Genomic DNA, 68489 nt, shown 5'->3' with positions numbered 1-68489 from the left:
AAAAAAAAAATTACTCAGCTGTTCTGTTCCTTTCCATCTTCACAAGCCAAAGCAGATATCATAGAATTGAGTCCTTTGTTCCTATGATTCCAGGGCTGGAAGAGTCCTTAAAGATATTTTAGCCAACATCCTCAGTGATGCTAGAATCCTTTTATGCTCTAGGCTCCATTCATACAACTAGCAATGCCTCAGACACCACAGGACCTGGTATACAAGGCTCTTCTCCTGCTTTCTCCTCAGGAGAAGCAGGCCTGGAAGGATCTTTCCCCACAGCCTTTCTCTGCCTGGCCCAAGTTCCAGCTCCCAGTAAGAAGCCCATACCTGACAGAGCTCCACTTTCTTCCTCTCCAGGGCCAGCTTAAAGTCAGGAGGAGAAGCCTGACAATGCTGAGAAGCCCAGAAAGTTCACCAGATCCCTCTGTGATCAGGTCAACTTCATTAAAGTGAACTATGTTCCCCAAGGATTTGATCGCGGAGGTGGTTTTGATTGCTGTATCACAGTTCCTATGGCTACAGGCTCTCAGTGAAAAGGGAACAGGTATACATCAGCATCTTCCTATAAAACTGGGATCTGACCTCCTTTATAGTCAAACATGCAGCAGGCCACCGTGCAAATGACACAGCATGAATAGAATCAAGAGAATCCTGAAAGACTGAAGTGGAAAAGAACACTAAATGAAATGATGCATGTGAAAGGATGTGTTCTATCCTTGGTTCAGCTTGCATCCTGCATAACTGTTCACCATTCATCTTTCATACCCAGGAGGGAGATCATCCAACTGAAAGGGCTGCAAACTGGCAGCCCCCAGGTCAAATAAAACCCACAAACCTATCTGGTATGAGTTCAGAATGTTTAAAACATGTTTTGAATCAACTTTTTAAAAAATCCATTATCTTTTCAGTAAAAAAAAAAAAAAAAAAATCCACTTTCCAGTGTCAATGCCCTCCTGTCAAAGGCTCTCAAGAACAAACCTATAATTGAACAAAGCTGGGTTTATTGACTCATTGCAGAGGGAGACCACACAATATGTGAAACTGTGAAACATCTCAGTAAGAGATGCTGTAAATGACTTATTGTAGGACTTGAACTTGTATTAGGTTTCTGGGGAGGATCAAGGAAATGGGCTGACTCTGATTTAGATGCTATGAAGAAGTGAGGAATAGTTCTATGATTGGTATCTTAACACTTTAAATCTAAATGATAGGAAGACTAAAGCCATCACTGATAAAGAAGGAAAAGTAATTCATATTAGGCAGGATATGGGTATTGGGTCATTTCTGTTGTTTGGATAATATTCTTGATTTTTGTTCGTTTACTCTTTATTTATTTGGCTGTGCTGTCTTAGTTGCGGCATGCAGGATCTTTTAAGTTGCAGCATGTGAACTCTTACTTGTGGCTTGTGGGATCTAGTTCCCTGACCGGGGACTGAACCCAGGCCCCCTGCATTGGAATCTCAGAGTCTTAGTGACTGGACCACCGGTGAAGTCCTTATTATTTTTGACTGTGTTCAGATATAATGACATGGTGGTCTTGTTTTTGTTTTGACCCATCACAGTTGACAGAGTGGCCCTGAATCTACGATACTGGTGTTCTGTAAAATCACTTACATTTTATCAAGAGGAAACAACATCTAGCTGTGAGTTCATACTGGCTCCTATCAAACCAAGGCTGACGTGATAGTGCCAGCCAGCTCCAGGCTGTCAGAGGATGCTTTCTCTTTCTGTCTCCCTCTTGGCCAAAGGCAGATGGAGTCATGCTTCAGGATGTTAGCTTACCACCCAGCTTTTCACCATTGCCAAGATTTTGTTCATCAGGAAACTGTCAAGAGAAGATCTATAGTTAGACTAAGGTTAGTCTTTCCTTCTCCTTTTGTTGCTGAATGAATTCTCAAAACCTCCGATACAATGATGGTTACACAGCAGCATTTAAAACTGTGACCAGGACTTCCCATGTGGTAGAGTGGATAAGAATCAGCCTGCCAATGCAAGAGACATAGGTTCGATCCCTAGTCCGGGAAGATTCCACATGTTGAGTAACTAAGCCTGTGCACCACAACTACTGAGCCCAAGTTCCAGGGCCCATGAGCTGTAAATACTGAGCCACTGTGCTGTGATAACTGAAGTCCACGTGCCTAGAGCTTGTGCCCTGCAACAAGAGAAGCCACTGCAATGAGAAGCCTGCACCCCACAGCGAAGAACAGCCCCCACTATTAGTAGTTCCAAAGTCCAACTTGTCTTTTTTAGCAATTCAAGTTATTTATTTTTTTAGCATAGTCACAGGCTGCTCAACTTGACCTGTATTTATATAGGTGCTGCAAGCCGTGTTTGCCAAAACATGAATTTCCCTTTGGTTAATGAATTTAAATGTAAATTGGTTGTTGGGCTTCTAAGTAGCAGTTGCCATTTACGATGTCTGCCGAGGTTAGAGACAAGATCTGGATCCCCTTTTCCAGTAGTATGACCCCTCTCTGGCAAGTATAGCTCATGCAGCATGCATGATAATGGAGTAGGTTCTCCCTCCTGGGAGTTTTCTTGAATAGCCTATTCTTAAACAGTCTGCCTCATTTTGGAGATTTCTGGAGAAGTGATAGTTTAAAATACTTTAAAGGCTCTTAACAATTACCCTGAATACACAGGATAAGTTAGTGTGCAGCAGGCAGGTAAAAGCCTGTTGTCTGCATGAGAAGTTAAACCCAGGACTTCCCTGGTGGTCCAGTGGCTAAGACTCTGCCCTCCCAATGCAGGGGTCCCATGTTCAATCCCTAGTCAGGGAACTAGATCCTACATGCTGCAACTAAGAGTTTCCATGCTGCAACTAAGAGTTTCCATGCTGCAACTAAGACCTGACATATCAAAAAAGAAAAAACGTTGGACCCTACTGAGGCATCGATTGTGGTTAGGAGTACCCAATTTGGGGACCCTTGAGGTAGACAGACTCCTTGAGTGGATTACATGGTGCTTTCAAGTTAAGTTGGAGTGTCTTATAAGAGAATAGCAAGAATAGCCCTAATCTTAGTTCCTATTCCTGATGACCTAGATTTTATAAGGGAGAATCCCTTTGACAGAGAAGCCTGGTGGGCTACAGTCCATAGGGTCAAAAAGAGTCAGACACGACTGAAGTGACTGAGCACCAGCATGAGCATAAAGACCTTAGCAAAAGCATTTCATTCAAGTCCAAGTTTTGTTAAGACCAAACTTTGGAATTAATTATGTGAGAAAAACTTAAGACCAGAAGGGACTTGTTTTGAGTATCTACATTGTGTGTTAGAAGTTACTACATTTTTGGTCAATAGGATTAGATGGGGAGGCAATAGTTCCAGGAATAAGGTCAATTCAGAGCAATACCTACGGTCTGAAAAATATGCACCAGACTATTTTTTCTCCTTAAGCAGCAGGAGGAGACCACAAGAGTCGAAAGTAACAAGATGAGAACAGGGAAGACATATTAAGAAAACTTTTAGGGGACCTCCCGAGTGATCCAGTGGTTAAGAATCTGCCTTGCAAAGCAGGGGACATGGATTTGATCCCTGCTTGGGGAACTAAGATCCCACATGCCAAGGAACAACTAACCCCTTGAGCCACAACTAGAGAGTCCATGTGCCAAAATGAAAGATCTTGCATGATAAAACTAAGACCTGATGCAGCAAATAAATTAAAATGTTTAAATTAAAAAAGAAAACAGTTAGTCAAAGAGGATGTTAAAGACAATAGGCAAGATTACTAGGAGAACAAAAGGTAAGGGAAAGAGTACTGAAGAATCAAAAAATTAGTCTTGCTCTGCAGAATCTGTTCATATGTGCAGTTATCATCTTCCCCTTTCATCCTGGACAGAAGCTGCCCACAGTCTTCTGTAAAAGACTGTAAAAGTAGCTTCTATAAAATGTCTAAGAATGCTCAGTTTGAGGTCTCCCAGTGGACTAGAGGCTCGGTACCCTGGAGAAAGCAATGTATGTCATTTTACTTAGGAAATATGAGCTGAAAGATCAACAACATGGAGTTTTACTGTTGTGTCAGTTATCTGTTAAAGGTTCTTTGTGTAGAGACTCAAGGGCAGTTTTTTTCTGATTCTTTTCCAGAAGACCAAATCTCCAGTTTTCAGATCATGCAGAGCTACTTAGGTGGGTGTTTTGGAGATGCAGTTTATATCTGTTGGTGATAAATCTGGAAGTAATATATGAAACATAAATTTATAATGGGGTCAGTCAAAGATTGGAAGTGATTCTCAAATGCATGAGGCAGTTAACTCAGAAGGAGATAACCTGTGGGTCCTGAGGAGAGAGAATTGATCTTATTGTCAAGGGCAATGGCAAAATTTTTGGTTTCTGCAAGTTTTTTAAAGACCTATTTGTCATTTATTTTATATTTTTTGGGCTGCACTGGGTCTTCACTGTGGCATGTGGGCTCTTCGTGGTGGCATATGGGCTTTCTATAGTTGTGGCATGCAGGCTTCTCTTGTTATGGCACACTGGTTTGGTTGCCCCGTGGCACATGGGATCTTAGTTCCCTGATTAGGGATCAGACCCACATCCCTGCACTGGAAGGTGGATTCTTAACCACTGGACTACCAGGGAAGTCCTTTCCTGCAAGTCTTAAATTTTTTTATTTATTTGTTTTTGACTGCCCGGGCTCTTCGTTGTTGCGTGCCAGCTTTCTCTAGTTGGAGAGAGTAGAGGGTACTGTCTAATTGCAGTGCACAGGCTTCTCACTGCAGTGGCTTCTCTTGTGGCAGAGCCAGGCTCGAGAGCATGCGGGCTCAGTAGGTGTGGTGCCCAGGCTTAGTTGCTCCACAACATGTGGAATCTTCCTGGACCAGGGATCAAACCTGTGTCCCCAACATTAACAGGTGGATTCTTAACCACTGGACAACCAGGAAAGTCCCTTTCTACGAGTTTTTTTTTTTTTCATTCTTTTAGTTCTATTTTTGCTGAAGATAGTAGATGATATGAACAGTGTGCTTTCCAAGTAAAAGGTAAAGCTATACAGAATTTTTTTTTAATGATGGTATGGAAAAAATAAATTGAAACGTCTTTGTAACTGGTGAGATAAATTGAGACTTCTTTCCTCAGTGCTGGGAATTTAAAAATCAAGTGATTTTCCTGCCACCAATATATCCATAACTCTCCAGTAGGAAAAAGTCTCAATCTACCCTAAGAATAAAGAAGAATATCTAAAATGTACTTATAGTTCATATGGAGGTATTCAAAAGGCCTCAAGGCCTTGGTTCTTGTCCATGTTCCACCTTTGTAGACTTGCCAGGAATATGTCACTGGCTGGTAAGACATACATTGAAAAACTCTCAGCAATACCCTTAAAATTACATCCACCTATATTGGTTCAATGTTGTCAACATGTCTCTACTATTTGGGCAATATCAGGACGCATTCTTGGGACTTCCCTGATAGTCCAGTGGTTAAGAATCTGCCTTACAATGCAGGAGATGTAGATTTGATCCCTGGTGGGTAAACTAAGATCCCACATGCCATTGAACAACTACGCCGGTGTGCTGCAACTAAAGATCCCACATGCCACAACTAAGACTCAACACAGCCAAACAAATTTTAAAAAAAGAGAGAGAGAGAGAGAGAAAAGGAGCATTCTTGCTATACTCCATTTTTACTATGTCTTGTTGTTCAGTCGCTAAGTCATATTTGAATCTGAGACCCCACGGACTGCAGCACACCAGGCTTCCCTGTCCTTCACTATCTCCCAGGGTTTGGTCAAATTCAGGTCCATTGAGACTGCAGCCATGAAATTAAAAGACGCTTACTCCTTGGAAGAAAAGTTATGACCAACCTAGATAGCATATTCAAAAGCAGAGACATTACTTTGCCGACTAAGGTCTGTCTAGTCGAGGCTATGGTTTTTCCTGTAGTCATGCATGGATTTAAGAGTTGGACTGTGAAGGCTGAGCGCCAAAGAATTGATGCTTTTGAACTGTGGTGTTGGAGAAGACTCTTGAGAGTCCCTTGGACTGCAAGGAGATCCAACCAGTCCATTCTGAAGGAGATTAGCCCTGGGATTTCTTTGGAAGGAATGATGCTAAAGCTGAAACTTCAGTACTTTGGCCACCTCATGCAAAGAGTTGACTCATTGGAAAAGACTCTGATGCTGGGAAGGATTGGGGGCAGGAGAAGAAGGGGACTACAGAGGATGAGATGGCTGGATGGCATAACTGACTCGATAGACGTGAGTCTGAGTGAACTCAGGGAGTTGGTGATGGACAGGGAGGCCTGGCGTGCTGCGATTCATGGGGTCACAAAGAGTCGGACATGACTGAGCGACTGGACTGAACTGAACTGAACTGAACTGAGTCAGTGATGGCATCCAACCATCTCACTCCCAGTGCAAATTAAAGTCACAAATAAATGGAAAGATATTTGTGCTCCTGGATTGGAAGAATTAATATTATTAAAATGTCCATGCTATCCAAAGCAATCTAAAGATTCAATGAACCCTAATCAAAAATCCCACTGTCATTTTTCACAGCGATAGAACAATCCTAAAATTTGTATGGGGGAATTCTCTGGTGGTCCAGTGATTAGGACTCCATGCTTCCAATGCAGGGGACATGGGTTCAACCCCTGGTTGGGGAACTAAGATCACACATGCCAAAACAGCCCAAAATAAATAAATAAATTTTGTATGATACCACAAAAGATCCCAAATAGCAAAAGCAATCTTGAGAAAGAAGAACAAAACTTGAGACATCACACTTCCTGATTCCAAACTACATTGCAAAGCTATAGTAATCAAAACAGCATGGTACTGAGGGAAAAAGAGAGAGTATATTAAAAAAAAAAGTGTATCTTAAAAGTCTTATCAAGAAAATGTTTTGTAATTATGTGTGGTTACATATATTAACTAGACTTATTATGATGAACATTTCACAATATATACAATATTGAATCACATTTTACAACATAATGAAACTAATATAATGTTATATGTCAGTTAAACTTCAATTTAAAAATTAGAGGCAGACTTCTTTAGTGGTACAGTGGATAGGAATCTACCTGCCAATGCAGGGGACATGGGTTCAGTCCCTGGTCTGAGAGGATTCCACATGTCACAGAGCAACTAAGTCCTGCACACCACAACTACTGAGCCTGCACTCTAGACCCTGAAAGTAGCAACTACTAAGCCCGTGTGCCACAGCTGCTGAGGCCTGTACGTCTAGAGCCTGTGCTCCACAACAAGAGAAGCCACCACAATGAGAAGACCACACACCACAAAGAAGAGTAGCCCCTATTTGCCACAAGTAGAGAAAGCCTGAACACAGCAACGAAGACCCCGTGCAGCCAAAAATAAATTTATAAATATTAATAAAATAAAAATAAAGAGTAAAACTTCCATTTGCTTTTTAAAAAAATTAGGGACAAAGGAAAAACAGACACACAGATCAACAGAACAAAAAAGAGAGCTCAGAAATAAACCCATGCATATATGGCCAATTAATTTACAACAAAGGAGCCAAGAATATACAATAGGAAGAGGATAGTCTCTTCAATAAATGGTGTTGGAAAAATTAGAGACCCACATGCAAAAGAATGAAACTGAACTGCTGTCTTACACCACAACAAAAATGAACTCAAAATGAATTAAAGTCTTGAGTGTAAGCCCTAAAACAATTAAAGTTCCAGAAGAAAACATAGAGGCAAGGTAAGTTCTTTGATATTAGTCTTGCCAATGATATTTGGGGTTTGATACCAGAAACAAAGGCAACAAAAGCAAAAATAAACCAGTAGAACTACATCAAACTAAAAAGCTTCTACACAGCAAAGGAAACCAACAAAAAGAAAAGGCAACCTATGAAGTAGGAGAAAATATTTGCAAATCATACATTTGATAAAGGATTAACAGCCAAAATATATAAAGAACTCATACAACTCAATAGCAAAAAAAAAAAAAAATCCAATTTAAAAATGGACTGAGAATCTGACTAGATAATTTTCCAGAGAAGACATACAAATGGCCAACAGGTGCATAAAAAGGCATGCAATATTACTAATCATCAGGGAAATACAAATCAAAACCACAATGAAATATCACCTTCCAACAGAACGGCTATCATCAAAAAGACAAGAGATGTGTTGGAGAGGATGTGGAGAAAAGGGAAGCCTGTGCACTACTGGTGGGAATGTAACCAGGTATAGCCACTTTGGAAAACAGAATGGAGGGTCTTTAAAAAATTAAAAATAGAACTATCCTATGATCCAGTAATTCCACTTCTAAGGTATACAGACAAAGGAAATGAAACCACAATGTTTAGAAAAGATATGTGCACCCTTATGTTCATTGCAGCATTAGTTAAAATAGTCATGATATGGAAACATCCTAAGTATCCACTGACAGATGAATGAATAAAGAAAATGTAATATTTGTTTATTTCAGCCATAAAGAAGAAAAATATCCTGTCATTCGTGACAACTTGAATGGACCTTGAGACTATTATGCTAACAGACATAGAAGTGAAAGTCGCTCAGTCGTGTCCTACTCTTTGCGACCCCATAGAGTGAATTCTCCAGGCCAGAATACTGGAGTGGGTAGCCGTTCCCTTCTCCAGGGGATCTTCCCAATCCAGGGATCAAACACAGGTCTCCCACATTGCAGGCAGTTTCTTTACCAGCTGAGCCACCAGGGTAGACAGAGAAAGACAGATATTGTATCACTTATAGGTAGAATCTAAAAAATTCAAACAGAGAAACAGAGAACAGATTGGTGGCTGCCAGAGGCTGGAGGTAGGAGTTGGGGAAGTGGATGAAGGTGATCAAAAGGTACAACTTCCAATTATAAGATAAATAAGTTCTGGTGATATAATGGACAGCATGGTGAGTATTTTTTAAAATTTCAAAAGAAATCATATATGAAAACTTAAGATAATTTACTTACAAAATGTAAAATCATGAGAAAACTAACCCTTGTATTAACCAAAATATTGTGCTGGCATTATTTTTACATAGCAAATTAAAATGTAAAAACACTGGATCATGCTAAAAGCTCCTTTTATTTTGGAATTCAGCCCATTTGTATCTTATCTGTAACTATACAAAACCTATTACATAAGTATTACTTTTCAGTGCTCACAAAGGAAACATATATAGTTTAGCAGTCCTTTCAGACATTTTTGATTACTGTTGACCCTTGAACAATGTGGGAGTTAGGGAACTTAAGAAAATAACACTCCTCAAAACCCCACCCTCTAGGGCACAACTGACTCCCTCCTCAAACTTAGCTACTAAAAGCCTTACTGATTATATAAATAGTTGATTAAAACATGCTTTTTATATGTATTATATACTTACAATAAAGTAAGCTAGAGAAAATGCTATTAAGAAAGAGAAAATACACTTAAGATACTGATTGTATTTGTCGATACTGATACCATATGTTAACATGATGAATCATCTGTCAGTATCTACGTCAATACTGTCTTATGTTACACAAAGCACTGTAGTTAGTAAATGTACTAATATAACATTGTGTGTATCAGTCACTCAGTCGTGTCAGACTCTTTGGAACCCCATAGAGTGTAGCCCACCAGGCTCCTCTGGCCCTGGGATTTTCCACGCAAGAATACAGGAGTGGATAGCCATTTCCTTCTCCAGGGGATCTTCCTGACCCACCCAGGGATCAAACCTGGGTCTCATACATTGGCAGACAAGTTCTTTACCACTAGCACCACCTGGGAAGCCTGAGTACTACCAACACTGAACATCAAGAATGAAAAGATAGGGAATTCTCTAGCCGTCTAGAGGTTAGGGCTTCACGCTTCCACCACAGGGGGCATAGGTTCCATCCCTGGTCAGGAAACTTAAGATCCTTCATGCCATGCTACGCATGGAAAAAAAAATAGTGTGAAAAAGAAATCCGTGTTTATTTACAGATAAAGTGATTCATATATTGATAATGAAGAAGCAGCAATATGATCACCTTCTGGTAACCTTGTGTAATCGATAGTGTCATGAAGAGTCTATAAATGTTTGTGTATACAAGTTTTGATAAATTTTCACTTTTTATAACAGATCTGTGTATATTTTATGGTTAACAAATGACAAAACACACTAGCATCTATTTATATTTTATGCATTCATAATATACCTTTTTCTTAATTTTTTGATATTTTTAGGCTACACATCTTTTCAAATTTTTACAAATTTCCCCTCCAATTTTTCCAATATATTTGGAGTTCAAACCTATATTGTTTGAAGGCCAACTGTACTTAACTGAATTGTGCACACTCAACAAAATGTTCTTTTGATTAAGCTTTAAACTTTTCCAAGAGAGAAAAATGGACAGGAAAAAATGAGAGAAAGCTACTTCAGACAAACATGAAACTATTACTATGGTAATGGTAAATGAAACTATTACCCAAAAAAAAAAAAAAGCTAATCTGTATTCCCTCTGCAGGAAAAGATAAAATAGTTTTAAGTCCAAAACAGAAGCTTTAAATGCAAATCCCCTCCCCTACCCCCCAGATTTTGATATATATTAATACATACACAAAAGGAGTCACATTCCTCCTAATTTTAAAACATATTTTAGGCGCTTGACAATAGAGCTATATAATTTAAAAATCAGTATTTATTAATCTCCAAAGTACAGAAATGAAATATCACCTATGTTAAACAAAACAATCTCTTTTTGACTAACGTAACAATCCCCTCATGAGGGTCTCTTCTCTTTTCGTTCTACCTTTCTTTTTGTACCTTTCAAATAAAGAATCTTGTCCCAAGTTCCCCAAAATGGCCACTGCAATTCTAAATGGTCCCTAATGAAATTATGTCAGAAAGATAAGGATACAAGCTAATGTAACTGTAAGAAAACATGAAGGAATCAGGAATTTGGCCCAGTTTTACTTGAGACAAGAGTTCATAAAACAGTGCTGTGCAAACCTGTATCTCCAGAACTTGGCCAAAAACCAATCGTCATTGATCAGAAGCCAGAGCAAATGACCTGATTCTGGGGAGAAGAAGTGAAATAAAGTGGTTCTCATGGACACACACAGAACTGAGGCAGAACTCCTTACAAAGGTTTGGAATGGCGACCTGAGGCAAAGTTTATTCAAAGCACCCTTGTTTGAGGGTCTAAAAGCCACAGTCCCCTGGGCTGGCTGTAGGACCAACTTATTGGGCCTCGGTTGATGAAGTGATTTGTCTGGTTAATTTGGATAACAAATGACACTCCAGCATGCTAACTGACCCCCAAGTGGTTGGCATGCCCAACTTCTTAGAGGGACAAATGGTGTTCAGCCACCAGATACTGTGCAAGAAAGTCTTTGTAATGTTCTTAGACACCCAGGGCTGCACACCCATCTTGTTCCTATATACTTTTCCTCTGACAGACAAACAATATCCAATGAGGGGACCTTTGGAGCACACAGATGCAGAAAGTCAGAAAATAAATTCCCCAAGGAAAAATAAAATCTGATTGGATAACCCAAAAACTGAAGAGGATCTCTTTTCTTGGCTGCACCAGGTCTCAGTTGTGGCATGTGGAATCATAGTTCCCTGACCATGGATAGAACCTGTACCGCCTGCATTGGCAGTGCAGAATCCTAACCACTTGGACCACCAGGGAAGTCCCTGAAGAGGATCTTATTCCAAGGAATACAAAATAATTCCCAAGCTCAAGGGTCTCAACAAAACATCAGAGCTCAGTACAGCAAGAACTTACCTCCCAGCATGGGCGGGATGGCACCTCAAACAGTTAGAGACACCTGGTCTTAGATGTGCACATTATTACTAGAGTCAAGGATGGAATCATCATGGAACCTCCATTTCTGACCATGCCCTCCAGGCAAAGACCACCAGGAACACCCCTGTAGTTGAACAAGGGAGCCTGCATATCATAGGGAACCCATGTTGGGCATCTCAGCAAGTGCATAATAAAAATGGTTTATTACAGGATTGGGCTTCCCTGGTAGCTCAGAACATATAGAATCTGCCTGCAATGTGGGAGACCTGGGTTCGATTCCCGGATCGGGAAGATCCCCTGGAGAAGGGAATGGCTACCCACTCCAGTATTCTTGCCTGGAGAATTCCATGGACAGAGGAGCCTGGCAGGCTACAGTCCATGGGGTCACAAAGAGTTGGACACAACTGACCAACTTTCACTCACATGGTATTTCAGGATAGGAACTTATGTTAGATGATTTTCTTGGAGGGCTTGAGAAAAGGGAAGGTTTACAAATGGCAACCCACTCCAGTACTCTTGCCTAGAAACTAGAAAATCCCATGGACGGAGGAGCCTGGTGTCCATGGGGTCGCAAAGAGATGGACACAACTGAGTGACTTCACTTCACTCTAGGTTTGGGGCTTCCCTGGTGGCTTAGAGGGTAAAGCATCTGCTTGCAATGCAGGAGACCTGGGTTCAATCCCTGAGTTGGGAAGATCCTCTGGAGAAGGAAATGGCAACCCACTCCAGTACTCTTGCCTGGAAAATCCCATAGACAGAGGAGCCTGGGAGACTGTAGTCCACAGGGTCGCAGAGTCGGACACGACTGAGTAACTTTACTTTGACAGTGCAAACTTAATTCCTATATACTCCAGGCTGGATGGTGTCAGGAAGTGGGGATAGTTATTTTTGGTTGTCTTAATCGTTTTTTTCATTTTTAAAAATATTTATTTGGACACACCAGGTCTTAGCTGCAGCATGCAGAATCTTTAGTTGTGGCATACAAACTCTTCGTTGTAGCATGTGGGATCTAGCTCCCTGACTAGGGATTGCACCCAGGCCTCCTGCATTTGGAGCATGGAGTCTTAGCCACTGGGAAGTCTCATCTTAGTAATTCTTATCTAGAAATTAGGAGAAATGGATCAGGGCTAAAACTGTACTCAATGAAGGAATAGCAGTCACTCAAGCTGTGGAGAAGAGGGTTATGTTTGATCATTTTTGTGGTCTGAGCAATGTTTTGGGTTCAGATATGATCGTGGAATGGTTTTTCAATTCATAAGAGACTGGCTTTGTCTGATGTTGGTGTTCTGTAAAACTGTTTATGCTCAACAGGGCAACACCATAGCCTAGTTAATGGGGCCAGGCCCCTTCCTAGCAATATTGAGGTTTCTGAAGAGTGTAAACTAGCTCCCAGCCATACCTTTTTCTCTTCTTCATCAGCTACATTTGAAAAATCAGAATTGGCAGTCCTTTCATAAAGCATGGACTTTGCAGGTCACCACCAGCCCCAGGACTCCCTAGTACCTTGTAACTGGTCCACTCCACTCCTTTACATTCCTACCCGTTCCCTGGCATTTAAATTTGCACCCCTCACTAAGCAGAAAAGGAACCAAATAAGCCCAGAGAAAAGTGACTTGCCTAGGATCACCCAGTGAACTGATGGAAGGGCAGGAACTATTCAACTTTCTCATTTTCCCTCCAGCAGGCCCCCAGCTAGACATTCAGGTAGACTGCTAAATCTCTGAGGTGTCAGCCCATCAGCTGAACACAGATGGGGTCCCACAAAAACACTTCTCACCACGCTTTATCAGCATGTTTCCAGCTTACTTTTTCCCCTCAGGGGTTGGGAGTCTTATGACATCGGCTGGGATTCTAAGACCTTTGCTCCAGCCACCCCTGACCTTTTCTGCTTCTCAACTATGTCCAGGGAGTTCACTCCTGAGGGTCTCTGTATTTGCCTGTGGCTCTTTCTGGAACTGTCCCCCCTCACACCTGCTCATGGCCGCTTCTTCTGAGTTTCAGCTCAGTATCACCTCCTCAGAGAAGCCCTCCATGACGACTTACCTCCTCACACCCTGCCTGCTCTAGCAGTACTGCCACCTCCTCTGTGAGGCCACCCCCTCTATCTCCTTTAAGAGCTTTTGTGGCGCTTTGCTCGAAGCTCTTCTCTTTCTTGTCAAATGCGCGGGGCTGGGAGGCGGCGAACTGTTTCCAATCCCCTGCCTCTCTGGGCCAGTGTTCCCTTTATGCCCACGAAGCGCTCTGAGAGCAGAAACACGCAGCAGGAACGACGCTTTCCTCAACAGGCAGGTGGCCAAGATCTTCTTACTTCGTGACCCCAAAGTGGAGACCAAAGGGCACGTTGCGTGGCACCCGACTCAGCCACAGCCTAAGCCAACGGTCCAAGGCTACTACGCATGCTCCGCACTCCAGGGCACGCGAAGTCGGGGGCGGGGCCTTGACGCGCCTGCGCAGGTGCTCGCCCGGCTTCCGGGAGGTACCGGCGCGATGGGACAGAAGGCCAGTGTCGCTGAGTAGCGGCGGCGTAGGGGCGTGCGGGCCAGTGGCCCGGTCCGAGGGCTCGGGTCTCGGTCTCTGGAGCAGCCAGGGAGCGCGAAGAGAACCTAGGGTCGCTGCCCGCCGCCACCACCAGGCATGTCCGCCGAGGCCTCGGGCCCGGCGGCGGCCGAGGCGCCGTCCCTGGAGGTCGCTAAGCCCTCGGGTCTCGAGCCTGGCTCCGCCGCCTACGGTCTCAAGCCACTAACCACGAATAGCAAGTACGTGAAGCTGAACGTGGGCGGCTCGTTGCACTACACCACGCTGCGCACCCTCACCGGACAGGACACCAGGCTCAAGGCCATGTTCAGCGGCCGCGCGGAGGTGCTCACTGACGCCGGAGGTACGCGGGCTGCCCTTGCTTACTCTCCTGCATCCCTCCAGATCCCGCCTCCCTTTCCCCTAGTCTGTCGTCGCCCAGTCTTCTCATGCCCCTTTGCTCCTGCCGTCCAATCAGCTCGTTCTCACCTCCTCCGCGCCCACATCCGATCTCATCTCCCCTTTCTCATTCATTATCTCCCTCCTCCCCCGGTCTTTACCCCCAGAAGTAGTAACCAACATACATGGACCACCCGCCACCCCCCGCCCTTCCAGCTACTCTGCCGGGCGCAGTGGTAAGTGATTAAACATGTCAGCTGAGAATGTTCATTACTGCGTCCCACCGACACTCCCACCCTTCACCCCTCAGCTCAAAAGACTTGGGAACCCGCCATACTGGCAACAGCATCCTTTCAGGCAATTTTCATCAGTTTCTTCCACTTGCCGAGCCTTTTGTTCCGCTCTCTTCCTCAGCGCTGCCAACAACCATCCCGGAGTGTTAGAGGATTTGTCTGTCTCTGTTCCTCTAACGCAGGTCCCTGTACCCTCTAGGAATCTATCTATACAGACTGTAGAAGGAGGGGGCTGCTTTTGCTTTGCCAGGGACGCCAGAATGGAGAGTGGACAGTTCTCCTCACCAGGTGAACCTTACCCTCTGGAAGTGTTGCATTCAGCTCCGTCCCCCATATGCCCAAGTGGAACTTTAAAGTTTGATGGGGGGAGGGGGAGGTGATTGAGAAGGGGTTAAGAATTATGAAAGCCGGCAAATAAAAATTGGGGAGGTATCGCTCAGCCTTCATATGCCTGAAGGTGAATAATTTTTTTTTTATTGAATAAGTATTTGTAAAATGCCAGTTAGTGTTAGAAATAGTTTGGTAAACAAATCTGGTAAGATATGTTTTCCAGAGTTTTGCTTTTTTTCTCTGTGTGTGTGGCGGGGTGGGTAGGGGGACAATAAACAAACGCAAAAAATGAGAGCAAAGCATGTGATTTCAGATAGTAATAAGTTCTATGAAATTTATAAACTAGTGAACTGGTGGGTGCGGTAGACATTCTTAATAGGGTGGTCAGAGTTAGCACAAGAGGTTAGGAGTTTATTGATAAGGTTATCTGTAGGTACTTTCTCATGATGAAAACCTTCACAGTGTAGACCACACTTGGGAGGGAATTAATTCTCTGTGGCTGGATGTGTTTTAAAAATAAATAAATAAAAGGCCCATGGGAGAACTCACTGGAGATGTTTTAAAGGGATTTTCTTGGATATGGCAGAGGCCTGAGACAGATTGGTATTCAGATTTGTGGCTTTGGAATCCTTTTTTCATAAATATAGTAGTTCTGTGGCCTTCAGCAAAGCCATCCTTTTCTCCTGCCTCTCCCCACCCCACCAGGTTGGGTGCTGATTGACCGGAGTGGCCGCCATTTTGGTACAATCCTCAACTACCTGCGGGACGGGTCTGTGCCACTGCCTGAGAGCACCAGAGAACTGGGGGAGCTGCTGGGCGAAGCCCGCTACTACCTGGTGCAGGGACTGATTGAGGACTGCCAGCTGGCACTGCAGGTGAGCATCCCTTCCCCACCTCCTGAGTCCCACCCTGATGAGAGCTGGGAGAGCTGCCCAAGCAGTTAGCTGTTAAGATATTAAAGAAAAACAAAAGGAAATATGCCGCAGTGACTGGAATGTTGCCTCTGGCCTGACTCTGGCTGTGACCCCAGCAGTTTCGGGGGTCCTCTGCATTTCTGCTTATCCCACCACCACCTCATGCCAAGACTGCTGCGTTGTTTGAATGACTTCTTTTCTCTCCATCTTGCTGTTTCTACCCAGCCAGTCGAACTGTTACACTGCCACCACAATAATGATCCTTAAACACAATCCCAATTTATTCTCTCCTTTGCTCAGCAATCCCAAGTAATGCCCTTGTCTCACTAAGTTAAAAAAAAAATTCTAAATCTAAATTGTAATATAATGACATCCATGATCTGGTCCTAAGCTGGGAGGCAGCATTCCATCACTTCCATGGCTTTAAGTAACTTTTTCTTCTAGCAATGAAATACTGTAGAAGCAGCCCCTCCTGATAAAACAGGGTTGGCGGTTCCAGAGCCCCATCTGCTGGGCTTCCCTTCTGGGGATCTCTTAGAATTCTGAGGAAAAGAGGTTGGAAAGGACAGCCAGGAGATATGGGTTAATGTCACCTCCCCTACTGCTGACTGAGTGACCTTGAGTGAGTCAATTCCTACCTCTGGCATTCTGTTCTCATGTTCCAGAAGATAAGGAAATGAGAAAAATATGTGCGATGTAGTGAGTTTCACAGAACCTTTTATTCTGTTCTATTTTTACAATGTTAAAAGTGTCCTTTCTTTTATGAAATAATAGTAGTAGCTTATAAGAGTTTCTTTTTTGATGCCCTTTATATATTAAAAAGTGGCAACTATGAACAACTTTTTGTTGTCTTGGGGAATACTTATTAGTCCTTGAAATCCAAAAATATAAAATTCCTTTGGGCAATAGCTGTTTGTTTTTCAAGTTTTTTGACTGCATCTCATAGAGAAAAATGCATTTTTATATTCATCTTTATATAACCAAGGGCTTCCCAGGTGGCTCAGCTGGTAAAGAATCCACCTGCAATGCAGGAGACCTGGGTTCAATCCCTGGATTGGGAAGATCCCCTGGAGAAGGGAAAGGCTACCCACTCCAGCATTCTGGCCTGGAGAATAGTCCATGGGGTCGCAAAGAGTCGGACATGACTGAGTGACTTTCACTCACTTAAGTAACTGAAGTAAGAGTTCTATAAAATGATACTTTTAGTGAAATACACTCTGATATGTTTTCTTTCTTTCTAATGCTATTTGCGACCCATTAAATTTATTTCATGGCCATTATGGGTTACCACTTGCAGTTGAAAAAACATTAAACTAGATGACTTTGGAAGTGCATTCCTGTTTGGTAGCTTTACATGTATCTAATGTTATCTCATATCCACTGTGGTTAGGGTCTGTTATCTCCTTGTACATTTGTTTGACAAAAGGAAACATGAGGGCACCTGGGGATATATCCAGGGTCAAAGAACTATTTAAGCAACAGAGTTCCAAGTCAACCCCAGTTTATCTGATTCCCAAGTACAGTACTTTTTCTTCTGTGCTCCAGCTGCCTTCTTTCAAAGTTTTCTCAAGGCTGTTCCATCCCCAGCCCACTCAGCTAGAATATGTGTGTGTGTTTGGAGGTCTGGGGTTTTGTTTTTAAGATTCAGGTTCAGAGTATTGAGTTCATCATACTTCTCAGTGTGCACTTAAACATCTTTAGTCTCTGCAGATCTTTTCACTTTTCATTTTCCCTTCATTACCGATCCCCTGCCCACTTCCCTTGTCTTCATAAGTACCCCTCCAGTTCTAACGTTTCAGTATGTTTGCTTGGATTATGTTTGTACCCTTGAAAACCTATAAAGTGTTGCTTTGTATACATAAGCATTTAAAATTTCCTTAAATGGCTTTGAGCTATGGATCGTGTGTTCTGTTTCTGAATTCAGCACTTTTTCCAAGTTCCGTTCATGCTGCTGTACATACATTTAGTTCTTTGCTTCTAACTGCTGCACAGGAATCTGATGTGCATTCGTAATATTTTGTTTATACATTCCTCTGAGGTTGGAGACCTAGATTGCCTCCTGCTTCCTGCCCCCACAGACGATGCCACAATGAGCATCTTTGTACCTGTGCTCTCGTGGGTCCCGGACCAATGTTTCACATGATTGTAGCTGGGATTGGAATTGCTGGGCCACAGGACACATACAGATGAATTTCAGCAAGTATCATCTGATTACTCTCCCAAATGGCTGTAGCACATTATATTGTTGATGAGCAGTGCATAAGGAATCCCATTTCTACATATCTTCAACAGCTCATGGCATCACCCAGCATTCTAATTTTGTCCATCTGATTGGTATAGAGTGATCTAATTTTAATATGCATGCTTCTGATTAAGTAGATTAAGCATCTTTTTCATGTATTCACACTAGCGTTTTTGGTTTCCCCTTCTGTGAGTTGCCAAGTCATATTCTTTACCAAATTTTCTATTGAGTTTCCTTTTTCTTGTTGCTTTGCTGGAGATTCTTACATAGTTTAGTTCCTAGAGAGAATTAAGCCCTATTATTCTAGGGCATATACTTTACATAATAAATTAACTTCTCCTGTGCATATAGTATGGTACTATTTATCTGACATTTTCAGAAGAGTTGAGAAAATAGTTACTCAGATTATTTGCTGGGTTTTGATATTCAATAAGGAACCCCAGTTGAGAAAGTCTGTTTCAGATAATAATTTCTGGTCAGTTTTCTATGTTGCCAATCATTTCACTTAGAACGTCATCTATCTGTGATGTCTGTTGTCGAACAGAAATTGTTGATTTTTTAAAAAATTATACATAACCATTTATTATTTTTAAAGCATATATAAATATTGTTGAAATTTAGAAAACACAGATGAAAAAAAAAAAATAAAAGCAGCAAATACTCTTCCAGGTCTTTTCCTGTGTGAGTGTGTTTGTCAAAATATGATTATGGTGTATGTACTGCTTTGTAATCTGCTTTTTTTGTTTGTTAATAATTGCCATCTTTCCATGTCAGTGAAATTTTATCTAACATCAAGGGCATGTACAGATTTCTCCATTTGTTCCAGAAATGTCTGTCATAGCTGGTTCACATCTAAACCAATCCAGTCTAGATCCTTGCATTACATCTGGTTATTATGTTATTTTTCCAACCCAAAGCAGTTCTTTTTTCATAATACTGACTACCAGTTGTCCTGCACAATGACCTACTTTCCAGATTTGCCTGATTTGGTTTGTTAACCCTCATCCTATCTTGAGTTTCTCTAAACTAGATGGTAGATTGAAAGGCTTGATATGAAAAATTTTGATTAGAAAACATTTTAAGTAATGTTGTATATTTCATACTGTGTTATATAAAGACGTATAGTATTGTTAGTATGACCCATCATTACTGATGCTCAGAATTGGCCACTAGATTCAGGTGGTGATGGTTTGATCCTTCATTGTAGTTCCATTCCTTTGTTGCCAACTATAAAGTAATGCAGGTACTTTATGAATGGCAGTTATCTATCAACCACACAATTGTTAATTCTCACCAGAATCAATAATTTCATTAGTGTTGTAGAATAATTATAATTCATTCAACATTACATGGGATTATTTATAAAATGCTTTTCATTGTCAACTGGAGAGACTCTTGAGTTTAATATATTCAGATTCCTCTTTTTTTTTTTCCCCACAAGATCCTTGTAGGATCTTAAGTTTATTCTGTATTTTTTATTAGCTTTATAGTTTTATCTTTTGTATATGGAATTCACTGTAGTAATGTGAATTACGAAGGGATTTAACTTTTTTGTCCTCCGTGGACCGGACAGAGCCATCTACTACACAGTCTGTGGTAGCCAGTGTCCGAGAGAGCCACCAGCAATTTTTTTTGCCTATTGCTTTTATTCAGGTTCTTGTTCAGTCCCTTCCCACACTGGATAGGGCTGACCTGTGTAACCAGTTGGAGATTGCAGAGGTGATAGTGTGTGACTTCTAAAGCTAGGTCTTAAAAGACATATCAGCTTCTGCCTCTCTCAGATCACTCACTGTGGGGAAGCCAGATGCCTTGTGAGCATATTCAAGCAGCCCTAGGCAGACATCCACTTGGTGAGGAATTGAAGCCTCTTGTTCATGGCCAGCACGAACTCTCAGCCAAATGGGTGAACTATCCCAGAATTGGATCCTCTAAGCCCATTCAAGTTTTTAGATAATTACAACCCTGGTCAACAGTGGACTCAAACTTTACGAGAGACCCTGGGCCAGGACCACCTAACTAAGCCGAGCTCAAGTTCCCAACCCACAGAAACTGTGAGATAGATAATAAATGTTTATTGTTTTAAGCCGCTAAATTTGTACTAATTTATTACCTAGTAACAGATAACAGATTGTGGTATCTGGAATGCAATTCTGCCAAAACAAAACCTAAAATGTGGGAGTGGCTTTAGAACTGCAGAGTGGGCAGAAATTGGAAGGACTTTGAGAAAACTATTAAGAAAAGCCTAAAAAGCTTTTAGAGTATTCATAGAAGTCTGATGACCTTTGAGGAGGCTGCAGTGTGGAATGTGTTTCCTGGAAAGTGGTGGAAAGGGGATCCTTGTTATGTAGTGGCAGAAGTAGCAACCCTGTCTCTGATGGTAATATATTAATAGAAAGTAGAAAACATTCCTAGTGAACTGGGTGATCTAACAAAGAAATTTCCAGACAGAATGTTAGGTGCCACAGGTTTCTTATTGCTTATACTAAAACAAAAGAAAAGAGGGTAAGCAGAAGGAAATTGAACACAAAGGAGCCAGTAATTTGGCACAGGGGGTGGGGAGTGGTGCTTGAACATTCCCAGCCTTTCAAATAACAACTGATGTTAAAATTAACAAATGGCTTCCTGGCAAAGAAATAATACAGGGCATTCTCAATATGATATGGTCTTAAGATGAAGCCATCACTTCATGGGAAATAAATGGGGAAACAGTGTCAGACTTTATTTTTGGGGGCTCCAAAATTATGCAGATGGTGATTGCAGCCATGAAATTAAAAGACGCTTACTCCTTGGAAGGAAAGTTATGACCAACCTAGATAGCATATTCAAAAGCAGAGACATTACTTTGCCAACAAAAGTCCGTCTAGTCAAAGCCATGGTTTTTCCAGTAGTCATGTATGGATGTGAGAGTTGGACTGCGAAGAAAGCTGAGTGCCGAAGAATTGATGCTTTTGAACTGTGGTGTTGGAAAAGACTCTTGAGAGTCCCTTGGACTGCAAGGAGATCCAACCAGTCCATTCTGAAGGAGATTAGCCCTGGGATTTCTTTGGAAGGAATGATGCTAAAGCTGAAACTCCAGTACTTTGGCCACCTCATGCAAAGAGATGACTCATTGGAAAAGACTCTGATGCTGGGAGGGATTGGGGGCAGCAGGAGAAGGGGACTACAGAGGATGAGATGGCTGGATGGCATCACCAACTTGATGGATTTAAGTTTGAGCGAACTCTGGGAGTTGATGATGGACAGGGAGGCCTGGTGTGCTGCGATTCATGGGGTCGCAAAGAGTCAGACATGACTGAGCGACTGAACTGAACTGAACTGAACTGAAAGATGAAGCGAAGGATGCGATTGTAAAATTCTTTGTTAAAAAACCTCAGAATATCCAAGAAGATGCCTCAGAATCATTCATTCAAATGATAGCTCTTCTAAGAAGCTTAAAGCTATTGTCAGGCAGCAGTCTCAGCATAAGCTCAAAGTAGAGAAGAGCTCATCTCACAAAGTTGTGTGGGTGTGGTTTTTGTCTAATGAACTGAACCCTGGACTCACAGTTCAGTTCAGTCACTCAGTCGTGTCCGACTCTTTGTGACCCCATGGACTGCAGCGCACCAGGCTGTCCTGTCCATCACCAACTCCAGGAGCTTGCTCAAACTCAAGTCCATCGAGTTGGTGTTGTCATCTGGTCATCTCATCCTCTGTTGTCCCCTTCTCCTCCTGCCTTCAGTCTTTCCCAGCATCAGGGTCTTTTCCAATGAGTCGCAAGACATCCATTAAGTTTTTAAGGGAATTATATTGGCAGAAATACTGCCAGCTTAGACTTAAAGGGACAGAGATAATACAAGAGGAAAAGAAACCTTTGGACTTCCAAAAGTTGTATGGGCAAAAAGCAGGCTAAAGAAACTATAGAGCTGCACTGAAATGATCACAACATTGTTAATTGCCTATACTCCAATATACAAGAAAAAGTTAAAAAAAATTAACTATGGAGCTGCAAGCATGGATTATCTTTCATGGAAAAGGAAGGATGATTCAGGTCAGAGCCAAGAGCCGTAACGAAGAATCACCAACTTCTGTACATCAGCACTGTAATGGAATGGGACTTTGGGGCAATCTTAGGAAGAGGTGGTGAGTATGTTTTGCATATGGGAGGGATTTGAATCTATGGGGGCCAAAAGATGGATTGTGGAGTCATCCTCCAAGGCAATCCTCAGTGATTCTTATTCCCTAGCATTCATTCCCTTGTGTTGTTCCCTTCCACATTGAATAGGGCTAACAAAACTATATCATAAAAGACTGTGAGGGGACTTCTCTGGTGACCCAGTGGTTAAGAATCCGCCTTGGATTGCAGGGAACACAGTTTCAATCCCTGGTCAGGGAACTAAGATCCCACATGCTCCAGGGCAACTCCTGAACCCGAGTGTCACAGCTCCTGAGCCTGCGTGCCAGAATGAAAGATCCCACATGCTGCAACTAAGACCAATGCAGCCAGATAAATAAATATTAAAAAAAAAAAAAGGCCTCTACTTTGCTCTCTTTTGGATTATTTGCTCTGGAGAAGCCAGCAGCCATATTGTGAGGACACTCAAGTAACCCATCACAGAGGTCCGAATGACAGGGATCAAATATTTCCTGCCAATAGCCAGCAGGAACTTGCCAGCCATATGAATAAGCTTTGTGAAAAACAAATCCTCCAGATGAAGACAGCCTCAGATTACTGCAACCCCAGCTGACTTGACTGTGACCTCATGAGAGACCCCGTGCCAAAAGCATTCAGCTAAGCCATTCCTGAATTCCTGACCCACAGAAATGGATAATAAGTATTTGTTGTTGTTTTAAGCTGTTTGGTTTTGGAGCAATGTTACACAGCAATAACTAATACACACTTGCCCTCACTGATTTGTGATGTTCTCTCTGTAAATGTCAGTTTTCATTTTATATATATATAGATATATCAGTCTGTTTCCAAGTTCTCTATTGTATTTCATTTTTTGTTTGTTTCCACACAAGACCTACACTGTTTTCATTATTGTGGCTTTGTAAGATATTTTAATATCTGGGAGGGTCAATCTCCTCTTTCTTGATTGTTCTTCCATGTTAATTTTAGTAGAAGTCTTAGGTGTTTCTAAAAAAGAAAAATTCTGGAATTTGTATTAGAATCGCACACCTAGTTTTTAGGTTGGGGGAGGTGAGAGGCGTTTTGGCATGAAGATTCTCAAAGGCAGAGAAGAGAAAAGAAACCTCTGTGTCTGGCTCTAATTCTCCCTCCAACCTCCCACCCAGCCCAGTTCATTCATTCAACAGATATTTATTGAGCATCTACTGTGTACTAGGTATTTATTCTCTAGACAGAGACTATGAGCAAATATACCAAAAAATGAGAAAATGTGAGGACCTGAGTGCCATGAAGAAAGTGAATGGAGAGTGTGAAAAGGAAGAAGTAGAGGGGGCTAATTAGCCAGGGAGCCCAGGGAGGAGGACTGGTACCCTCCTAGGGGCACTAGTCGCATTGATACCTGAATGGCATGAAGGGGCCAGCCACGCAGACAACTGCGTGCTGGCCGTTGCTGGAAGTGGCAGCAGCAAAGAGGGCACAAGCTGGATGCAGAAAGGAGCAAGCGGGGCTCAGCCCGGCAGGCGGGGGAGAGTGGCAGAGCCGAGGTCAGAGGGCTCACACGTGGACCCTGAGGAGTCTGGATTTCTTCCCCAGTAGCAACAAGCAGTGTTGGAAGGCTCTTAGGGGAGCGAGTGACCTTTGGTTGTGCTGTTAATCACCTTCCGCTTCTTCTCCAGCAAAAAAGGGAGAACGTGTCCCCGCTGTGCCTCATCCCCACGGTGACATCTCCCCGGGAGGAGCAGCAGCTCCTGGCCAGCACCTCCAAGGTGAGGCCCCTGAGCCCTGTAGGGTGGAGGCTGGGCGCCTGTCCCGGCCGCCTGACCCCCACCCTTCTCCACCCTCTTTTCCCCAACAGCCCGTGGTGAAGCTCCTGCACAACCGCAGTAACAACAAGTACTCCTACACCAGGTGACCCCCTCGGAGGTGGGGAAGTGCAGTGGGTGGAACCCTGGGCTCCAGCATAACCCACGGGGAGGGTTATGGCCACACAGGGTATGGAAAGAATCCTGCCTGGATGCAAATTCCAGCTTTGCCACTTATCCCCTGGGGACTTTGGAGAGGTCATTTTTCACTTGTGAGCTTCAGGTTTTGGGTTGGTTGTGTGTTTTTTTTGAGCTTCAGTTTTATCAGTGAACTAGGGTCCCAGTGAGGATTAGATGATGAGTAGCATTTCCTAAGTGCTTGCTTTGTAAGAGGCATGGCTCTAAGCGCTTTACATACATTTACTCACAGGAACCTCACAGTCGTTGGAAGTAGTTATTGTTGTGATCTCCATTTTACAGATGAGGCAATTGAGGGAGCAAGAGGTGAAGTAATTTGCTCAGTGTCACTCAGTTAAAAGGGGGTGGAGCGAGAATGTCTGGTGAGGCCGCTTGCCTCCGGAACCTGCACGGGTAGATCCCTCTGCTGTGCTGGAACTTGCTGAACAAATGCTGCTTCCTTTCCAAGGCCTGCTGGGCACCAACCTCCTAGGCAGGACTAGAGTGCTGGGTCTCAGGGCCCCTAAAGCTGAGGTAAGGGGGGTGGGTTGCAGAACAGAGGGAAGGAAGCCCATCGTGCTGAGGCCTCCTGGCCCCCCTGGTCCTCAGCACTTCAGATGACAACCTACTTAAGAACATCGAGCTGTTTGACAAACTGGCCCTGCGCTTCCACGGGCGGCTGCTTTTCCTCAAGGATGTTCTGGGGGACGAGATCTGCTGCTGGTCTTTCTACGGGCAGGGCCGCAAAATCGCCGAGGTGTGCTGCACCTCCATTGTCTATGCCACGGAGAAGAAGCAGACCAAGGTCAGATGGGATTCGGGGCCTGGTCAGGGAGGGCTGTGGCGGTGGGCAGGATCAGCACCCCGGACAGAGGCAACTCATCCAGTCAGGCCTGGGAATTCCAACAGTGGGAGTCGGGAGCTGGAGTTTCAAGTTTTGGGGGTCATATTTCTGTAACCTTGGGTAAGTCATCTTAACTTTCTGTGGGTCTCTGCTTCTCTATCTGTGAAAGGAGGGTGTTGGATTAGAATGGGATTCTTAATGTAGGCCAGTTGAGTTTCAAGGCTATCTTGAAAGAATATGTGGTTTGGGGTTTTGTGTGTGCATTTTTCTGTGTAGAAGGATCGTACCTGTCATTAGACTTTCAGAAGGATCTAATGACCCAGAGTAGGTTCTTAAAACTTCAAGTATTTGGAACACACTGAGATTGTAGGCCTTGAGTTATTTCCATGGCAACCATCATCAGAGACTTTCTAAGCACTGCAAGAGGCTTGAAACCAAGGTAAATGAGATGCTGAATGAAAAACAAGCCCTCTGTCATGACATCTGTCCCTGAAGATCTTATCACCCTGGTCCCTCTGACCTTGACAAGAAGGGTGTGCCTCAGATACACAGGAGATCTTGGAAGTCTCTAAGCACCGAGTGCTATTTCACACCTCATGGCCTTTGCACACACCATTCCCTCTTAGGATTATATTTCCTCATTCCTGTCTGCTTGTGAACTTGTGCTTAATCTTTAAGACCTAAGCCAAGCATCACTTTCTTTGGGACAACTTAGCCCAAGAATTTTCAAGACAACCACCCCAGAAAAGTTGGTCCTACCCGCCTCGCAGCTAAAGACAGCGTTGATTGTAGTCTTCTGGGGATGGGACTGTGGAGGGTGTTTACTTCAACAGCAAGGGGTTAGCTTCTTGAGAACAGAGCTATATCTTTTTTTCCCCTATCTCTCTAGCACTAGCCAGGCTTTTATCACACTACAGAAGCTAGGAAACAGTTATTGAATGCACGAATGAATGAATAACCCAGTTTCCAAGTAGCTTCCTCTGTAGTTGGGAAGACAGGAAGATAAACCAGTAATGAGAATGCAGCTCGTCAAGGTTTTGTTGTTTTTATCTCTCCAAGTCACACAAAGGGAACCCTTAACTACCTCTTCATCCCTTTCTACCCTTCTTCACTCTGCCTCATTGCTTGGCCTTGCTGCTGATCTAAAGATACACTAAGCACACTCCTGCCCCAGAATTCTTATACTTGCTGTTCTCTTCTCAGACTGATCTTTCTCTAGTTCTCCGTCTGGTTCCTTCCCTCCCTTCCTTTGGCTGTTGGTCAAATGTCACCTCAGTGAGGCCTTCTCTGAGCTCTGTCTTTAAAGTGGTAACATTCCTCCCCTTTTCCTGCTATAAGTTTTCCAAAGCATTTATCATCATCTGACATTTTATATCTTATTACATGTATGTCTGGGTCCTCATCCTAGAATGTAAACTTCCTGCGGACAGGAAGTTTGCCTGTTTTATTCACAGCTATATTCCCCAGTGCCTCGAATAATGCCTGGTACTGTGCAGTCACTCAGTAAATATTTGTCAAATGAAAAAAAAACAAAACAAGAGACCTAGCAACAAAGGACAAAGCAGATAACTCTGCCTGACTTCAGAGCTGGACTTCACAGCATAAGCATGACTTTGCTGAGTAAAGACATTGCAAAGAGGACAGTCCAGGCTCGAGGAACCTGTGACTGTGGAGGCTAGGCGACTGCACAGGCTAGGAGGCCTGCCAATGCAAGAGCAGCCTGGGGGAGGGGATAGCTGTATAGTCAGGCCAGAAGGAGGGACCTGGGGGTTGCTGGCCTTTGCAGGTGGAATTCCCAGAAGCCCGGATCTTTGAGGAGACCCTGAACATCCTGATCTACGAGACTCCCCGAGGCCCAGACCCAGCCCTCCTGGAGGCCACAGGGGGTGCAGCTGGAGGTGGTGGGGCCAGCCGAGGGGAGGAGGAGGAGAACCGAGAGCACCGTGTCCGCAGGATCCACGTCCGGCGCCACATCACCCACGATGAGCGTCCTCACGGCCAACAGATTGTCTTCAAGGACTGAATTCTGCCCTGAATTTTCCTCTAGCCACTGGGACCCAAGTCCCTCTCTCTTTTCCTCCTCTCCTTCCCAGATCTTTGCCCCGGCTTTGCTGGCCAAGTCGTGGGTCTCCCTTCCGTCCCTTCATCACATGGTACAGTTCACTTTGGCCCTTTTCCATCTATTCCCGCCTCATTGCTAACCACACGGTACATTCCAGCCCCTCCCCTCAGAGGCCTTCAGAAGGCCTACGTTCCATCCTTCATCCCCATCCTTGTCCTGCCCTCTCCCCTCACCAGCCGGTTTAGAAGGATTTAGAATTCCCTTTCTCTTTTTTTAGTACATCTTAACACGCCAAAGTGTCAAGCCAGCCCGTAATAACACCCGCCGCGTTCTGAGCCACCTCCTCACCATTGCGCAGGCTTGTTTGCTCCCTCCTCCTCCCCACCACTCTCCCTACTTCCTTAATACTAGGCTGACCTGGGCCTGCACCAGCTCAGCATCTTCCCAATTTGTTTCATATTATTTATTATTTTAATTTTCTATTAAATTATTGGAATAAAGTCGAGTTGAGGGTCTGGTGCTGGCTCCCGGGAAAATGGCTTGTTTAGGGAGAGACCTGGATAACAGTCCTTTGCCCCCAGCCTTTCCCTGGGTTGGCAGCTGGGAAGAAAGTAGTCAGGAGAGGATTTAAAATCTATATTTCAGTCAGTTCCCACCCTCAGCCCCACCCCACCCCCTGCAGTGGAGAGGCGGTCTTGGCTACCACTCAAGCCATCCCTGAGTGCAGCCTCTCTCCAGCCCGGATGTCTGAAAGGAACATCTTCCTTCAAGGGTCTGGTGCGAAGACAAAGTCGAGAGCCTGGCGTTCGGCCCCAGCCACATTGGGATGCCAGAGGTCCACGATGAAGACCACTCGAGGCCCATCTTCAGGAGAGCCTAGGGCACATGGGGTGGAGACAGCAGAGCAGCTGACATTAAGTACTTACAGGCCAGAGCACTTGCCAAATACTCAGAAAGGCAGACACTATGCAAATAAGTGCCAGTCACTGTTCTAATCCCTTATGTGTATTAGCTCTTAATCATCAAAACTAGGAGATAGTACCATAAGCATTCCCGTTTTATGCAAAGTAACTGAGGCACAAAGAGGTTAAGTAACTTGCCTGAGGTCATACTTCTAGTAAGTGCCAGAGGGAGGACAGGGAACCAGGTGGTCAGGTCGAGGGTCTGGTGCCACGAACCACTTGGCTGTGCACTACATTAGCTTATTTAATCCTTACAGTCACTTGACAAAGAAGGGGGTTGCCCTGTTTTCCAGGTGATTGGAGAAATCATGTGACTTGTTCAAGGTCATGCAACTGGGAAATAGTGGTGTAGGACAGGAAGCCAGCTGGGTCCAATTCTGTAGCCTCTATAGTCTAATCCCCTTCACTGTTCAGTCCCTCATCCCTCCTGGCAGAATGGGAGCCCCATTACCATTATGAGCCACTGTGTATAGGAAGGAGTCATCCACCAGAAGACAGTGTCCCTCAGCCCAGCACTGGGGCTCGCCCCCGACCACCAGCTCACAACCAGGGGGAATCTTCAGGCCTGTAGAAAGAGATGCAGACCTCCAAATTCCTGCCTCCGTTGAAGAGGCCCACCCCCTTGAGTCAAAAAACAGAATCTGAGAATTTTACATGCCAGGTTCTATGGTTTTATGACCATCTGAGGCAAAGAGCTGACTCACTGGAAAAGACCCTGATGCTGGGAAAGATTAAAGGCAAAAGGAGAAGGGGGTAGCAGAGGATGAGATGGTTAAATAGCATCACTGGCTCAATGGACATGAATCTGAGCAAACTCTGGGAGATAGTGAGAGACAGGGGAGCCTGGCAGGCTGTAGTCCGTGGGGTCGCAGGGTCGGACATGACTTAGCAACTGGACAACACAACAACAAATGGTGTTCCCTAGCTCTCTAGAAAGTGACCCATGTAAAATTACAATACAGTAGTGGATGAGAGGAAATGCTAGGAGATGGGAAACACAGTGCAAAGCGCAATCTGTTCTGTTTCAGAGAAAAGGGAAGGGTTTCTAAAGGAACCAGCCTCCCTTCTTTGGCTTCTGTCAGTTTAACTCAAGAACCCTCTCTTGTGTTAGGTCCTCTCTCCCCAAAAAGTATAAAGCAAAGGGCTCCATCCTGCCGAGGACCACACAGTGGGGTGCAGAAAACTGAGGAGCCAACTCAAGTAATGGGGAATAGGAGGACATCCCGGAGGAGGTGTGACATTTGAAAGTGTGAATTGTGAAGGCTAATTAGGAGTTTTCCAGGAGGTGGTAAAGGGGGAAAGACATCCTAGGTTAAGAGCATGCGTGTGGCATCTGCCAGGACCAGCCAGAAGGCCTTCATAATTTAGGGCATGGTGGAAAGGAAGGGAAAGAAGGGAACAGGTGGGAGAAGAGAGAAAAGAGCTGAACTTGATCCAGGCTCTTCAAAGCCAGTGTGCTTTAATGTATAGAACACATTCAACTGGTAGCACAGGAGTAGGCAAAACAAGGTCATAGCATTAAATTACTTATCAATCAGAAAATGAGGGGATTGTTTTTTTTCTCCTCATTTTCTTTCAACCTTTAAAACACTGAAAAGAAAATCTCAGTTTGATGCTACCATAACTTTAACACCCCTACTAACATTGCTGCTTTTTATTTTTTTTATTTTGGACTGCACCATGTGGCTTGTAGAATCTTAGTTCCTTGACCAGGGATCAAAACCAGGCCCTCAGCAATGAAAATACAAAGTCCCTGGTGGCTCAGTGGTAAAGATTCTGCCTACCAATGCAGGAGACGTGAGTTCTACCCCTGGGTCAGACGTGGGTTTTACCTCTGGGTTTTATTCCCTGGAGAAGGAAACGGCAACCCACTCCAGTATTCTTGCCTGGGAAACCCCATTGACAGAAGAACCTGGCAGGCTACAGTCCACGAGGTCGCAAAAGAGTCGGACACAACTTAGCAACATTTACAACCACTAGACTGCTGAGGAATTCCCAACATTGCTCCTTTTTAAAGGAGGAGAATGTAGGCTTCAGTCTCAGACTAGAAGATTTTGCTAGAAGTTTTCAAGCTTTTTTTTTTAAAGTTTAAACTTGTCTTATGAATAACTTCTATTTAGGGCAAGTAATACTGATCATCATTGTTCTATACAGATTCCTTCTAATAAGTAAAACATGAGGGGGAGTCAATATGAAGAAACAGGACAGGTGGTAAATGACTGTGGGAACCTTGTGAAGATGGCTTTCTGATCATTGAAACTCAAGAAATGCTGCTGTAGGCAATAGGGAGTCATGGAAGATTTCTGAGAAGAAAGGCATGATCAGAATCACAGTGTAGAAAGCAATGATGGCAAAGGAGAGAGTCTGGAGGGGAAATCGTGGAGGCAAGGAGGTGGTCTGTAAGCAGCATCCACTTACCCAGATGACATCTGACGCGGGCATTAGTGGGCCCACAGCGGCCATCAAGCCGGGCGCCAGGCAGGAGGACGGAGAAGCCAGCATTGCCGAAGGTGTTGGCACTCATAAAGCTTCGCAGCCCCCTCAGTGCCCGATAGGCCCCCGGGCACCGGCGGCAGTTGCTGGGTTGGCAGCGGCCTGCTTGGTATAGCAGGAGCTGGTAGCACCCAGGGGCCAGGGGTGGGGACCAGCCCCGAGGCGGAGGAGTCGTCCCTGAGAAGTCCCAGCTCACAGCCCCAAAGTCCCGCAGGATAGCTGGGAAGCTGCTCTCCAGGAGCTCCACATCGTGCCTCTGGGCCTCCCGGGGCACGAAGGGGGAAGAGGGCAAGTCTGGCAGGAAAAGCAGGCCTGGGCGCTGGATGCCCAGGACCCCTGGCCCTCCCCCCGGGCTGGGGGCACCCTGAGCTGCCCGCCTCACCCTACCCATCCCTGCCCAAGAGTAGCGCCTGGCATAGGCCCGAAGGCGACGGCTCATTAGGCCTTCCGTCCTGGGTCCTTCTCCAGACTCTCCAGAGCGGCCTGGACTTGGCCTGCCCGCTTCAGAGCACCCTCCAGGCCTACCACCAACAGCCCCAGCCCGACTTCCAGCCCCCAGGGCCTGCATGTCTTGGGAGCCCAGGCGGTAGCAATACCAGAGGAAAAGGGAAGTGAGGGCTCCAAGGAGCAGGGTAAGGGCAGAAGAGGCCAGAGGCAATGGCCATGCAGGCATGATGGGCAGGGAGGCCCTGGCCAAGAGGCCTGGGCCATCCTCCAGACCCCAGTTCCCCTGTCCCCCCAGTTCTCCACCGGTTCCCTCCATGGCTGCTCCCTGGCTACCCCCTGTGCTGCTTCCTCGCCACATTCCTACTCTTGATTCTCTGTCCTTCTGAGGTCCTGTTGCCACCGTGTACCTCCTCCTTTCTCCCTCCCTTTCTGTACCTCTAACCCTTCTTTTCAACTCTCTTCTTTCTATTTTGCCTCTCTCCTCTTCTTTCTCCTTCCGGCAGTTTCCTCTCTCCCGTCAGTCTCTCCTGTCTCCCCTTCTCCTTTCCTCTCTCCTCCTCCACCACCGCCCCCACCCCACCTCTTTTCGCTCTCTCTTTTCCTCCCCCTGCCCGCTGCCCTTCCAGCTTCCCCAGACAGCACTTCCTACCCCACTTGGACCCGCAGCCCCGGGAAGGGAACGCAGTCAGCCGTCCTCTGCAGCGACTTCTCTCTCTTTCCTTCCCCTTGTCTCCTGCCTGCCCTCGCTTCTCATTCGACCCGACCCACGGCTTCTCTCTCTCTCTCCCGCTACCCCCTCCCCACCTCTCTCCTACTCGCTCCTTTCTTGGCTCCCACTCACCCTGACGTCACCCCTCCCCACAGTCCTCTCAGCTTGGCGACCCCCGCCCTCGCCCAGTGGCAACCGCAACTCAGGCGGGTTGGGGTCGAGGGGCTAGGGGGGGTCCGTCTCCAGATTTGCCTCCCCCGGCCCCTACGGGCCGCCACGTGCGGCGCCGGGGGCACAGTGCCAACCTCCAGCGCCCCGCAATGCGAAAAGAAAGGGCGGGGCCTGAGAGAGGTGTGGCAAGCTAAGGGGCGGGGCGAGGGCGAGGACTGATCAACAAGGCCGGCGCTCGCGGTCTGCGGACAGGGGTGCTGCGGCCTGTCGATGGGTCAGCCGATCTCCAGACCAGTCGGCCTGTTACTCCACCTCCCCCTTCGCCTTCACGAGAGCCAGCCCCCGGCGGGAGCCAGATTAATGCTGAAGGTGGCCGCAGCCAATCGCCCGCCGCGCCGCGGGCCAGGCCAGCTCGGGCGGAGCCGAGAAGAGCTGTCCTTTCTGGTGGTGCTGAAAAGGGCGTTCCGGAGGCCTCGTGTGAGGAGATCAGGAGAAAAAAGAAAAAAAAAATCAAAGTTGAAGCCGCCAGACAGCTGGCTGGGGTGTGTTGTACGTTGGGGGGGGGGTGTCTCCCCTCCCCAGGTCCCAGCCTGTCACCCCTTAGACTTCTCACAAACGTAGGAACCTGTCATTCTTCTGGAGGAAGGGAAAGCCCATTCCACATGAGCTCCTCTGAAAGGGTCTGGAAGTAAGCCGGGGGCATACTGGGAGGCTGAGCAAGCGCGAATCCAGCTACGCTGCCCCACTGGGCACCCCAGGAAGAGAAGATTCAGCTTTCAAATATGCTGGAATGGTTGGGGGAGGAGGTATAATTACTGCTGGGACCAGAGTTTCTTTCGCTTCCCCTAGGGGCCGCGGGAGTGAGGATTACGACCCTGGCTCATGTGGTCCCTCCTTCCTCCATCTGCACTTCCTCCTCCTCCCTCCCCCCACCGCCCCCAAATAAATCCCAGGCCCCTCCCTTCGCCCGTCCCCAGGATCTGACGTGGGCTCGACACCTTTCTCAGCTTCTCCCTCCCGCAGCTTCAGTGCCCGAGCCTCAGCTCTCCGGGTTCTGCAACCCCTTCTCCTCCCCTCCTCACCAAGCCCCACTAGAGCACAGTAGGGACCCTCCCTATTTTCCACCCCACCTTAGGTCCCCGGGACCTCTTTTGCCTCGACCCACTCCCCCAGCTTAGAATCCAGCCAACCCGGGGGACCCAGGCGCCTGAGCCAGAGGGTAACCCAGGCGACCCGGCTCCTTCGCCCTTCTCGGCCCCACCCCCTGCAGCCGGAGCCGCGCCCCCTCTCCCACACACCCGACAGCAGAGGACAGAAGAGATTGGGCAAAGAGGGGTGGGCTCCAGGCGACCCCCCTACCTAGTTCTACCTCTCCATCCCAAAGGGCAGAAAAATTGTCTCCCTTACTAACTGCTAGTAGGGGGTAAAAATTAACAAGAAAGATAAAAGGAGACGGAGGAAAGGTGACAGCTAGATTATTTAGGAGAGTCGCAGAAGAGAGAAATTGGTGTGAGTCGCCATGGGGACTCCCAGGACCCAGCATCCGCCGCCTCTCCAGCTGCTGTTCCTGTTTCTGCTGAGCTGTCCATGGATTCAGGGTAAGGACATGGGTGCGTGGCGGTGGGCCCCCGGGAATGTCCCCCTGGGGGGAGGGGTTCTATACCCTTCTTTCTCAGAACATCCTGCGTCTTCTGAGCTCCTGGGGGAGGGGAGGGGCACAGCTGACGGACCTAGAAAGCCAGGGCTTTCTGGCTTGCACCTGGAGCCCCTACCCTCATATACTGAGGAGTTGGGAAACGAATGAGGGGGGCTTTTAGCAGCGTCTCAGGTGTTAAATCCAGGAAGAAGGGCTGGGGAAGTTGCGGGGGGGGGCAATCTGCGGAGGCGGCAGAAACAGGCAGGGTACCTGGGTGGGAGATGAATGTGATGGGAGAGATGCCAGGCACTGCACACACAAACATTCTTGGACGTATGGACAAAGACAGATGAACAGAGGCAGTGCTCAGAGGCCAGATATTTACTCCCCCACTCTGACCCTCCAGCCAGACTCCAGTGAAGGGGGCAGAGACTGCAGAGAATGAGAGGGAAGGGGAGGGGGGTAGCGCGGGGAGAGAGAGAACCACACTGCAGACAGAAACCCAGAAAGAAAGCTAAGCACTGCGGAAGCAAGGGCTGGGAGGTGCTGCCAGGCCCTCCGCAGAGCCCTGGGGTTGCGGGGAGCACCTCTGAGGGAAAAATGAAGGTAGCAACCCGCCGCTTCTCTGCCCTGCTGGCGCTGTCCAAGGTGCTTACTGAGGGCCCACACGGCCTAAGGGAAAAGGGAGAAAGAAAGGGCTAGGAGGTATGATGGGCAGCGGGGAGCCCCTCCTCCAGTCTTGGCTCTCAGCCCAGTCTGGGACCCTCCAAGCTCCTGCTGGCCCAGCTGACTGGGGAGGAAGAGCTCTGGAAAAGATCTTTCTGGAGAAGGAAGGCGTGTGGGGCAGTGGAAGAGCTCAGATGATTTCATCTCCTAGGTCTGCCCCTGAAGGAGGAGGAGGCATTGCAGGAACCTGGAAGTGAGACCCCCACAGTAGCCTCTGAGGCCTTGGCGGAGCTGCTCCATGGGGCCCTGCTGAGGAAGGGTCCAGAGATGGGATACCTGCCGGGTGAGGCCCCCAGAGTGGCAGAAGCTGAGAGGCAGAGGGAGGGACATTAACTCAGGGAGATGGGCAACCAGGCCAGTAAAATACAGAGAGAGACAGAGAGATGGTTCGAGAGAATCAAAACTGGACGTAGACAGAGAGCCAGAATGATCAAGAAACAGAGCCAGACGGAAAAGCAGACAATCAAAGAGAAAGACAGATGGAAACTCAGAGAACCAGAATCAGAGATAGAGTTGGGGAGGGGGAGAGAGACACAGAAAGAGAGAGAAAAGCAAGGATTAGTAGATTTAGAATCATAAAATCAGAAAGGGGTAAGAATATTAAACAGAGATCAAGAGTTCTAGAGAGTGCAAAAGGAAAAGACAGAGGAACAAGAAAGGGGTAACCAGGAGAGGGAGCCAGATCTGAATGGAGAGACAGATTATCGATGAGACTGTCAGAGTGGAAGGGCCTGGACACAGAGAAGAAAACGGGTGGAGGGCAGGCTGCGGAAATCTTGAGAGGCGGTGGGAAGCTGGGGTGGGGAAGGGAGAGGTGGGGGATCTGTGCCTTGTGGGAGAAGTCTTTTGGTCTCAGTGGGGAACTCTCAGTTTCCCTGAGCCCTGCTCCCCAACCAAGGCCCACCAATTTGCTCCTCCTTTTCCCTGATTTCCCTTGCCCTGTCCCAGGATCTGATCCAGACCCCACACTAGCAACCCCTCCAGTCGGCCAGACTATTGCAGCACCCTTTCTGCCTCGGGCCACTGAGCCGGGCACAGGGCCTCTGACAACCGCCGTAACCCCTAAAGGGGGTAGGGGGGCAGGCCCCACCGCGCCAGAGCTGCTGACCCCGCCCCCAGGAACCACAGCCCCGCCCCTTCCCGGTCCCGCCTCTCCAGGCCCACCCTTGGGGCCCGAGGGAGGAGAAGAGGAGACCACGACCACCATTATCACCACGACAACTGTCACCACAACAGTGACCAGCCCAGGTGAGACGATTGACGGGGGATATGGGAGAGGAGCAGGGCGTGGATGGGGGAGAGGCTGCTGCATATGTGTGGAAGAAGGGATCCAGATAGGAGAGAGTCTTCTGCTTAAGAGTAATCATAAAGGCTAGCATTGATCTATGCTTACTATGTACCAGCGCCGTTCTAGGTTTTTATCTATTATGACAGTTGGGGAAGGGAGTTCTGGGCGCCAGTGGGAGAGTAACCATTGGATTAAGTTATGAAGGCTGCTGGGGAGATGATGGATGGGGACCCCCGGAGTTTCTTGGCTGGGAGGGCACGAATGCAGAGATTCTCTCAGTCCCGTCGCTTCTGTCTCTTTAGTTCTGTGTAATAACAACATCTCCGAAGGCGAAGGGCACGTTGAATCCCCAGATTTAGGGAGCGCAGCCAGCCGCACCTTGGGGCTCCTGGACTGCACATACAGTATCCATGTCTACCCTGGCTACGGCATTGAGATCCAGGTAACTGCATTAAGCATCCTATTGTGAAACCTCCTAACCCTTTCCTCTGGGCCCAGGGGTGTGCGCAGGTTTGGCCTAAGAACCAGAGAACTTGTTTTCTCCGATGAGCCTGGTTTCTGAGGCTCTCACAAACTCCCTAGAGTTCTACAACTTGGCCAGTGTCACTGTGCTGTTACATACAGGGAAACGGGTGGGGGGCTTAGGGGGTTACCACCCTGGCTGACTTGCCCTGGCGGGTCTGAATCTGGCTTCTTTAGGTGCAGATGCTGAACCTGTCTCGGGAGGAGGAACTTCTGGTGCTGGCTGGTGGGGGGTCTCCAGGTCTGGCCCCCCGACTCCTGGCTAACTCCTCTATGCTGGGTGAAGGACAGGTCCTTCGGAGTCCCACCAACCGGCTGCTCCTGCACTTTCAGAGCCCACGGGTCCCCAGGGGTGCTGGCTTCAGGATCCACTATCAGGGTGAGGAGTTCGGGGTCCTGGTGGAAAGGCAGGAGCCACATTGGGCTCAGGGGACATCTCATAGGCCTGCTAACCTCAGGGTGATGTCAAAGCCTTTTCCTCTTGACTAGGATGGTGAGGGGCAGAATCCTAAGAGGAGACCTTCTTATTGTTTAGTTGCTAAATCATGTCTGACTCTTTTGTGATTCCATGGACTATAGCTTGCCAGGCTCTTCTGTCCATGGGACTTTCCAGGCAAGAATACTGAAGTGGGTTGCCATTTCCTCCTCCAGAGGATCTTCCTGATGCTGAGATCAAACCCACATCTCCTGCATTGACAGGAGCGTTCTTTACCAGGAGCCACCAGGGAAGCCCCAGAGGAGACCTATACACACTTATCTCACACGCAGATCTGTGTCTGGGTGTGCACCCATCCAAGGGACAGTTCATCCATTCCTTCAACAAATCTTTATCCAGAGCCCACTTCATACTGGCCCTGGGTTATCCTTGAGGAGAAGACTAAACAAGCCAAACGTAAAGGTAACTCAGAATCTAGGTAGGGAGATGGGCAAATAATCAAGAGGATTATAATCCAGTGAGATACGGACCCCAATCCCTATGATGGAAGGACAATGGGCAAAATGTCAAGGAACCTAAATTTCCTCTGTAAGGAATATAGGAACACCTCCCTGGAGGAGGTGATGACTAAGTTGACACCTGAAATGAGTTAACTAGGGAAAGGGTGGGAGGGACAGAAAGAGAAAGGCAGATGTCTAGATGGATCAAAAAATATATCCCAAGACCCAGAGAGGAGAAAAAAGAGTCGTGACACCCCACCCAGAGGAGTTGAGGTCACTCAGCTTGGAATATAGAATTGTCCTGTGTGACCTGGGGTGAGTTACTTAACTTTTCTGGACTGCATCATCTTAACTGAAAAATGAGGATGATGATGCTTACCTCATCACATTATTAGGAAGGTCAGATGAATCCATACAAGTGCTTAAAACTGTCTGGTGCCCAGCAAGGGCTCAAAAAGTTGATCATTGCTATTACAGGAAAAGCCCAGAAAGTGGTAGGGAAATAGGCAAAAAGACTAGACTGGGAGGTAGGTCAGATTTCAATCACAAAGGGCCTTACTAGCTTCAGTGAGGAGTTCTCAGACTACATTATCCTTACAGGGGAGGAGGAGCCACTTCGAAATGTTTTAAGCAAGATAGTGACAGCCTCAGATTTGTGACCTAAAAAGATCCTGCTGACTACCGGGGGAGCAGGCAGGAAAGAGGGGACGTGTTTGCGCATGCTTGCATTCTCTAGCGCCCGCCCACAGACAGCCTACACACACGTGTTCATCCATATTTGCCTGTGTGTATGGAAACCTTCCCACGATGCAAGTGCATGTTCTAGCATACATGTGTGCATGAGTCCAGGGGCCCAGCCCATGATCCTTTTCTGGACATTGCTGCCATCTCCAAAGTCCCTTCCTCGGCTCAGAAACAGAGAGGGAATTGTGTCCCTTCATGTCATCTCATGGCTTTGCTGCCCCCTTGTGAGCTCTGCAGACCCTGGATCCCTTGTGACTTTATCCAGGACACAGGCAACCATTATCCCTTCCTCACACCCTCTCCTGCGCTCTTTCTTCTGGACCTGCCCCACGGGGTCAGGTGTGCAAGGTAGAGTTAGCAAACCTACCTGTAGAGAGACCAGTGAGTCGGGGTACATGTAGTTGGTGGTCAGGGGCTGGTTGTTGGGGAGCAAGGGCAGGCTTCGAGGGCCCAGGGCTGAGGGCTAGGCCTCAGATATTGCAAAATGGCTCCCCACTGGCTCCTTTAAGCAGCCACATCCCTAGTGCATTGAAAATAGGACTCGTTAGGCTAAATGGAACATCTGGGGAAGCAGGGCTACTGTGTAAACGGGTCTTCATGACCTGCCTCATTCTTCCTTGTTCTGCAGCTTCTCCTGGCCCCCTTGGGACTGATGCCTTGTTTAAGCCCTTGCCAGTCTCCACTAACTGGGCCTTCTGATCCACAGAGTCCCCATTAGCTTCTCTGGATGGTCAAAGGCTCCATCACCCCTCACCCCAGGGCCAACCATCCTCCCCTTCTCACAGCAGCCCTGGGGGTGGCCTTTGTCAACTTTGTCTCCGAGAGGAAGACAAAGCCTCAAAGCTTACAAGGATGGTTTGGCCACTAGCAAATGCATTGCAAAGTCAGAAGTCAGATCCCCAAGTCCCTGACCCCCAGCCATTTATTAATTGAGGCTGAGGGGCAAGTGATTAGCATTTTCTGAGGACTTTCTAGTTCCAGGTGTTTGGTGTGTTTATTTTCTTTAAGGCCAATCCTCAATGATAGGAATTGTTATTGTCATCTGCAGACGGAAGGCCCAAGAGGCAAAGTCACGTGTTTGAGACCATACAGCAAATAAGTTGTGCAGCTGGAATTGGAGCTTAGGTGTGCCCATCTCTAAATTCAGTGCTCTTTGCACTGCTCCACATTGACTCTTGGTAGCATCAATTGATCAGCAAGAGTAGGTTTTTAGGAGACAAAATAAAAGTGGTTTGGTTCAGTCTCACAGTGGCAATAGGCAGGCATTAATGTGACAATAAAATTATGCATGTGGATTCTGTATAGACCAAAAAAAGAACAAACTAACTTTATTGAAAAGGGGAGTAAGGGGGTCAGGAAAACTTCCTGGAGGAGGTGGTACTTCAGTTATTACTTGAGAGATGAGGAAAAGTAAGACAAGAGCCTTTCAGGTAGAGGAAGTTATGTGAAAAACACATGGAATTGGGACTCAAAACTATATCGTGGGCTAGACCCAGTTGTGGAAGGGGCTTTCAGAAAGCCCCTTCAATCTAAAGTTTTCAAGCTTGAGTCTGTCGGTCATAGGGAGCCATCACAGAAGCTAAAGTTTATTGAAATCACAGTTTTTGGGTTGTTGGTTGTTTTTTTTTTTTTTTCCAGGGGGTTGGGGATGTGTTTTGTTTTGGCCACTGTGTGACTTGCAGGATCCCCTACCAAGTACTGAACCCTGGCCCAGCAGTGAAATTGCCAAGCCCTAAGGATGCTGAAAGCTTGGCTTCTCTGTACACCAGTCCTGAATTGAATCTCAGAGACAGAGTTTGGAGTGATGTAGAAAAGAAGAGCTTTGTTACTTTGCCAGGCAAAGGGGCCCAGAGCTGGCCAATGACCTCAAAATAATGTGTCCCAACTTAGAGAAAATAATGAGAAGTTTTATAGTAATTGTTCAAAGGGGGAGTGATCCGCTCATGGATATTCTTCTGATGGGTCGGTGGTGAGATCAGTAGAAGTCAGCATCATCAACCTTCAAGTCCAACTGGTCTGGGGTCTATAAACTTGTGGGCAGCACACCATTGTTAATTTTTGTTAGCTTCTCCCACCTGGCAAGGGTTTCAGTATCTACAAAATAGCTCAAAGATATTGTTGTGTGTATCCATTGATGGGGAAATAGGACCGTGTCCCAAGGGTGCACTATTGTTTTTCTTTTTTTAAAAGAAAATACTTATTCATTTGGCTGCTCTGGGTTTAAGTAATAGTTCTAGCACTGGGGATCTTTGTTGCCACATATGGGATCTAGTTCCCTGACTAGGGATTGAACCCGGGCCCCCTGCATTGGAAGATCAGAGTCTTGGCCACTGGACCACGAGGGAAGTCCCACTATTGTTTCTCTTGACTCTCTCTGGTCTCAGCATCCCCTCCCTTCCCTAATTAATAGCTGCTAGAATCTGCCCATTAGAACTGAGGAAAGGTCATAGAGGCTGAATGAAGGCTGTTTCCTATAACCAAAGAAATGGGGGACACAGAAAGACTTTGTGCTCAGAAGCCCCACAGGGCCCTGCTCAGTGTCACTAACCACTGGACCACCAGGAAATGCTCAGATCCTATGATCTACAAGGTCGTATTTGTGTCGATCTTAGTAGACCATGAACTCCTGAAGGCAAGGCTTTAGTCTGTTTCACCTCTGGCCTTCAGACCCAGCCAAGGAAATGCTTGTTGAATTTTGTAACACAGAGAGACTAGGGTCTCTAACAGAACCACTTGGGACTGGAGAGTCAGAAAAAGCAAATGCCTAGACAAGCTGGACCCTCTGTTAACCACAGCCTGCCCCTCCTACAAGATACAGCTTTGAGGTATTTCCTCCAGGAAGCACCCCTGCCAGCTGTTTAAAATCACTACACTTTATTTTATTTATTTATTTGGCTGTGTCAGGTGTTAATTGCTGCAGCACACGTGATTCTCACTGACTCATACAGGACATTTTGTTGCAGTACACAGGCTCTCTAGCTGCAGTGGCGTGTAGGATCTTAGTTCCCTGACCAGGGATGGAACCAGCTTCCCCTGCATTGCAAGACGGATTCTTAACCACTAGACCACCAGGGAAGTCCCCAGGAAGGCCTTCTTGATGAGCTCTGCTTAACCAGACATACAGAGCTCTGTCAGGATCAAGTTCAGCGTCCATCATTGATTACCAATGCACTTTCTATTTATTTGTTTTATCTCATATGACTGCAAGAATTTCAGGAGGCTTTCAAAAAAAGACCACAAGCAATAAAATTAAATAGAATAAGTAAGAAAAAATTGGCACCAGGTAATGCTTATTAAATTTGAAAAAAAAAAAAATGTGGATGGAAATTCCCTGGTGGTCCAGTGGTTAGGACCCTGTGCTGTGTCTGCTGAGGGCCTGGGTTCAATCCCTAGCTGGGGAACTAAGATCCTACAGGCTGAGTAGCACGACTGGAAAAAAAGAATGTGGATGGATAAGCCACTGTTACTGGGAGCAAGTCTCACTCCATCTGGTTCTGAGCTTCCCAGCAGCCAGTGCAAAAAGAGAGATTCCAGAGTTCTCACAACAGAAAAGAAAACAAACCAGTTGCTTAGGGAAAGCAGAGCTTTCCCTAGCACTTTACTTTCTGTGGAAGACTTACTCAGAGGGTGCTGAGTATTAGAGTCTTTAATGGCAAAATACTTTCTAAAGGAGCTCATTGTGACTCCTTTGGATGAGAGCTGAGGATATAATACCACAGTGCACCCCAGTGGAAGGAAGCCTGTGGGTGTGGAGAGGAGAAAATGATATGAGCCACTTAATAACTCGGAGCCTCAATTTCTACATCTGGAAAGTGGGTCACAGCCTGCCTCCTCAAAAGTGCTGCATGAACTCGTTTTGGAAGCTGAGCGGGCTCTGCAAATACCATGTGTTATTATTAGAACTGGATGGGGTTCAGAGTGGTCTACTGATTTGCCTGAGGTCACACAGCCAATGAGTGCTAGCTAGGGTCCAGAACTTCTCTGAGTCTCAGGTTATCATCTCATCTGTAAAATGGGGGCCCGAGGGGGTAGACTACAAAGATAAGGGGACACCAGGGGTGTGGAAATTACCTCCTCATGAGAAAATGTGTCCATGTAAGGACTCCAGTATGAAGCCAGTGTGTGCCCCTGGGGGTGGGGGGTAGAAAGAGGGGAGGAAGTGCTGGGGGGCCAGTGAGAAAGAGTGGCATGGGAAACTGAGGTCTCCTTCTCTGCCTGATCCAGCCTACCTCTTGAGCTGCGGCTTCCCTCCCCAGCCAGCCCATGGGGACGTGAGTGTGACAGACCTTCACCCTGGAGGCACTGCCACTTTCCACTGTGATTCGGGCTACCAGCTGCAGGGAGAGGAGACCCTCGTCTGCCTCAATGGCACCCGGCCAGCCTGGAGCAGTGAGCCCCCCAGCTGCGTGGGTGAGTCTCCTACTCCTCCCCGTCCCAGGAGCCCCGCTGGAGGGGCCTGTCTTTGGGGATCTCTATCTTTGGGGAGCACCCATCTTGAAGGGGTTTTTTTATCCTTAAGACTCCCTATCCTAGGGTCTCCCTCTGGAGCTCTTCACCCTAAGGGTCTCCATCCTTGGTGTCTCCATTCTTGGAGGGTCTCCATCTGGAGAAATCCCATCTGGAGGGTTCCTAGATCTTAGTTCCCTGACTAGGGATTGAACCCATGCCCCTAGCAGTGGAAGCATGGAGTCCTAACCACTGGGCTGCCAGGGAATTCTTGGAGGGTCCCCACGTGGGGAGTCATCATTCTAGAAGTCCCTGTTTTGGATAACCCTCATCCTAGAGGAAATCGCTTTTGGGGTCTGTATCTTGAGGGTCTCTATACTGGAGAGCCTTCATCCTGGGGGCCTATCCTGAGTATTCGCCATCCGAGAGCTTCAGTTTTGGGGCACATGCATGTGCGTGTGTACTAAGTTGCTTCAGTCGTGTCTGACTCTTTGCTTCCCTATGGACTGTAGCCTGCCTGGCTCCTCTGTCCATGGGATTCTCCAGGCAAGAATACTGGAGTGGGTTGCTGTGCCCCTCCTCCTTGGTGGGGATCGTCCCCACCAAGGGATTGAACCTGCATCTCTTACATCTCCTGCATTGGCAGGCGGGTTTTTTTTTTCTTTACCACTAGTGCCACCGGGAGGGAATCCCTCATAACTCCCCACCCCAGGGTGTCCACATTTGGGGAATGTCCATCCTGGGGGTGGGGTGTCCATCCTGGGGTCTTTCTATTCCAGAGCTGGTTCCTTACCTGGGTAGTGGCATGGAAAAGGTCCTGGGGTGAGCCTGTAGGGCAGAGGTCATCCCAAGGCCAGGGCCCAGGCAGAGGTGTGGGCGCAACAGCTCTGAAGATGGGACAAGGACAAGTCACCTTAACCTGCTGCCCCTCTGCCCACAGCATCCTGTGGGGGCACCATCCACAATGCTACTCTTGGCCGCATCGTGTCCCCTGAGCCCGGGGGAGCTGCAGGACCCAACCTCACCTGCCGCTGGGTCATTGAAGCAGCCGAGGGACGCCGGCTGCACCTGCACTTCGAGAGAGTCTCGCTGGATGAGGACAATGACCGGTGAGGGTCTGAGCCTTGGGTCAGAGGTTCCCACTTCAAGGAAATAGGAAGGCTACCGCAGGGAGGCAGGCAGACTAGGGGCATCCCAGTTGGGATCTATGTTAAATGGAGGTCAGTCCTTCCCCTTTCTTAGGCAGTGTAGCTGTGCAAACTAAGACAATCACTTAACCTCTCCGTGCCTCATTTTCATTATCTGTAGAATGGAGATAATAGTAGCTCACTCTTAATGTTTCTGTGAGGACAAATGAATTAAAAATACATAAAATTCTTAGAGTGACCAGCACACTGTAAGCACTCTAAATGTGTTTACCATCATCATCATTATCCTCACTCTTTATCTAATAAACTGGTACCCCAGGTCTGTCACTAGCTGCTATGTGATGCTGGACAGGTTACTTACCCTTTCTGTGCCTCAATTTTCTCATTGATGAAATGAGGAATAATAATAGTATCTGACCTGAGGGTTCTTGTGCGAATTCAATGAGATAAAATGTGTACAGGCTTAGAGGAGTCCATGGCATATAGTTAATATTTGAAAGCAATAGCTATGAAATTAAGTTAGAGCAGGCAAGAGGTGAAGCAGCTTCCTAGGGGAAGCCAAGCTCCTGACCACCTCTGTCCATCCCAGGCTGATGGTACGCTCAGGGGGCAGTCCCCTCTCACCAGTGATCTATGACTCGGACATGGATGATGTCCCAGAGCGGGGTCTCATCAGTGACGCCCAATCCCTCTATGTGGAGCTGCTTTCAGAGACACCTGCCAATCCCCTGCTGCTAAGCCTCCGATTTGAAGGTAACAGCCTTCCCCCTGGGGCCCCAACTCTCCCACTTCCCCTTCCTCCTGATGCCCGGTCATGGTCACAAGCACATATTCCATCTCTGCTCATCTCCATGTTTGGATTCCTAAAAACCGACTTGCCTCCCGATCCCCAAGTGACAAAGATTCCGTCTAATTTCCTGAGGTGGCCTTTCTACTTAAGCTTCAGGTATGGCTGGATCCAGGTACAGCTGATCTCAGGTACACAGCCAAAAGGCCAATTGCTTTCATCTCTCCTTTTTTTCCTCTCGGCTGGCTTCATTCTTAGGCAGACTCTCAGCCTGTGTACCTAGCAGTTCCAGATTTACAGACCAGCAGCTTTAGTAACTCCATCAAAAAGAGAGGAAGCATACCACTTTTCTAAGAGCTTCAGCAAAGATGCCAGGAAAGGCTTTCAATGTCCTGGCTTAGGTCAGATGTCTATGCCTGAGCCAGTCACTGTCAGGTGGTATAATGATTGGCACATCCACGTCACACGTCCATTCCTAGTTGGCCCCAGCTGAACCTCATGCACTGGAAGTGGGGAGGGCATGAGACCCAAAATGAAAATAGGAGTGCTCTTAACAGAGGAAGGAAGACTGGATGCCAGACAGGTAGAAGCAGGGAGGTCAGTGATCATAGGAGGAGTCATTTGAACTAGGACTTACAGGATGGAGACAACTTTAAAAGACAAAGATTGGAAATGAGCATCTCAAATAAAAGAACAGCGTGAGCAACAGTAGAGAGGTAGAGAAAAGCCTGATATATCTGGGATACAGAGTTTCACTGTGTCTCAAGTGGAAGATTTATGCAAACAGTAGCAGGAAAGAGACAAAGAAAGTGAAATGTACAGAGATGAAAGGGGGTCATTTCTGATATGAATCAAAGGAGAAAGGGAATTGGCACTGTGCCCTGATGGGTGCATAGGATTTGGACATCACACCTTACTAGGTTAAGTAACAGTGAAATAGAACAGTGGATCTGATAAATAAATTGCATATTAGATTCTGAGACTGCAAAGAGAGTTTCTAGGTCTGAGGCCTGCCTGCACAATTGTGGGTCTCTATTGCTCCATGGGCTTCAGACTGTTTCTGTATCATAGGCACCTGAATCTTACCTGAGTCTTTGCAGCTAAGATATGATCAGATGGGTTAAAAACTAAAATGCTCTGCAAATGTTCATTTTCACTGCCTTAGCCTAAAGTTAAATAAGTAGCTTTTTGTGTTTGCCTCACTTTGGATTGCAGCCACAGTATGGATTATCAGGGATGATCAGAAGTCAACTGTTATTTTTGAGGAGTGAGCACACCTGCATGAGCCAAGTCTCCAAAGGCACACTTTCCCTCTCAGTCCATTGCAGCTTCCAGAGCCAGGCATCTCTGGCTAGGAATCAAGGAGTCTGGGCTTAAGAAGGTCTGGTTCCGCCACTGCCCCAACCTGTGACATGGGACAAATGGCTTTTTGACTATGGACCTGGTGTCTTCATCTATAGAACAGTGGCTGGGACTTGATTGGTCTCAGCCTCTGTCTAGAGGCCAAGGAGCTAACATAAATGTGCCTATGAGGAATGTTAAGGTTTGGGGGAAACTAGAGAGTGAAAGCTAAACCCAAGGGCATTCGATTTTAAATAACACACTGGGGGGCCAAACCACACTGGAATTCAGCCCAGTTGCCCAGTCTGAGATCCCTAGAGGCCTGTCCTATTATGTGTGTGTGTGTGTGTGTATTTTTAAAAAGTATTTATTTATTGGCTACATGGCATGTGGGATCTTAGTTCCCTGACCAGGGATTGAACCTGCACCCCTTGCATTGGATGCACAGAGTTTTAACCACCAGACTGCCAGGGAAGTCCCTGTCCTAATGTTTACTTCCTGTGACTGACTCCTCTCTAGCCTTTGAGGAAGATCGCTGCTTCGCCCCCTTCCTGGCACATGGCAACGTCACCACCACGGACCCTGAGTACCGCCCAGGGGCACTGGCCACCTTCTCGTGCCTCCCAGGATATGCCCTGGAGCCCCCTGGCCCCCCCAATGTCATCGAATGTGTGGATCCTACAGAACCCCACTGGAATGACACGGAGCCAGCGTGCAAGGGTGAGCCCTCCACCACCCTAGACTTCCTTCAGTCCACAGGCTACCTCCTGAGCCGGGGAACCTAGGAAGGCCATCAGAAAGGAGAACCTAGTAAACTCAGGCCTTGGATCAATCCCTGTCGTTTTCAGAGGCTCAGCTCAGTTTTCTTAGCTAAGTAGTTGGGCTTGTTACAGAATTCAGGGATCATAACACAAATATCTTCAAGAGCTAGGGCTGGAGTTGGGCTGGGTCAGAGATTGGGTGGTGATACATCGGCTGGTGAGTGGGCGGGGTGAGTTAAGAGTGGGGCTGGGGATTGGACACAACAGGACTAAGCATGGCAAGAATCACATGGGTAATAGATAATAGAAGTAGGGGAGGATGTATGCTACGCAGAGTTAGGAGTGGTGAGAATGGTGGTGAAATGGAGACTGCATGCCCACCTGATCCTGAATCTGACACCTTTTCTCCCTTAGCCATGTGTGGAGGGGAGCTGTCAGAGCCAGCTGGTGTGGTCCTCTCTCCGGATTGGCCCCAGAGCTATAGCCCTGGCCAAGACTGTGTGTGGGGTCTGCATGTCCAGGAAGAGAAACGCATCTTGCTCCAAGTTGAGATGTACGTTTGGGTACCACAGAGGGTGTGATGGGTGTGGGCTCAGCCAAGTGTGGTATGACAATGCACTGCCCTGCTTTCTCAGCCCAGCTGTCTTGAGCTTTTTCACATGATTCGGTGGCTATATGTTCAGATGAAAAAGGTGTATAAGGATTCAGGATGGGGGTGTGGGACATCAAGTAGACCTAGGGACAAATCATATATTGGTTGGAAAACCTTGGAGAAGCAAATGGGGGTAATGCAGCCTTCCTCAGGGGCTATTGTGAAAAGGGGACTCTGGCCTGGAGTCTCACTGTTTGACTGTTTCCAAGGCCACCTGTGGAGTGATTTCAGGGGACCCAGGCCCAACTGTTGCATCAGCAGCAGCACACAAGATGAACATAGGTGTGGGGGAAATCCAGTGAGCTCATTTGATGTGAGGTGGTCGTGTGCCTGGACAAAACTAGAGAGGGCATAGCTCAAAAAGCAAGTACTCAGGGGGAGCCTAGAATTGGGCGGGGTGGTAATGAGCATGGCCTGTGGTTGGTCAGAGTTGCAGTTGAGCCTGACCAATCACAGGCTTTTGGAGTTTAGCATCACCTGGTGATAGAGAAGGGACTGGGGAGTAGAAGGCATTAGCAGTGAGCAAGGTTGGGTACTGGGAAGCAGAAATCGGGAGAAACCAATGGAACCTGGAGCGGCTAGCATGGAGAAGCCCATAACTGAGCCAAACCTGAGGCATAGGATAGGCAACTGGAGAGTAGGTAAGGTTAGTAACGAACCGAGTTAGGATTGGGCAGAACTGGACGGGAGGGGCTGATCATAACCCATCCCCCACTCTGCAGCTTGAATGTGCGCGAAGGGGATATGCTGACGCTGTTCGATGGGGACGGTCCAAGTGCACGAGTCCTGGCCCAGCTGAGAGGGCCTCAACCGCGCCGCCGCCTCCTTTCCTCTGGGTCCGACCTCACGCTGCAGTTCCAGGCACCCCCCGGACCCCCCAACCCGGGCCTGGGCCAGGGTTTCGTGTTGCACTTCAAAGGTACGAAGGCCCAGGGTCCCGAGATGGGCAGGAGTCCCGCAAGTCAGAGAGGCCCCCGAAGCTGGAAGGGTGCCCTGAGTCTCAGGACAGCCTCCAAACTCGCTGTCTGTCCCCTGCAGAAGTCCCGAGGAACGACACGTGCCCCGAGCTGCCGCCTCCGGAGTGGGGCTGGAGGACGGCCTCCCACGGGGACCTGATCCGGGGCACTGTGCTTACTTATCAATGCGAGCCTGGTTACGAGCTGCTCGGCTCAGACATTCTCACCTGCCAATGGGACCTGTCCTGGAGCGCAGCGCCGCCCGCCTGCCAAAAAAGTGAGCCCGGGCCCGGCCCCTGCCACTCATGGCCCCGCCCCTGCCCACCTGTGTTTCGCTGCTCTGCTTGGGCCCCGCCCAACCCCTCTGCTCCCTGCTTCTTCCCATCTTGTCCCCGCCCCTGTTTTGCCTGGGCTCCACCCCTTCGCTCTAGCTCTTGCCCAGATCTTCTTCAGGCCCTGACCATATGTCCCCTGGGTATACCACTCCTCTGCTCCTCGGTGTCCCGAAACTGTCCCCTCTGCTCCCCAGTCTCAACTTCCCACGGCTACATCCCTCCGTCTTGGCTGTCCTGGGTCACACCCTGGTCCTCTGGGACCTGCCTTATCTTTTCGTGGCCGCGCCCCCACCGTCTTTTAACCCCGTCTCTGCCCCGTCTGAGTTCCACCCCTTACCTGGCCCACCCTATCATCTCTTTTCTTGTTCTAGGCCCTTCTCCAGTCTCTCAGTCCCCAACCCTTGACATTATGGGGAGCCACCTTGCTGGGGCCTAAGCTCGTCAGAGAACTTGGTTAATTTTAATGCAGTCAATAAAGTGCCGTGCTGGGTTGGGGCTGGGGTTGTACAGAGAGGTCAGGAACCCTACCTACGGAGACAGAGCTCACTGCTCACAGTCTGGGAGAGGGACAGATACTTAACTCAAGATATTACAGTGCTAAGTGCTGGGTGAGGTACTTAACATCTCTGAGTTTTTTCATCCGTGAAGTAGGAATAGGATGTTGTGAAAAGCAAATGAAAGGTTTTCACATTAGTAGCTGGTGATAGTAAACAGTAAGTACTAGCTGCTATAAGTATGAAGAAGGGCTGTGGGAAGAGGGAGGTTCATTACTCCACAGATAGGGCTGGAGATTTCACAGAGGAGGCGACATTTAAAGGAGCTGGGAGTGTTTATCTTTTAGAATTGAAAAGAGGGGTGGCATCTTGTCACTTTCACCAAATTTTGGGTCACCAGGATATGGGGCTATAGGTCTTTCATCTGGAACCTAGGAGGAACAGTGGGACCAATGAGGATAAGTTTCAGGAAGCCAGATTTCGACTGGACACTATCAACTAGGAAAACTTTCTAGTTGACACAGGTCCCCTTTCCGCGAAGGATTCACAGGATGTCTAATCCAGAAACCAGATAGGATGGGGCAGGGACAGGAAGAGATGAGAGCAGGGCCCAGAGGGGATAGGGCCTGGCCCAGCTGCCCAAGTCTAAGGAGAGGACCCGCCCCAGGCCTCACACTGACCCTTCAGCTGAGCTGAGACCCAGGTCTCTGAAACTCAGCCCAATGCTCCATGGCTGTGACCCTGAACAGTTCCAGCTCTGCCACTTTCTGATTGAGTGACCATAGGCCAGTCATTTGACTGCTTTGAACTCTGAGCCCCAAGGGAGATGACAGTGACCTTGATCCCTCATCAGGGTATATGTTATTGTGTTTGTAAAACATCTAGCAGGGTGCCTTGCACGGGTCTGTATATAGGAAATGGCTTTGCCTGGGACTCTTTCATAGCATGTCTGTGAACAGATGCCCACAGGGGCCAGGCAGGCAACATAAGTGAGCAGACTGGGCTGAGAATGAGGGAAGCAGGAAGGCTGGGCCCCTCTTCTGCTGATGATTTGCCAGGCAGGGCTGACACAGCAGGCATTTAGCTGGTTTGCTCTGGCTAAGTGGTTCACTGTTTCAAATTTCACCCTGGGATGGGGGCCCAGGTTGCCCCACACAGTCGGTCTTCTGGAAGAAAAGTGTCAGCCCCGCTCAGTCATGTCTGACTCTTTGCGATCCCATGGACATTAGCCCACCAGGCTCCTCTGACCATGGAATTCTCCAGGCAGTACTGGGAAACCTGATATGTAAAATGCACTGAATTTTTAAAGTTTTCCCAATTCCTGCTCTCTTCATTCTGAGGAAGGAGTGGGAGGTGGTGGGGGTGGGGGTCTGCCCCAAGGAGATGGCCTATGGCTCAGGGCTTCCCCAGCTCTCACCTTCTGGGAGATCTTTTAAGGCCGTGGCTCCCCTTGACTTTGCCCTCTTGTCAACAGTCATGACTTGTGCAGACCCGGGTGAGATCACCAATGGGCACCGCACCACCTCCGATGCCGGCTTCCCGGTTGGCTCGCATGTCCAGTACCGCTGTCTGCCCGGGTACAGCCTGGAGGGGGCGGCCGTGCTCACCTGCTACAGCCGGGACACGGGCACGCCCAAGTGGAGCGACCGGGTCCCCAAGTGCGCCTGTGAGTCTGGGGACACCCTAGGACAGGTGGCTGGGTGGCCTGCTCACAGTGCAGCTGGTCCATGGCTGACCTCTTCCCCGCAGTGAAGTACGAGCCGTGCCTGAACCCTGGGGTGCCAGAGAATGGCTACCAGACACTATACAAGCATCACTACCAGGCTGGCGAGTCTCTGCGCTTCTTCTGCTATGAGGGCTTTGAGCTCATCGGCGAGGTCACCATCACCTGTGTGCCCGGCCACCCCTCTCAGTGGACCAGCCAGCCTCCACTCTGCAAAGGTGCCTGGGCATGCAGGGCAGGAAGGGGCATAGCGGTGTCTGGGATGTGACAGGGCAGGGAAAGTCAGGTAGCACCCTTGAGACTGCTGAGTTTTCCTGTTCACCTCCCATGGGCTCTCATCCTCAGAGGTAGATCCACAAGCCCTGGGGATGTTCAAGGTCATGGACTCATCCTAAGGGAAGTAGGACAGGGGGCTTTGGTTTGGCAGTCCCTTGCCCTCTGGACTGGTCTCAGTTTCCTTATTTTTGACAAATTCTACAGACCTGGTGGGTTTAGACTCCCCAGGGGTCTGGACAAGGAGGACCAAGGCCCTGCCCCCCTGAGGGAAGGATCAAGCTTAGGTTGAGCAGAGGGCAGAGAAACCAGGCTGTCCAACCCAGCCCCACCGGGCTCCCGGCCCTCTCCGCAGCCTCCTTCCCTCCCTGGCTCAGACCCCGTCCCCTCCCCCTCCTCTCCCTGCAGTGGCCTTTGAGGAGCTCCTGGACAACCGAAAACTGGAAGGTCAGTGAGGGCACAGTGGAGACCCAGGCCTGGCCGAGCTGGGAGGGCAAGGCAGAGGCCGGGGGCAGGAGGCCAGATCCCCGGCGGGGTGAGGGCCCAGGGGTTCAAGGCCCAGGGCAGGAGGCTGGGAGAGCCCAGGGTGGGCCCAGTGCCAGCTCACTGGCCTCTCCTCCTCTCTCCAGTGACCCAGACCACTGACCCGTCACGGCAGCTAGAGGGTGGGAACCTCGCCTTGGCCATTCTGCTGCCCCTGGGCTTGGTCATTGTCCTCGGAAGTGGTGTTTACATATACTACACCAAGTAAGTACCCGACTCGGGGAGCTGCTGGCCAGGGCAGACGTCCTGCCTGCCTGGCACAGAAGCCCGGGTGAGGGGGGGTGGGGGGCTCACTTCTCGATAAGCCCCTCTATCTCCTTCCTTTCCCAGGCTACAGGGAAAATCCCTCTTCGGCTTCTCGGGCTCCCATTCCTACAGCCCCATCACGGTGGAGTCAGACTTCAGCAATCCACTGTATGAAGCTGGGGTGAGCCTTTCTGCTATCCTAGAATGCCCCATCCCTCTGCTCCCCCAGGACCCTATAAGCTTCTCTCAAGGTCTCTGTAATATCAGTCTTGGGAACTGCAAACTCAGCTGCCTACAAAGGCCACATCAGTGAACAAAGCAAGTCAGTGGGCAATAGGGAGTGGTGGGGACTGTGGCTAATTGGAAAACTTGTACTCCATCCAGTTTGTGGTGGAATTGTTTTTCAGTTGCCAAGTCATGTCTGACTCTGTGATCCCACAGTCTGCAGCTCACCAGGCTTCCCTGTCCTTCATCATCTCCTGGAGTTTGCCCAAGTTCATGTCCATTGAATCAGTGATGCCACCCAGCCATCTCATCCTCTGGTGGAAACCTAAGCTCAATTGCCAGATCTTCCAATTGTCCAAGAAGATCCAAAAATTTCAATTTTTATGTGATCTTAAGATACTGTAGAGTGAACCAAACATATCCATTGGCCAGATTTGGCCCCATTCACATCCCATGGCTGCCAAACTCCCAGTGATCAATGTTATTTGAAAAACACAGTCTTGGATGTCCCTGGAAGTCCAGTAGTAAAGACTCTATCATTTGATAGACAATGTCTTTTGCTATTTAAAGGCAAATTTTTCTTATACAAGGGGTATTTAAATCAGTTAATTTATTTGGTATTCGACCAAAGAAAAGCCATTTGCTCCTGTGCTGGAAGAAAACAGGCTGTGTTGATCTACATCTGAGACCACACCATTCTATATTTAACGGGCAATTTAAGGGAATTTCAAGGGTAAATTTAGTACCAAGGGACTGAGAATTTGGCTCCAGCGTGAACTGGAACTCCACACTTCTAATGCAGGGGCCATGGTTCAATCCCTGGTCGGGGAACTAAGACCCTGCACTCTATGGCCAAAAAACAACAAACAAACACACACACACACAGAGTCTTTCCCCTTCCTTGTGGATACCTATTTTGCTGTCTCATCCACCTCCATCCCACTCCAGCAGCTGATACATCTCTCTGTTTCCAGGATACACGCGAGTATGAAGTATCCATCTGAACACCAAGACAAAGGCTGCAGGACGCCCTTCCTCTCCTCATTCTGGGCAGGAAGGAGCACAGGACCTGGTCTCTGGCTTCCTTCCTCCCTGCTGTGTAAATAGTCTCCTGGTCCCACAAGGGGGCTTTGATGGCCCTGGGGACCCTACAGTAAATAAACCAGCATCCTGTGCCCAAAGCCTCCTCTTCTCAGTTGCCAAACAAGGGGCCTGCCCCACCAACTCTACCTGCTTTTGGACCCTGGGAAGGGAACTCTGTCCCGGCTGCAACTGCTGGGGCGCCTCCAGCCCAGGGCACCCCACAGGGGCTATACCCAAGAGCTCTGCTATTCCCTTGGCCAGGAAGACTCTGTCCTTCCCAGTTGCTCTGGCTCTGGCCTAACCTCTAACCCTAGAGGGTCAGAAGAAGAGGGATGAAGCGGAGAGCTAGGACAAGACCCCTACCCCTTTCCTGCCATGTCCCCTCCCCATGGTGTCCCCGCCTTTGCTTCTGGATTTTTGGTTTTGAGCAATAAACAGAAAATCACCATTTGTAACTGGGCTGGTGGGGTGTGGGAAGGTGGGTCACAGAGCACTGGAGATGGCAATACTGGTCTCTCTGGAGAGAGGGCTGGGGAGAGAGGAGCAATTTGCGGAAAAGATGGCAGTTTCAGTTTGCAAACAGGGCAGAGTTGAGGCTGGCCTGGCTTTAGGCTCAGCCTCTGGAGGATCAGCTGGGTCCCCTCCTGGCCTCAGCTATCTCTCTACTGGGTGTGGCATTTCCAGGCTCTTCAGGATGGGCCATAGCTGGCAGTAGGTGCTTCTCATCTCTCACTGTTTGCATGCATGCATGCTTGCTAAATTGTTTCAGTTGTGTCCGATTCTTTGCGACCCTATGGATGGTAGTCCGCCAGGCTCCTCTGTCCATGGGATTCTCCAGGTAAGAATACTGGAGTGGCTTGCCGTGCCCTCCTCCAGAGGATCTTCCCTACCCAGGGATTGAACCTGTGTCCCTTACATCTCCTGCGTTGGCAGGCGGGTTCTTTACCACTAGCGCCACCTGGGAAGCCCACCTCTTATTGTCTGACAGGTGGAAAACAGTGCTCAATTTGTTTCACAGCCAGTTGCCCTAAAAGTCAGCCCCTTCTTGAGAATTCTTGTAATAAACCCCAGTGTACCGTTCTTTTTTCCCCCAATCGTCTTGGTATTTTAAGCATATCTGCTGTTACGTGTATACCAAGTATTAGATTTGCTGCCTTTCCTAAACAATGAACTTGTTTTGTATCCCATGGGTGTCCTTTTCTTTACTCTTGGGCATTATAGGGAATTTATAACCAGTTTGTCTTAAAGTCTTTCTCCAAATCAACTGAATTTTCCTTAATTAAAATTTTATAACTAAATATAATGAAACATTTTTAGAACACTCAAAAGAGGACTGAATTTTAGGAGAACATGAAGCAAACTGACCTTGATAAATGCTTAAGTTTGGGGCATTTATTCTGGGCCAGGCATTGTGATGAGCACTATGCATACAATTATGTTTTTAACTCTCACAAGGTCCTTGTGAGGCAGGGACAATTATTTCCATTTTTCAGACAAGGAAACAGGGGCTTGGAGATGTGAACTGACAGGAAATTCCTCAGGAGGCACCAAAAAGTGGCCAGACTGAGATTTAAATGCAAATTTCACAAAACCTCCAGCACTGCCTTCCACCATGACGTGTTCCAAAGCCAGGAGGCTCCAAAGTGCAGAGGAGAGACCTCAACACTGACGCTGGTGGCAGGGACGGAGTCTCTCAGACGTCACAGGCCTAGCTAGACCTTACGATGCTGGAGTCTGGCTGGAAGGATGGATCTGAACCTTTGAACTCATCTCTGCCAACAGGCTGATGGATAATAGGTGGATAACTGCCTGAATTAAAGCCATTCCCCTAATATGGAATATGCCATTCCAATAATATGCCCACACATCTGGCAAAAGGAGGCAGGGGTGCTCCTTTCACATCACCCCAGAGAAGTCACACGAGAGCACTGCCCAGGTTGAGAGAGGGGAGGATCTCTGTCTCTTTATTAAAGCTTTTCATTGCTGGGGGTGTCCTTGCCAGTTGAGGGTGGCAAGGTGTGTGATGGTTCCGGAACACTTTGGAGGCTTCAGGGGTGATGTTGCTAATGACCAGGAATGCCCCCAGAACCGAACTGTTGAATGAGCAGTGAAAGAGGAGCTTTGACATGTCGCAGAGAGACAGAGTGAGGGGAGGGCAAGAGAGGCCAAGAGCAGCACCAAAGTTGGGATCATTCTCCAGAGGTCAAGTTGCTAGGGAGAGCTCCCTAGAAAAGAATACGAGTCTTGATTTTGGATCCAAGGCTCATGTCTTTTTATTCTTCCATCCTTCCCCTATCCACCCAATCCCTACCCTCAATCATTTATCAACCCACCATTTCCCACCTACCCATTTATCATCCACCCACCATTCTCTTTCCATCCATCCATCCATCCATCCATCCATCCACTGATCCATCCATTCCATCCATCTATCCACCTACAAATCTATCCATCATTCCCCATTCATAATAGACACCCAATAAACATTTGCTTAGTTCCTTCTCTACCTTCTTCATTAACCCCTCTCTTCTCTGCCAACCTCTTGTAGAGATTCTCCAGGGCTCCATCCTCAGTGCCCTTGTCTTTCTCACTTTGCACAAACCCTTCCACCCCCACTTCCAGGGCAACTGCACACTCTTTAATTGCCAACCCTCTCCTACATCAGATCTCTAGCACCAGCCCAGACCTCACGAGTGAGCTTTGAAGCTGCATTTCCAACTGTCTACAGGGTATTTCCACCTAGAGTTCCCAGGGGCCCCTCAAACACAATCTGTCCAAAGGTGGCAACATGCCTGCCATGCCCCAGGAAGAATGAGAAGGCTGGCAAGACTGGAAAAGGCGAGCAGTCATGGGCAATGAGGTCAGACAGACAATAGGGTTGGGGAAGACAGAGATCACGTAGGCCTTTGTAAGCCATTGAAGGCCGTTGGCTTTGACTCTGAAATGGAGACCTACTGTAGAGTTTTGGGCAGGAGCATAGCATCATCAGACTTAGGTTTCCCAAGTCAGAAAACTAGGAGCCCTCTGATTCCTTCCTTTTTCCCCTACCATTTTTAATCAATTACCAAACTCATTCTTCCTGGTCTTTATTACTCATATTTACCCTTTCTCTCATCTCTGTTATTACTGTGAATATTCAGGACCTACTCATCTCTAGTTTGGTCTCCAATTCCTAATTGGCCTTCCAGCCTCTCATCTTCCCCTTTCCAGCCAGTTCACTCTCTCCACTGACCACCAGAGTGATGGATCTAAAATTCCAACTTCCCTGCTCAACACTCTTCAATGACTCCTCACCTGTAGAAAACATCTCTGGATCTTAATAAAACACACATAAAGTCCCTTGATGAGTCCCTGGGTACCATGCCAGCACAGTCCAGCAGGAAAACTGCTTCCGGTCCTATTGCCTCCTCTGCCCTAAAGGACCCACACAGAGGGACTTCCCTGGTGGTCCAGTGGCTAAGACTCTGTGCTCCCAATTCAGGGGGCCCTGACCAGGTTCAATACCTGATCAGCAAACTAGATCTCACATGCCGCAACTAAGACTTGGTGCAGCCAAAAAATAAATTAATTTCAACAAAAAGGAATACACACTTATACCCATGGTCATCCTCCTGAGACTCACCTCTGTGCCTTTGTTCATACAAGTCCTACCACTTGGAATACCCCGACCACCTCATTTTTCCCTAGAAATTTCTTTCTTTCAGTGTCACCTCCTCCAGGAAGCTCCATGATTCTTTTCCTTCCTGTCCCAACTGCGGCTGTGAGCAAGTGCTCTTCTCTCTGTTTCCATTTCTGTCATGGGCACTTAACCATATTTGTTGTAATTGGCCATTTACTTGCCTGGCCCCACACTAAACGATGAACTTTTCAAGGGCAGAGACTGTGTCATTCATTTGCGTCCCAAGTTCCTAAAACAGGGACTGTATATCATGTGAACTCTAACCGTATGGTTATTCTGAATGGCCTTGGACCCAGCGCATACCTTCTCGCGAGGGGATGGCAGGAGATGTGCCTTTGTGCAGGTACGGTTTCTGTCGGAGCTACAGATGGCAGAAGGGAAAGGAGAGAGGTAAGAACTCAAGCCAAGGATTGGAGCAGAACAGAACAGGACTATGTGGTGTAAAATCCCCCTACCCTGCTGGGATGTTGTCAAACCCTGGCTCTCTCCTCTACAGGCTCCTCATCTTTCTCCCAGGACAAAGGGGCATCTCCTGTGAAGCCTCACTCACCGGGTATCAGTGCCTCGGGTCTTGGTGAAGAACACTGGAAATAGAGGCCCCAGTCAGAGAAAGTACTATCCCCATAGCCAGAAAGAGATGTGGCTAGTGAGGAAGGGGCTAAGGAGATTCATGGTCGGGGTGGGGTATGGGGACTGGGTTAGGGGGTAGGGAGGCGCTGTGTGGTCCCAGGGCGGCTGTGAGATGGGGGAGCTGGGGAAAGACTCCTGGAGAGGTCAGCTGCGGGTGGGTTGGGGGGCTCAGGGACTGGAACTGGGGGTATGAGTGGGTCTCTGGACACAGGGATCCTCAGGTGGGGAGTCACCATGTTTGGATATCTGAGTCCCTTGGTCTTCTGTCTGTTTTTCCTTGATGGGCACAGGATTCATGTGGTAGGCAGCAACAAACAAGGCCTTGTCAGTGAGTTCCGTGCTGATCTGTGTCAGGAATTCCTCAGAGCGAGAAACCTTCTGGAAAAGGGAAAGTTGGGGTGGGGGTGGGGGGTTCAGCCTCAGAGTTCCCACATGGAAGTGCAAGGTCTGGAGGTTTCCAGGCTGGGGGCTCTGGGCTCAGGGTTGAGGCCAGAGTCTGAAGGCTGGCAGTCTCAGTGTCCTCAGCCTGAGCACGCTCCAGCTCACTTCACCCCGACCCCAGGAAGCCCTCTCCAGTGCTCACCAGATTGCAGACCAGTGAGGTTGCAGGGGTTGTGGGTTGGGATGGCCGGCTGCCCTTTTTCTCCTCATTCCTGGCAAGAGTGGATGACATTCCCCTGGGGACAGTGGGAGCCCGAGTTAGGCTGCAAAACCAGCTCACTTCTCCCAACCCCAACCCACCACCATTCCCCGGGGCCTTGGAGAACTGTGTCAGCTCCCTCTCTGAAATAAAAAGAAAAGGGGCGGGGGGAGAGAAATAGTTGCTTTAAATCTTCCTAGGGGAGGGAGGAGGTGGGACGCTCATAACATCCACCTCTCCTACCCCTTCCTTCGCCCAGAAGGGGCCCTCTCTTTCCTGCTTCCCACCCAAGGCCCTTCCCAAGACAAGGCAGCCCACTTGCCGCCGCCAACCTGGCAGATGTGTCGAAATCTTGGGCTACTCGGCAGGAGGGGAGACGGAGAGGTCTAACGAGCCCTTTTACGGGCCGTGGGGACGGGGGATTTGGGAGTTGGGGAGGAAGGCTGGAAAGAGGGGAACCCGGGAAGGCGCCGTTGCTATAAAAACCTTGGCGTATGAGGACGTTCCGCAGCCCCGTTGCCAGGAAATTAAGGATTCTAGAACCAAATGGGGGAGGGCATTTTCCCAGCTGGTCGCATTCGCTTCCCCGGCTTCTCCACCCTCTCTGGGTTCCTCCTTGCGGGCACCGACCCCAGTGCCAGTGGCTGGAGAAACGGGAAGATCACGGACGGTGGACCTTGGCACCTAATCCTCCCACCACTAGGGGCAGGCGAGAAACAACGCCTCCCCAGGCCGCCTTCCAGCCTCTCTGGCCGTCATCTCTTTGCTTGGAGCTTTCGACAGCAAATGAGGGCCGAGAGAGGGGGCGGGGAAGGGAAAATGTGGGCTGTACCAAATAACTTTGCCTTTTGGGGGTGCAAAGACTCTGGATGGCGGGATCTTTTTGCCATTATGTCCAGGAGTAATATCCTCCGCAGAAAAGAAAGTAGAGACATTTACCTAGACCTCGTTCTCTTTTGATCTCTCCTTTTAAGTTCCTTCCTTATCTCAGCGTCGATGATTCTTTGCCCCCTCTCCTCCCTCTGTACTTTGGTACGAATCGATGGAAAGGGGCGGAGGGAAGAAAAGGAAAAGGAAGCGGGCAGATCTTAAAGGGGACGCAGCGATTTCTTAAGTCTCGTTCCTTTCTCTAATTTTGCAAGGACAAACGCAGAAAAGTAGGTTCCGGAAGCCGAGCGCAGCTCAAGCAGCAGGGGCCGCAACTGTAGGCGGGAGCTCCCGCGAGGCAGGCGGAGGCCAGCGTCTGCCCATAGGAAGGGCGGGGTGTGCGCGCCCCCTGCGCCCGGCGCACCGCTGGGTCGGCCCATGCTCCGGCCGGCAGCGAGCTTGAACATCTGAGACCCGGCAGGGACCTGCACGCAGTGGGCGTGGCTGATGCGCCGGGCTGGAGAGTGAATCTGCACCTGGGCTGGGACAGAGTTGGCACCTCCAGTTAAGGCCCAGAGCGGCCAGGGGACCTCCGCGATGGCAAGCGAAAATATCTTCCTGTTTGTGCCTAACCTCATCGGTGAGTGCTACCCGCGGCTCCGGGCGGAACGGGAGGGTCAGCGGCCTTGGGCAGGCTCCCAGATCTGCCCTGTCTCACCCTGTCTCAATTCCAAGGTTATGCTCGGATTCTCTTCGCCATCATTTCTTTCTACTTCATGCCCTGCTGCCCCCTTACGGCCTCCTCCTTTTACCTGCTCAGCGGACTTCTGGACGCTTTGGATGGACACGCTGCTCGAGTCCTTAATCAAGGTGACAGTCATCTTTTCCAGCCAGCCCCACAACCCTCGGCCCCTTTTTCCTGCTGCCTCAGGACCTCGGGGTGGGCGGGTACTCGGGAATCCCAGGGCTCTGTTATTCCCGTCTCTGTAGAAGGCAGTCTAGAATGACCTGGTTTTGGAGCAGAAGGGATTGAAGCTCCCTGTTGAAAACGAGCGCGACTGGGCATGGCAGTGGCAGTGCTAGAGGCTTTTCTGAATAAAAAGCCATTCAACAGGTTATTGGGCATCTGCTGTGTGCCAGACACAAGCGATCAGCATTCCAGAAGGCATGTTTAGAGGGAGGATGGAGAAGGAAGGGAGATAGTTTCTGGAGGGTTGACCTCATTTTTTATAATCCGTTCTTCAGACCCACCTCTAAGACTTTCCTAAGACTTCAGATCTTCTTGTCTTGAGACCTGGACCTTTGATTATGGATTGATGAGTTATAGAGCTAGCTAGCTTTCTCACGCCTTTCTACAATGTTGTCTCCACGCTACCAGGCTTCCCCATTTTATGGTATGGTGACCTTTGCCCTTTGGCCTTTAAACTCCAGCCAGAGCAGTCTGCTTACCTCTCCCTCCAGTGGATGGTGGGCATTTTCACTCTTAGACTCTGCATCAGAGTGATACACCAAATATGGCCCCTGTCACAGCTCCACTGTCCCCTGACAGCCCCTTCCCACCATTTTTCTCAGGGACCCGGTTTGGGGCCATGCTGGACATGCTGACAGACCGGTGCTCCACGATGTGTCTGCTGGTCAACCTGGCCCTGCTGTACCCTCGCGCCACCCTTCTGTTCCAGCTCAGCATGAGCTTGGATGTGGCCAGCCACTGGCTGCACCTCCACAGGTCTGCAGTTCTGGGGATATGGACTGGTGGAAGAAGACGCTACATGGGGAGGGATGAGACCTTCTCGGGGTATCTTCAGGCTTCTAGGGAGGTCTCCTTTTTAGCTGTGCTTTGTTAAGGGAGTCTGGCGAATCTTCTCTGACTCAGCATCCTGTTTTACAGTTGGCTCAGTAATCTTTAAAACTCTTTTGAGGATTCCAAAGAGATAACATCCCTTTGGAAAGGGGATGGGGCTTTTGAATCCTGATTTTGCTTCCTCTAGCTACCCAGCTAGACCGTGACTTCTGGCCCAATGGTCCTCAGCTGTGCCCCAGTCCCCACTCTGTTCAGCAGAGGCAATCCCAGTACTTATGTAATGGGGGTTGCATTGAGGATTCGGTGGGCATTCCTGGTGATGCACGCTCATGGATTCCCCCTCTACTTTCTCCCTAAGTTCTGTGGTCCGAGGCAGTGAAAGTCACAAGATGATCGACCTGTCTGGAAACCCCGTGCTTCGCATCTACTACACCTCCAGAGTGAGCCTTTGCCGCCCCTCCCTATTTGCTTAGGGCAAGTCCTGGCCCCAGCCCTGGGCCCAGGGCAGGATTGGTAGGGAGGGTGTGTGTGAACTGCTCAGGCAGCAGGTGTGCACCGGAGGGAGGAACTGAGTGGCTTGAGGGGTGAGGGAAGGAGGAAGAAGCCGGAGAGGTCTGCAGAACCAGCTCTCTAAAGGCCTTAGGCCGTAAGCAGGAGTGTAGTCTTCCTCCTGGGTGGGCTGGACCGTGTTAGTACCTCCACGTAGGACAAGGAGAGTGAGAATGGCGGCATTGCCGGGTAAGAATATCTTCCTGTTTGTGCGTATCCTTATGGTGAGTGCTGCCCGTGGCTCCAAGCTGAAGGGGAGGGTGAGGAGCCTTGGGCAGACTGATCTGCCCTGTTCCCCACATCTTCTCCACACCACCCTGCACCCCAGTTCCTGGTCCCCTGGCCCTTAGTTGGAGGATGGGAGCCACTGCCCTGCCCTCCTGCTCAAGCAGCCTTTTTGCCGTTTGTTTAGCCTGCTCTGTTCACCCTGTGTGCTGGAAACGAGCTCTTCTATTGCCTCCTCTACCTGTTTAATTTCTCCGAGGGACCTTCAGGTAGGAGATGAGGGACTGGGCAGGAGGAGGGGAGGGGGTCTGGCCTGCCCGGGGAGACAAGACCCCTGCCTCACCTGCATCCTATTTTCTCTGGATCACCCTTGATCCCTTCCCACAGTTGGCTCGGTGGGTCTTTTCCGAATGGGCCTCTGGATCACTGCCCCTATCGCCCTGCTCAAGTCTCTCATCAGCGTTATCCACCTGATCACAGCTGCCCGCAACATGGCTGCCCTGGACGCGGCAGATCGGGCCAAGAGGAAGTGACCCTGGAACCTCCAGCCCCTGGCTGCCCACCTGCCCTGGGAGTCTCACTGTGCCACGCGGCTCCCCAGTCTCTTCCTAGGAGGAGGGCCCAGGCTCACATCTTTCCAATTGTGTCATCCAAACTGCTGGGAATGGGGGGTGGGCATCCTCTTTGGTGATATGACGTTCTCCGTAATCCTGGGGACCAGTCCTTCCACCCCCATAATTGCCAAGGACCTGGACTTCAAATCAGGAAGGATGCTCAGGAGGCCCCACCCACATGGGCAGTGCTTCGGGAGCCCCAAGAGAGCTGGCTGAGGACTGGGCATTGTCACACCTGTTGGCTCAGCCCTGGGATCTGGCTTGGCTTGAGATCTTAGGGATATGAGTAAGGGAGGTGGGATAGGGGCCAGGTTCCCAAGAGGAAGGGATTCAGACCTCTGCCCCTGGCTGGAGGAAGCCTGTGGGTACCGTGGGCTAGGAGAAAAGGGCCGTCAAGATCCCCATTGCAATCTCCTCTGTCCTGGCTCTGAAGGCCTTGATAATAAAGGAGGGGATGTCACTGTTCTGGAGTTGGTTTCCTTGGAGATACTCTTGGAGCAGGGCCTGGGTTGAGGGGAGAGGTTGGGGGAAAAATGATGATCCATCTGGATACTAGTTTACTAACTGGCTCCTTCCTGTCGCTCCTCAGTGACCTCAGAGCCCCTCCCTGCCACCCAAGCTCATTCCGTGTCCCCTGCCTGCTTGCTTTATTTTCTTTACAACACCTGTCACTGGCTGTCTACAGTTACTTGTGTACCTGATATTTTCTACACTCACTAAAAAGTAAACTCCGCAAGGGCACAGACTTTTCTTATTCTTTCTCTGTCCCGACAAAGATTACTCTTGACCTGGCATATCATAGCCGCTTAGTAAAGACTCATGAATAGATGGGTTGGTTTCTGAGAGCGTGGTTCTTGGACCACTTATGGGGTATTTCTGGAAAATTCAGCTTCTTGGACCCTGCACCAGACCTCCAGAGTTGGGAATTAAGGAATAGGCCAAGAAGTCTGGGATTGTAATAAACCCCAGCTGATTGATTCTTTTCTCCAATTACATTGAGAATCACTGACCCTTCTTAAACATTTTGTGGGTACCTACCAATAGGAGATATTGTTCTGGGCATCTATCCCTAACAGCTTACCCCGTCATCTGAACAGAAAGCTGCCTGGCATCAGCTTTGAAAAGAAAGACTATATTGAGCCAGATACCATATGCCAGATCCTGTACTGGGGATTCTTTGCAGATATAACTTACTTTACCCTTATAAGAGCTTAACCAAGAGGGGCTCATGTCTGTTATTGTTGCTCAGTCGTGTCCGACTCTGTGACCCCATGGACTGCAGCACACCAGGCTTCCCTGTCCATTAGCAACTCCCGGAGATTGCTCAAACTCATGTCCATTGAGTTGTTGATGCCATCCGACCATTCTCATCCTTTGTTGCCCCCTTCTCATGCCTTCAATCTTTCCTAGCGTCAGGGTCTTTTCCAATGAATCAGCTCTTCACATCAGGTGGCCAAAGGATTGGAGCTTCAGCATCCGTCCTTCCAGTGAATATTCAGGGTTGGTTTTCTTTAGGATTGACTGGTTGGATCTCCTTGCTCTTCAAGGGATTCTCAAAAGTCTTCTCCAGCACCACAGTTCAAAAGCATCAATTCTCTGGCACTCAGCCTTCTTTGTGATCCAACACTCACATCCATACGTGACTACTGGAGAAACAATACCTTTGACTATATGGACCTTTGTCAGCAAAGAGGCCCTCATGTCTGAGGGCTGACATTTATCAGATGTGTATTGAGCCTCAACCCCTGCTCTAGGCTCAGGGGATTCAGTGAGAAGGCCACTGGCTAGCCAGGGAAGAGATGATGCCATTCGGAGGGTACTTATTGAAGGGTGGGGGTAGAATGTGGTGTGGCGCTTTGGGTATCTTAAGAAGAAAGCTGGTAATAGTAATTGGGGACGGAAGGGTGAATGCAGAGGTGGATTGAGTCTCAACTGACTGAGTTGGGAGGTGACCTGAGAGCACCCTGCACAGTTGCCAAAGGGAAATGGAAGCAGGTCGATGTGGCTGGAACACTGAATGCTGGGGGTTGGAGGCTGGACAGCTGATGAAAGGTAGGGCAGAAGCCAGCATCAGCCTGATGAACCCAAGAGAGCTTTTGGACTTCACCCTGAGGGCCACATGGAGGTGCTGTAGGAATCTTTCAAAATATAGGTACATTATTCATAGGCAAAAATAGTAAGTTTGCACACATTACCAAAGGATGACGAAGTCTTCCTGCCACTTGAAGCTCCCAGTTCTCCCCGGAGGCAACCACTGGTATTCATTGCTCATGTATCTAAATGAATTCTTCACATGTACCCGTTTTCTGTATTTTAAAATTCAGTTTGTATATTTGCTGGTCTGCTAATGAAACCCAGCGGGACCTTGTGGGGCTCCTGGGTAAAAATCCTCTCTGTGTGCCCCACTTCTTGTTTGTAGGAAATAGGCTTCCTTCAGCCTCCTTGACCTTCCCTGAATTCCAAAGGGCAGGTTCAAACAGTTGCTAATCAGAGAAAAGAAGGGGTTGCAGAAATAAGGGAGGAGCAGTTTTGGATCTGACTGTGACTCAGATCATAAGTGCCTTACTGCAAAATTCAGGCTTAAATTGAAGAAGGTACGGAAAACCACTAGGCCATTCAGGTATGACCTAAATCAAATCTCATGATTATACAGTGGCGGTGACAAATAGATTCAAGGGGTTAGATCTGGTAGACAAGAGTACCTGAAGAACTATGGGCAGGGGTATATAACACTACAGGAAGTGGTGGTCAAAACCATCCCCAAGAAAAAGAAATGTAAGAAGGCAAAATAGTCTGAGGAGGCCTGACAAATAGCTGAGGAAAGAAGGGACGCTAAAGGCAAAGGAGAAAGGGAAAGATACACCTAACTGAACGCAGAGTTCCAGAGAACAGCAAGGAGAAATGAGAAAGCCTTCATAAGTGAACAATGGAAAGACTAGAGCTCTCTTCAGGAAAATTAGAAAACAAAAGAAAATTAGAGATACCAAGGGAACATTTCATGCAAAGATGGGCATAATAAAGGACAGAAAAGGCAAGGACCTAACAGAAGCAGAAGAGATTAAGAAGAGATGGCAAGAATACACAGAAGAACTGTACAAGAAAGGTCTTAATGACCCGGATAGTCACAATGGTGTGATCACTCATCTAGAGCCAGACACTCTGGAGTGCGAAGTCAAATGGGCCTTAGGAAGCATTACTACGAACAAAGCTAGTGGAGGTGATGAAATTCCAGCGGAGCTATTTCAAATCTTAAAAGATAATTCTGTTAAAGTACTGCACTCAATATGCCAGCAAATTTGGAAAACTCAGCAGTGGCCACTGGACTGGAAAATTTCAGTTTTCATATCAATCCCAAAGAAGGGCAATGCCAAAAAATGTTCAGACTATTTGAACAATGGCACAATTGCACTCATCTCACACTCTAGCAAAGTAATGCTCAAAATTCTCCAAGCTAGGCTTCAACAGTACATGAATTGAGAACTTCCAGATGTACAAGCTGGATTTAGAAAAGGCAGAGGAAACCCAGATCAAATTACCAACATTCATTGGATCATAGAAAAAACAAGGGAATTCCAGAAAAACATCTGCTTCATTGACTACGCTAAAGTCTTTGACTGTGTGGATCACAACAAACTGTGGAAAATTCTTAAAGAGATGGGAATACCAGACCACCTTACCTGCTTCCTGAGACACCTGTATGCTGGAGAACCAGACATGGAACAATGGATGGTTCTAAATTGAGAAAGGATTATGTTAATGCTGTATATTGTCAGCCTGCTTATTTAATTTATACGCAGAGTACATCATGTGAAATGCCGGGCTGGATGAATCAAGAGGGAATCACGATTGCTGGGAGAAATATCAGCAACCTCAGACATGCAGATTATACCACTCTAATGGCAGAAAGCAAAGAGGACCTAAAGAGCCTTTTGAGGGTGAAAGAAGAGAGTAAAAAACTGGCTTAAAACTCAGCATTCAAAAAATCAAGATCATGACATCCAGTCCTATCAGGACAAATAGATTTGGAAAAAGTGGAAACAGTGACAGATTTCATTTTCTTGGGCTCCAAAATCACTGCAGATGGTGACTGCAGCCACAAAACTAAAAGATGCTTGCTCCTTGGAAGAAAAGCTATGACAAACCTAGACAGAGTATTAAAAAGCAGAGACATCACTTTGCTGATGAAGGTCTACATAGTCAAAGCTATGGTTTTTCCAGTAGTCATGTACAGATGTTAGAGTTGGACTGTAAAGAAAGCTGAGCACCAAGGAATTGATACTTTTGAACTTCGGTGCTAGAGAAGACTTGTAAGAGTCCCTTGGACAGCAAGGAGACCCAACCAGTCAATCCTAAAGGGAATCAACCCTGAATATTCACTGGAAGGACTGATGCTGAAGCTGAAGCTCCAGTACTTTGGCCACCTGATGTGAAGAGCTGATTTATTGGAAAAGATCCTGAAGCTGGGAAAGATTGAGGGCAGGAGGAAAAGGGAGCGACAGAGGATGAGATGGTTGGATGGCATCATTGACTCAGTGAACATGCATTTGCGCAAACTCCAGGAGATAGTGAAGGACAAGGAAGCCTGGTGTGCTGCAGTCCATGCGGTTGCAGAGTTGGTCATGACTAAGCAGCTGAACAACAAGTACAGCTTTGGGGCTTGGTCCTGGTTCCTTCTCAAGGAATATACATAACAATATCTTTGAGGTCTTTTTCTGCAGAACCAAGGCCCCCACTCAGGTGGAGGATGGTAACTTCCGGCTGGAGCTCAGCCCTGTTACCTCACTACCAACCAATCAGAAGGAAGTCACACACCTTGCAGTCCTCACCCCACATTTTGCCTGTTAAAACCTCCCCTCAAACCGCTGGGGAGTTTTGAGCAGGAGCCACCAAACGTTCTCCTCCCATGACTCCTTAATAAACCTTTTCATGCTCCAGACTACAACGTTTCAGTTTATTTGACCTCACTATGCATCAGGTACACACATTACCATTTCACCTCACATCTGCACTCTTCTGTGTACTAAACGATACAATAAGCCCATTTTCCATAGAGGAAATCTAGGTCCTGAGAGGAGTCCATCCTAGTTGGCTTGGTTCCAGAGCTGGCGCCGTTAACCTTTACCACACTGCAGTCCACGTCAGCAGTCTTCTTTTTTTTTTTTCAGCAGTCTTCTCAACGGTGGCAAGGAATTCCATGGTTTATTTAAGTAGTTCCTGCCACCTCAAACAGTGTTTGACTCACCTGAGCCCTCTAATTGGGGTCACCTGTAGGATGAACATTGAAGGACTTTAAGCTGGTTGATGGCAGGGACTGATTTGTACTTGAGGAAGAGAGTGGTTCACAAGCTGAGCAGCCCCTCCAACTGTAGGCGTTCCCCTGTCAGCCTGCTCCCAGGCAGGTGGGAGGCTGAGCAGCGGTCCTTCATCCTTTATCCTTCATGAGTCAGCTTGATGCCGAAAGCTCAGCTTCTCGGTACACCAGTCCGGAATCGAATCTCAGAGACAGAGTACGGGGTGAAGTAGAAAAGGAGAGCCAGACAAAGGGGGCCAGAGCAGGCTGATGCCCTCAAAACCGTGTGTCTCCCCTTGGGGAAGAAAGAAGTGTTATAGTAATTGTTCAAAGGGGGCGTGATCAGCTCCTGGGCATTCTTGGGATGGGTTGGTGGTGAGATTAGTAGGAGTCAGCATCATCACCCTTCCGGTCCAACTGGTCTGGGGTCTAAATACTTGTGGGCCGCATACCATTGTTAATTGCTCTTTACTTCTTCCTCCTGGAGGGGTTTTCAGTATCTGCAAAATAGCTTAAAGATAATGTTGTGTGTATCTGTCCATGGGGAAACAGGAGCCTACCTCAAGGCTGCTCTCTCTTTCTTTTTATGCAATATTACGTATCTGTTTTTGGCTGTGCTGGGTCTTCGTTGCTGCACTGGCATTTCTCTAGTTGCAGCGAGCAAGGGCTACTCTCTGGCTGCGTGCATGGGCTTCTCATTGCATTGGCTCCTCCTGTGGGCCATGGGCTCTAGAGCACAGGCTCAGTAGTTGTGGCGCACGGGATTAGTTGCTCCGAGGCATGTCGCATCCTCCAGAATCAGGGATCAAACCTGTGTCTTCTGCACTGGCAGGAAGATTCTTTACCACTGAGCCACCAGGGAAGTCCCCCAAGTCTGCTCCTGACTCTTTCTTTCTGATCTCACATCCTCTCTTGAACCTGCCCATTGGAACTCAGGGAAGGTTATGGAGGCTGCTTCCTATAGTCAAAGAAATGGGGGATATGAAACGGCTTTGTGTCCAGGAGCCCCACAGAGCCCTGCATGGTATTAAGATCTCCCTTCTGACCAGATGAGTCCTCCAACCACTCACTCCAGCCCCACAGCTCTGACTGGTTCCTTGGCTCTTTGGCCCTAACCATTTATACAGACATCAGACATCTCTATTCGTGTAAACTAAGCAAGTGTACT

General features: G+C 48.2%; 5 protein-coding genes across 14 annotated transcripts; 3 read left to right on the top strand and 2 right to left on the bottom strand.

Annotated features, from left to right (window-relative positions):
* The first annotated feature begins 14202 nt into the window (after positions 1-14202).
* Positions 14203-27761, top strand: KCTD13 (potassium channel tetramerization domain containing 13). The gene is made up of 6 exons (XM_068967972.1): positions 14203-14572; positions 15936-16105; positions 24171-24260; positions 24350-24402; positions 25083-25278; positions 27104-27761. The coding sequence occupies exons 1-6, from the start codon at positions 14329-14331 to the stop codon at positions 27338-27340; spliced, it is 990 nt and encodes a 329-aa protein (XP_068824073.1). The 5' UTR covers positions 14203-14328; the 3' UTR covers positions 27341-27761.
* Positions 27762-28145: 384 nt separating this feature from the next.
* ASPHD1 (aspartate beta-hydroxylase domain containing 1) lies at positions 28146-31702 on the bottom strand. The gene is made up of 3 exons (XM_068969632.1): positions 30760-31702; positions 28793-28906; positions 28146-28255 (listed from the first exon to the last, which is right to left on the bottom strand). The coding sequence occupies exons 1-3, from the start codon at positions 31637-31639 to the stop codon at positions 28146-28148; spliced, it is 1104 nt and encodes a 367-aa protein (XP_068825733.1). The 5' UTR covers positions 31640-31702.
* Positions 31703-33680: 1978 nt separating this feature from the next.
* SEZ6L2 (seizure related 6 homolog like 2) lies at positions 33681-53034 on the top strand. Of its 9 annotated transcripts, none has more exons than XM_068967607.1 (18): positions 33681-33759; positions 34675-34806; positions 35682-35771; positions 36114-36253; positions 36511-36712; positions 42238-42423; positions 43400-43568; positions 44197-44360; positions 46255-46455; positions 46911-47049; positions 47871-48067; positions 48187-48381; positions 50408-50599; positions 50683-50874; positions 51338-51376; positions 51559-51676; positions 51803-51899; positions 52918-53034. In XM_068967607.1, the coding sequence occupies exons 1-18, from the start codon at positions 33681-33683 to the stop codon at positions 52945-52947; spliced, it is 2562 nt and encodes an 853-aa protein (XP_068823708.1). In that variant the 3' UTR covers positions 52948-53034. The 9 variants fall into 9 exon arrangements, with proteins under 9 accessions (XP_068823708.1, XP_068823703.1, XP_068823705.1 ...); XM_068967602.1 differs by having other exon boundaries at positions 35472-35771; XM_068967604.1 differs by lacking the exon at positions 34675-34806 and having other exon boundaries at positions 35472-35771.
* A 1991-nt stretch (positions 53035-55025) lies between these two features.
* Positions 55026-58975, bottom strand: LOC138077008 (putative protein T-ENOL). The gene is made up of 6 exons (XM_068969377.1): positions 58915-58975; positions 57919-58012; positions 57569-57713; positions 57256-57289; positions 57009-57066; positions 55026-55251 (listed from the first exon to the last, which is right to left on the bottom strand). The coding sequence occupies exons 2-6, from the start codon at positions 58006-58008 to the stop codon at positions 55216-55218; spliced, it is 363 nt and encodes a 120-aa protein (XP_068825478.1). The 5' UTR covers positions 58009-58012; positions 58915-58975; the 3' UTR covers positions 55026-55215.
* Positions 58976-59070: 95 nt separating this feature from the next.
* On the top strand, positions 59071-62655 carry CDIPT (CDP-diacylglycerol--inositol 3-phosphatidyltransferase). 2 transcript variants are annotated; one of them, XM_068968173.1, is made up of 6 exons: positions 59071-59482; positions 59578-59712; positions 60415-60568; positions 61002-61083; positions 61605-61686; positions 61805-62655. In XM_068968173.1, exons 1-6 carry the CDS (start codon positions 59440-59442, stop codon positions 61948-61950), a joined length of 642 nt encoding a protein of 213 aa, XP_068824274.1. In that variant the 5' UTR covers positions 59071-59439; the 3' UTR covers positions 61951-62655. The 2 variants fall into 2 exon arrangements, with proteins under 2 accessions (XP_068824274.1, XP_068824275.1); XM_068968174.1 differs by lacking the exon at positions 59578-59712.
* The last annotated feature ends 5834 nt before the right edge of the window (positions 62656-68489 follow it).

Source organism: Capricornis sumatraensis, chromosome 3, assembly GCF_032405125.1.
Source record: "Capricornis sumatraensis isolate serow.1 chromosome 3, serow.2, whole genome shotgun sequence".
Classification (NCBI taxonomy): Eukaryota; Metazoa; Chordata; class Mammalia; order Artiodactyla; family Bovidae; genus Capricornis; species Capricornis sumatraensis.
This window is presented reverse-complemented; position numbering and strand designations above follow the sequence as displayed.

Bases quoted from the DNA above. Each gene is read 5' to 3' on its own strand.
- KCTD13 (XM_068967972.1), top strand. From the start codon at position 14,329: ATGTCCGCCGAGGCCTCGGGCCCGGCGGCGGCCGAGGCGCCGTCCCTG. The intron at 16,106-24,170 runs GTGAGCATCCCT...CTTCTTCTCCAG, and splicing joins ACTGCCAGCTGGCACTGCAG to CAAAAAAGGGAGAACGTGTC. The intron at 25,279-27,103 runs GTCAGATGGGAT...TGGCCTTTGCAG, and splicing joins CGGAGAAGAAGCAGACCAAG to GTGGAATTCCCAGAAGCCCG.
- ASPHD1 (XM_068969632.1), bottom strand. From the start codon at position 31,639: ATGTGGCGAGGAAGCAGCACAGGGGGTAGCCAGGGAGCAGCCATGGAG. The intron at 28,907-30,759 runs GTAAGTGGATGC...CTCTTTCTACAG, and splicing joins CCGCGTCAGATGTCATCTGG to GCCTGAAGATTCCCCCTGGT. The intron at 28,256-28,792 runs GTAATGGGGCTC...CATGTGCCCTAG, and splicing joins ATACACAGTGGCTCATAATG to GCTCTCCTGAAGATGGGCCT.
- SEZ6L2 (XM_068967602.1), top strand. From the start codon at position 33,681: ATGGGGACTCCCAGGACCCAGCATCCGCCGCCTCTCCAGCTGCTGTTC. The intron at 34,807-35,471 runs GTGAGGCCCCCA...GCCCTGTCCCAG, and splicing joins AGAGATGGGATACCTGCCGG to GATCTGATCCAGACCCCACA. The intron at 36,254-36,510 runs GTAACTGCATTA...TGGCTTCTTTAG, and splicing joins GCTACGGCATTGAGATCCAG to GTGCAGATGCTGAACCTGTC.
- LOC138077008 (XM_068969377.1), bottom strand. From the start codon at position 58,008: ATGTCATCCACTCTTGCCAGGAATGAGGAGAAAAAGGGCAGCCGGCCA. The intron at 57,067-57,255 runs GTGAGTGAGGCT...TGCCATCTGTAG, and splicing joins ACCCGAGGCACTGATACCCG to CTCCGACAGAAACCGTACCT. The intron at 55,252-57,008 runs GTATGCGCTGGG...ATTCTTTTCTAG, and splicing joins TGCCATCCCCTCGCGAGAAG to GGAGCTCTCCCTAGCAACTT.
- CDIPT (XM_068968173.1), top strand. From the start codon at position 59,440: ATGGCAAGCGAAAATATCTTCCTGTTTGTGCCTAACCTCATCG. The intron at 60,569-61,001 runs GTCTGCAGTTCT...TTTCTCCCTAAG, and splicing joins CACTGGCTGCACCTCCACAG to TTCTGTGGTCCGAGGCAGTG. The intron at 61,687-61,804 runs GTAGGAGATGAG...CCCTTCCCACAG, and splicing joins TTTCTCCGAGGGACCTTCAG to TTGGCTCGGTGGGTCTTTTC.